This window comes from Mustela lutreola, chromosome 14 (assembly GCF_030435805.1).
Source record: "Mustela lutreola isolate mMusLut2 chromosome 14, mMusLut2.pri, whole genome shotgun sequence".
In the NCBI taxonomy this organism is placed as follows: domain Eukaryota; kingdom Metazoa; phylum Chordata; class Mammalia; order Carnivora; family Mustelidae; genus Mustela; species Mustela lutreola.
The window spans coordinates 55,994,539-56,066,627 of NC_081303.1; the positions used below are offsets into that span (position 1 = coordinate 55,994,539).

Here is a 72,089-nt window from a genome sequence, read left to right on the forward strand (position 1 = left end):
TATTATAGAAGACTTGTATAATAGGTAAAACACAAACAGAATGTAGAAAGAATTGAAATGGAACTAATTCAAATAGTAATCAGGATAAAAAATATTATTTTACTTTATACTTTACTATTATAAAACAAAGATTCTCGAGATTTGTTTGGATAGAAAACCATATTTACACCTGTGCTTACACATACACATATATACCCAAAACCAAATACAAAGAGATTTTAACAGTTAAAAGATAGACAAAATGTACATTAGGTTTGTTAAGTCTGCAATTTAAATGTGAACACTAAGCATCACTTAAGATCTTAAAATTACTATAATTTAAAACTCTAAAAGACTTTGATTGAAGAAAGTACATGATTTTAATTTTATAGTAAATAAATTCAACAACAGAGATATAACTGTGTTCACTAATTTACATTAAATAAACAAGAATCCACTCCACTTTTTTCTAGAAACATTATCATGCAATGTAAGGAGATGTGGTCTTCTAGAATTTGAGATAAGGAGGAAAGAGTAAATATTGATATTGTGACCCAATTAGTTTTCTTAGATATCTGAGTCTTCTGCTGTTCTCTCCCAACGCAGCTTTCTCAAATGTAAAATGGACATTTTTTTAGAGTTCTTCGGAGGTCAGGAATATATATACATAAATTGGATAGTTGAATTCCTGGTACAAAATAGAGGCTCAAATGATCATGTTACTATTATCATTATTACTAGGATTGTAGTAGTACTTGCTTAGCACTTAATTTCATATTGCTTTTAGGCAAATCATTATTATCTAATATTTATAATTATTCTTATTTTTAAGAGATAGTCATGTTTATAATTTTATTTGTATGTCAATCATCAAAGAGAAGAGGCTCATTCTAAAACTTTGTATTTATTTAAACATTCTTTTCTGAGAAACCATATTATGTAGCGATTATCTATATTTATCAGGAGAGTAGAATCAATATTTTTAATATCAAATACATTGGTTCAGAGATTAAGTACAATTTACTGATTTAAATTTAAACTTGGAAAACATCTTCCACTATTATTTTGTTATTTATGAAATTGGCCAAGATCTTAATGTGACTGAATTCTGTCATTATGCCTCAGTAAAATCCTCTACTCAATATTTTATTTAAATAAGTAAAAATAGGGGAGGTTTTTATATTGTTTCAGACTGCTAAAAGCTTGATAGATATATGTTAGGTTTATAGAAAAAAATGGTATTATAAATGCATAGAGATTTCAAATACTGAATATTTAATTTACTGCCTTGTTTGTACATGTTGATGTCCACTTGTGATAAGATTTACAGAGTATAGTAGACCTAAAAAAATTACATTTACAATATGCTTTCAAAATGGAAGGAAAAGTTTTACAGATTTTATGACTTATTTGTAAAGAATACTACAAAATGCTATTGAGAAATATAAAAGAAAAATTTAATGCAAGTGTTCTTGTGAAGAGTAAAATCGTAAAGATGTAATTTTTTGTAAGTATTCTATAGGTGCAATGCATCTCTAATCAATGGGCTCTGGAGCCATCTGAATTTTTCTTATTTCACCTATATGCTTGGTTATTTACTGGGTGTTTGATAGTTAGTATGTGTAATAGTGTAGCCTTCTATTATGTAACATCACAAGACCTAATCTCTTTAATTTTTAATTTCCTTGATTTATATTAATATCTACCCAAATAGTCAAGCCAGCAACCAAGGCATAGTCTGTAGCTGTTTTGTGTTCCTCTCTGTACCCTCTAAGGAATTACCAAGTCTCATTATACGTGAGTCTAAATTGCTCTTCAACCCATCCATGTCCTTATGTCTCCACTGCCAATATATTTCGACCACTTCGCCATCATTTTTCCTGGATTATTGCTACAACATTTTAATGATGTCTTTGCCTCTTGTCATATTTTTTTCCAATCTATTTTTCTTAATGGTAGCCCTAATGACCTCTCTAAAATTTTTTTTTTCGATTATATCATTCTTCTAGTTCATAAAACTTAATTGTTTTCTTTGAGCTTTAGAATAAAATCCAAACTTCTTAACATGCCTCATAAGTCCAGAAATATCTGACCTTTGCTCACATCTCTAGTATTACTACCTAGCATATACTCTAGTTTTAACTATACTGGAATTTTCTGTTTCTCAAAGGACTTATGCTTTTCCCTCATCCTGAGCTTTGCAATAGTTTCAGTAGCTGTATTGAGATAATATTCACATACCATGCAAGTCACCCACTTAAAGTGTACAATTCATGGCTTTTTAATGTATTCACAGAATTGTACGATCATCGACACAACCAGTTTAAAAACATTTGCCTCACTTCCAAAAGCAACCCCAGACCCATTAGCAATCATTCCTTATCTCCTTTGACTCCCGTCCTCTTTATACTCCCCGACGCAACACAAACAACCACTAATTTACTTTCTGTCTATTTAGACTTGCAAATTGTGGACATGTCACATATAGAATCATGCAACTATGATTTGTGTCAGTGTTCCTTCACTTAACATAATGGTTTCAAATGCATCTATATTGTAGCATGAATAAGTAATTTCATTCCTTTTTGTTGTCAAATAACATGCCATTGTATGGATATTACTACACTTTATTTGTTTCTCAGTTGATGGGTTTGGGGTTGTTTCCACTTTTTGCTGTTATAAATAGTGCTGCTATGAACATTTGTGCATATGTTTTTGTGTGGACATATGTTTTCAGTTTTCTTGGATGTATCATTTTCATAAAACTGTTGAGTCATGTGGTAACTTTTATGTTTCACCTTTTAAGAAACTACCAGGCAGTTTTCCAAAGCCACTCTTCCATTTTACATTTCCACCAGCAGTGTTTAAGGATTCCAGTTACTCCACATCTTCACCAATACTTATTATTTTTGTCTTTACAATAGGTTCTTTTTCCCCCACTGGATTCCCACCTCCTTTTATGCTAGCCTACTTCTTCCTTTTCCAGAGGACCAGGATTCATCCTTCAATTCTTTTTTTTTTTTTTTTTTTGAGATTTTATTTATTTATTTGACAGACAGAGATCACAAGTAGCAGAGAGGCAGACAGAGGGAGAGGGAGGAAGCAGGCTCCCTACTGAGCAGAGAGCCCTGATATGGGACTCGATTCCAGGACCCTGAGATCATGACCTGAGCCGAAGGCAGAGGCTTTAACTCACTGAGCCACCCAGGCGCCCTTATCCTTCAATTCTTAGTTTAAATGTTAAATGTCAAGGCTTTGTTCCTGACACCCTCAAATGTGAGGTGTCTTCATATTGCTAACTGGCATGGCACAAAATTTATTATAATTAATAGCCTAATTGTTGTCATTACAATCACATTCTAGCTTCTGAGAAACACTAGGGTTTTTTGTTTTTGTTTTTGTTTTTTAATTGCTGGGTCTGAACATCTGAAACAGTATTTAACATTTAAGAGATGCCCAAAAGATTTTCTAAATGATCGAGAGAATAAAAATCAGACTCTAATATCTTTCATGTTTTCTAAAACTCAACAACCATTGAATCCCTTGATAAAAGAGACAGTCTCCGTCTCTTTGCAGCTGTTACCATCCACAAAACTCCTCTCCTTCTGCTTCATGTACCATTATGATCCAGTTGTAGGCATTCTTAGAAAATGATAAGCACTTGCAAATGTCTGGAGTTGGGCTATCTTTTACTCACACACCTGAAATCCCCCCTTTTCATGTTTGGCATCTATTCAATTCCACCCATTATCCAAGATGTGTCCAAATACCACTTTGATTTTGAAACAGTCTTGAAAATTTCTTATCCTTCCGGTATTCAAGGAATGATGACATTGATGTCTGTACTGTAATATGGACAGACTGCTCAAGATAAGTGCAAAAGCACTCTTTTTACAAGCATCTTACAGAGGATTTTTGTGTTACTGTGCCAAAGGATTCGTTGTGATTACCATACTAAAGAGAGACTCTGACTGCAGGTATTGTGAATTTAGAATAAAGAAGAGAGGCGATTTAACAATAATCTACATCTGTCCAGTGACAACTTGTACCTTTATTTTTTGTTGTGATTACAAAACCTTACATCCATAATAACCAGCTAAAACAGAAGGAGGTCACCTGTTTTCATCAGTTTTCCTTGAGTTTCTTCTGTTGTGCGTCCTGCTATCTCCTTGATAGCTTTAATTTAATGGTTTTCCACTTTCACCTGGTTTTGAATTATTGAAACTTTTATAGCAGAAATAAAATGTATTTCTTCGGAATGCCCATAATAAGCAGTAAGAACAAAGAATGATACAGTCCATAGATAAAAGATAGTCCACAGATAAAAGAAAGCAGAAGCAAGGCATAAAACGTCACCTCACAAATCTGACTTTTTATATATACGACTAATATATTGAGCATATTTAATGAATTTCCTAATCACAACAACTTCGTGAGTGTACAGTGTTTATGTTTTATTCATTCTTTGTCATTCCTATCATATTTTATGGCTAAAATAACTTCCTATTAGGTTAAGAATAAATCTTTCTTCTTTGACTGAAAGAGCACTAAATCTTTAGTTTTTTTTCAGCAGTTTGTGCCTATTAACAACTTTGAACTGAAAGAAAACTGTGTATCCTTTCATTTGATATTATAAAAGGTAATTAAATTATTTGCTAGGAAATTACTTTTCGGAATTAACTCTCTTTATGGTTATTATTTTTCCCTTTGGCAGGACTTCTCCAATTTAATGGGTTTTCCAGTACTTTTGGCAACCACATAAAAACTCCACAGTGGGATGAGTCAACATTGCACAGGTAAAACTTTGGAAATTTATGGGAATGGATATCTGAATTTCTGAAAATTGAAATACTAGGAACAACATCCCTCTTAAATTATCATCCTTATTCATATATGTTACAATTCTGTAGTGTGAAAGGAAGTAGTTTTCTACTAGTTTTCTAAACTGCAAGTTTAGAAAATAATATTGAATATTATTTTGAATAATTGAATAATATTGATACGTTTTTAGTAAAGAAAAGATGTATCACGGCAGCTCCTGTGTCCTGGGCCATCTTCCTTTCCCTGCTACAACCTGTCCTGGGAAACTGAGCAAACAATATAACATTTATCCTTATAAAAACATCAAATTTATATAGATTTGTGTGTATGTGTGGTATCCATTAAAATAAACTGCCTCTACCTCTTCTACACCAAGTCTTCTTGAGCTGACCACATTTTGTATCCCAGACATGTGAAGGCTCTTGAAGAAGCAGCAGTGTCATAATTGTGAAAAAGAAAGGAATCCTTTTATGTTCCTAAAAACATGTACTATTCATTTTGAGATAGAGCACCTCAGCTGAACCCAGAACCCATACGACCCATGCCTACTCCAGCTTTGAGATGTTGGTGGAAGTGTCTGGATTGTCCGTGAGAAGCTGATGTTGTAGAAGTGTCCACACGTTTACACTAAAATAAATATAAACTTGACTTCAGTAGTACAAGCACTGTAAAGCTGATAGAGACAAGGGTCTCTTTCTCAGAGCTGGCATCAGTCCTAAAATTAGGATCCATTAATGTCTTCTGAGGATTAACAACTTGGTTTCCAGGTAGGCATGTCTACCTGGACATATAGGTGGCATGGGGCACCTGGGTGCCTCAGTAGGTTAAGGCCTCTGCCTTCGGCTCAGGTCATGATCCCAGGGTCCTGGGATCGAGCCCCATGTTGGGCTCTCTGCTCAGTGGGGAACCTGCTTCCCCCTCTCTCTGCCTGCCTCTCTACCAACTTGCTATCTCTGTCAAATAAATTTTTAAAAAAATTAAAAAAAAAGAATGACATCTTTTTTAAAAAAATTATAGGTGGCTTCTTGTACATATTTTTTCTTGTGCCCATACCACTCTCTAACTCTTCAGAATAATTCAAAGTAAATTATGCTAGCATGTGAAAGATTTTGTGGGTTTGGATGAGAGTAAGAAGTAAATCTTAATGTTATTTACCTTCTCACTTTGATACTTTTCTTGCCTGCCAAGCAAAGGTGTGGGTGACATTTGAAGTACGGTTAACTGATTTGGAATAAGCGTTTTTTTACATAATTCTAGAGGCTTTTAAAAATATGAGTGGGATTTTCACAGCAGGTGGTGAATGGCAGCTGTTTAGGCAGAATAGGAACAAGAATATCAGACACCTCCACATTATAAAAGTCTCAAAAACAAAATATGCTGGGTTTGGTGTATGACAATGCATATAAAATTACCTATTATTTTCCCTCCTTTTTAAAAAAAAGTTCTGGTTATTTTTTTCTGTAGTTTTCATTTAATACAAGACAAAATATTTTATATAAAATTAATTTGATTTTGAACCCTAAATAAGCCCTTTCATCAATGGTATAATTGTAGCTTTAAATGTTTCCATCTTTGCGCATCTCACGTATTGTTTTGATTAGGAAAGTAATAGGGAGGAATATTGTCATTGGATTTGAGTTGGAATCTGACTTTTTTTTTTAAGATTTTATTTATTTATTTGACAGACAGAGATCACAAGTATGCAGAGAGGCAGGCAGACAGAGAGGAGGAAGCAGGCTTTCTGCTAAGCAGAGAGCCTGAGGCTGGGCTTGATCTCAGGACCCCGGGATCATGACCTGAGCCAAAGGCAGAGGCTTTAACCCACTGAGCCACCCAGGCACCCCGGAATCTGACTTAAAAAAAAAAGATTTTATTTATTTATTTATTTGAGAGAGAGACTGGGAGCATGGGGGAAGGGAGGGGAGGGACACTGAGAGAGGGAGAAGCAGACTCGCCATGGAGCAGGGAGCCCAATGCAGGGCTTCATCCCAGGACCCTGGGATCCTGACCTGAGTCAAAAGCAGACTCTTAACCAACTGAGCCACCCAAGTGCCCCCTGGAATCTGACTTCTAATTCCATTTCAAACTCTAGCATCTTAAAGTATTTAAAACAGGGGTGGATATTTAAAATGTTTAGTATCAAGTTTTAGAAAAGTTTGTTTCTGCTTTTTTAGCCCATTCATTCATTGATTCAAACTTATTTCAATTTCTACTATATATGAGACAGTGTGGTGATGCAAAGATGAATAAACCATAGTTAGAATCTTCAATGAACCTTCCGTAGAGAGAGGATGAGAGGGATGTAATAGAAATAACCATAAATATGTGCAGAGGATAATTGCATCAAAATGTTGTATAAGGCTTGAAAGAATATGGAGCTTTGACCAGTACACAGCAAAAAAACAAAATCAAGAGACATTGACTGCTCAGATGACCAAAAATTACTGATGATAAACTGAAAAAGCTTTCCCGTATTAAGTAGGTAATATGAGCCTTGAACATTGTGGATATTGAACAATGAATTGGACAAATATATTACCTCACTTAGTTCTCCAAACAAATGAAGTAGGAATAATTATTTTCATTTTACAGACGAGAAAATTTAGGAGTAAAAAGCCATTCGCAGCTTGGGCAGATCTATACAACAATTAAGTTTTAGAACAGAAATTTAAAGCTGGCTTCATTATATTTCAGTACCTACACTTCTAACTGCTGTAAATTCCTGTGTACCCTGGGAAGGGGATGCAAATACCATAGTACTGACAGACCCAAAGCTGCACCTGTCACTAAAGAACCGGAGTAAGAAGCAGAGAAATCATTTCAGGCCGATGATATACCAAAGTCATTTTCAGATCTACCACAAGGATGATTTAATGTGGGGCTGGTAACTCACTGACCTGAGGGCATATTCCACCTGATGCTTATAGTTAAGCTCTGTAGGAAGCTAGCTAGGCAATTAGAACAGCCGAAATTGCTTTTTTAGATTAAGTTTTCATTTTAATTCCAGTGTCATTAACATACAGTGTTATACTAGTTCCAGGTGTACAGTACAGTGATCCAGCATTTCCATACATTACTCAGGGTTCATCATGGTAAGTGTGCTCTGACTCCTCCTCACCTCTTTCCCCCATCCCCCCCACGCAACTTCCTTCTGGTTTGTTCGCTATAGTTGAGTCTGTTTCCTGATCTCTCTCTCTCTCTCTTTCTTCCTTTGTTCGTGTGCTTTTTTCTTAAATTCTACATATGACTGAAACCTTACAGTGTTTGCCTTTCTCTGAGTATTTCACTTAGCATTATACTCTGGAGCTCCAGTCATGTTGTTATAATTGGCAAGATTTCATTTTTTTTTAATGGCTCAATAATATTCTATATAGACTATTAATATAAAGATGTGATATATATATATCACATCTTTATCCAGATATATATATATATATATATATATATATATATATATATCTTTATCCACACATCTATCAATGGACACTTAGGCTGCTTCCATAATTTGTTATTGTAAATAATGCTAGAATAGCCAAAATTGTTATCCTCAAATTCAGAGTATTTTCATTAAGTGAGTTAATTCATATTGAAATAACAACTTGGGTTATTGTGTAATGAGTTCTCCTTACCTGGTCTGTTCAATTTATCCTTAACTGATCCATTAAAATCCATCTATGACGTACAAATCATGACTTTCAAAAGATAATATAAGAGTAAATTGAGATGAATGGAATTACATTTTATATAAAAACCTGAGATACGGCCATTTAAACAGTTAAATACATATAAACACATAAATATATACCGCATATAAAAATATTATAAAATTATACAAGTGTTTCTATAAACAAATGTACAAGTATCTCAGTATATACATTCCAAGATACCCCTCCTACAGCCTACATCCAGATGTGGTTCATTTTAACTCAGCTACCAGTGACTCAGAATAACATGTACATAATCCTGCAGACATAGTTCAACTATATTATAGGTTAAATAGAAATTTAGTTTTGTGTTAAATAAGCTATTCATTGAACTGTGTGATTGGGAAAATCTATTTGAGTTCTAAAAACTCAGTCTACTAATGAAATACTGAAATACGAACCACCATGCCCTATCCTGACACCTCACTCTCACCACAGAAAAAAGAAGAAGAAGAAGAAAACAGTAGTATTTCTGCCAATATTTTTATTTCTAAATAAACACATTCTCTATTTTCATTTATGTAATTGATATTTATTTTGTGTTGGTATCAGCATGAGTCAGGTGCTATGGTGAGTTTTTCATATATATCATTTAATTGTTGCCCATATTAAAATTAGAAAATCGAAATTTCAGTGTTCCTAATCCACCTGCATCCATGAAACACAATTCTGACCTACGGGGTTAGGCAGACGTCTCTGGGGAGGGTGTCCTTTCAGACAGCAGAGGTGGCTGCCCGGAGAGGAAACCCCTTGTGCTCTTCGTTCATCTCTCTCTTCTCTCTGTTGGACAAGCAGACCTCAAGCCTACATTGCCAGAGCACACTGCAATCACAGAGACAAAAGGCATTCAAAAAGAACAATAGAGCAATAAAATAAAAGGAACCTAGCTCAGAGATGTCAGATTGAGCCAACAGACAGACCTGGCATGCTTATACATGAGAAAAATGAGGCTGTTACTTTTTCTTTAAGCTGCTGTTAGCTCCTGCCTAATAAAATCACACAGGTAGAAGAGGAAAAGCTAGCCCAAAACATGGGGCCGAGCACTCCAACGCCAGTATGTTTTTCTATTTTGCCTGAAATCTCAGAATTCCTTAATTCTTAGATTTCATGGAAAGACAAATAAACAAAGTCACAAAGGCCAAGGTATTATTGTTATAAGCATAGTTTCATAAGCACTTGTGATTCTTTTGACAGCATCCTGGATTTGGGGGAGCTAATCTTGGAATAATTCCGTTGCCTTCCTACAATTTGCAGACCCTATTCTCATCCTCTTGCCATCTGTCTCCCAGTGGATAAGACAAAATTTGGTCACAAGATAAAGGGGGGAAATGCTCAAAAAAGCTAGAAAAAACATAGGCCATTCCATGAAAGATACTTACTTCCTAAATTCATGCCTTTTATTTTGTATGTTTGTTTTCAGTGGTCGTAAAATTATTTTAAATGTTAGTAATTCTAACGTACATTAAATCATTCTTCAGAAGTCCAAATATGTAATACCAAGCAAGCTGCTTATAAAACAGTTTTTACTCTGCATCAGTTTCCAAACCACAATTATAATAGATGTTTCTAGAAATGTCTACTGGTTTCTGTTATGGAGATTTACTCCATAACAACGATAGTATCCTCTGATTGGCATTTTACTATTGTACTGCAAGCTAAAGACAGATAGGTGTGTATATACATGATATGAAAAGCAAGTATTTTATTTTTTAACCAATGTTCTTTTTCAAACAGGTTCCTTTGGACTTTTTGGAAAACAAAAAGTGTCTGTTCCTTTGTGGTGCTCATTTTTTCCATCTCTAGTTGCAACCTGACTCAAAGGTTTTACTTCCTATAGTCATTAAGTCTGGCAGCACGCATTTGGACTTTAGAATTTCAATGTAAATGGTCTTTTTTGGAGACCTACAGGAATTGGCAAAACAATAATAAAGTAATTAGGTTAGACAATATTCCAGCCTGATATTTATCTCAGGAATTCTAAATGTGACTACTATTGCTAGTATTAAATATAAGGTTGTATTTAATTTACTATACTACTTGAAATTCTAAAACCATAATCAACTGAGTCTGATGTCTGTTAAAACTAAAAATAAAATTATGCTGGTAAAAACGTAATTTAACATTCATTTCTAGCGCTAATCATTGCCTAACATTTTAAAAGATGGAGGAAGATATTTGACTTGATGAAATCACTAAAAATTAAGTCTGTTCTTAAATAAATAGGACTCTATGTATCCACAATATTTGGATAAGGGTGACTATAAATAAGATAACTAAAATGTCTTCTGTTAATAATAATCTTTTGCATTTACAAAGTGTGCTTCTTTCAAGAGGCTGGAAGTGCTTTTTAACTATCTTCGTACTGCTTCACTCTGTGAAAAATGAAACATCTCTTTAAAAATGTCATTGTAAAAAGAATTTTCTCTATGGGAATAAATGACCTAACATTGAATAAATAGCCCCTGAAAATCTATTGCTCCCTTTGTCTGCCTCAAAGTGTACAGTCAGATCAATGGTCCTATTGAACTTTGCACTGGTCCGAAATCATCTGATGTATTTGATCAATTTTAGGTGTAATGTTTTAAAAAGGAGTAATTGATCATGTCTAATTTATCAGTTCATGTATCCCAAGCATTTCTTCTATGTCTATGATATGTAATTGTTGTTCAATAAATACGTAGTACCTAAATTAATATCAAAAGATGATTATGTAAATGTCATGAAAGGTGTATACATAAAGGGTTTGAAAGTTTAAAGAAATGTATTCTTGTTTTTATTATTTCATAACAAACTATCACAAATGTAGCAGTGGGTCAGGATTCTGGCTTGGACTTAATTGGGTTCTCTTAGGATCTCACCAGGCTGAAATCAAGGAATTGGCTAGGGTTGTGTAACTATGGGAGGGATTATCCCATCATAGTTTGCAACATATATAAAATACCAAGGGAGTGAGTGTTAGGTTAGATGCACATTCAAGCGTAGATGATTATATAAGGTCTATACACTGGGGAGCAAGAATCTTGAGCCCCTTGGGGGCCATCTTAGAATTCTGCCCATCATAATAAATAAGTATGTACACACACACACACACCCTGAGGCAAAAATCAAAGAGATACCTCATTTAAATATTACTACCATTTTTTTTTACTGTTGTCTCTTTTTAGGAATAGAGAGAAGGAAAAATGATTGGTGATTGTGATTCTTTTCTACCTATAGTTCAGCTATTTGAAATTGACTTGTTTCGTAGAATAATAGCTAACTCAATTTCGTAGAATTGAGTGTTTATTATATGTCAGACACTAACCTAAATTTTTTTAGATACATTAGTTCATTTAGCCTTCCAGAAACTCTATAAGAGAGGTAAAATTATTACCAATTTTTTATAATAGACAACAGATACAAAGATATCATTAGTCAAAACACTGGTAAGTGGCAATGATAGGTAAGATACAATGTTTAATATATATTGTATATTCAGTGAATAGTTATTAATTTCATTATTGTCTAGAATTTTTAGAAAAGAAAACAGTATAGAAAAACTAAAAGGACACAAATATACATATTCACTTAACTAACGCTGTTGTTGTTTTATATTAGGACTGCTCTAGGATGGGATGCATCCCAGAGGAGAATAAAATCAAATTGTGGGGGGTGGGGGTTGGGGGCGGTGTCTGGGTGACTCAGTCAGCTAATTGTCTGCCTTTGGCTCAGGTCATGATCCCAGGATCCTGCGATCAAGCTCCATGGCAAGCTTTCTGCTCAGCGGGAAGACAGCTTCTCCCTCTGCCTCTGCCCCTCCCTCTCCACTCATGCTCTGTTTCTTTCTTTCTGTCTCTCTCAAATTAATAAATAAAATCATTTTAAAAAACTCAAATTGGGAAAGAACTTTTAATTCAGAGTATCTTTGGTTTAGCAGTAATTGTTGCATTCCTGCTCAACTTTTCAATATATTGACCTAGAGATCCCGGGGGGGGGGGAGACAAAAGCTTAAAATGACCATAAAACTCAAATAGAAGTAAACCACCACAGGATAAGATCTCCATTCATTCTCAGAAGTGAATGAGAGCCATTTAACTCAAACTTCCTTTAGTAGCGTAAACCTAACTTTGACCCCATGGTAAAGAAGCTAACTAAAATCATGTAAGAAGATGCTTTGCTCCTCTCAAAGCTTGATTTTGGCTATTCCAACAGAAATATGAGCAATGTTTTCTCCAGTTCCCAAAGGCTGATTTTAGGTAGCAACAGTAATGTGGTTTTTCCTCATCTCTTATCACCATATACCCAGCCCCCCAATATCAATTGTCCCACCAATTCATTTTTTTCCCCACCATCGGGGCAGAGATTCCAAAGCCCAGCCAGTCACTAAGAATCAGACTCTATGTCAGGTTTGCTCTAGCAGGTGGTGGTGGCTATGGAAGGATAGAGGAACCTACCGGAGGCAAAGAGGCATTATAAGAAGTTTAATAACAAGACCTAAATGCTATAGGAGAAAAACTGAGAACAAGACATGTCATGAAATGTGCTTTTTTAGGCATTATGCCAATTCTGAGCAGCAGAGAAATGAGATCATATTTCTGAATTAATATTTTATAGGACCCTTTGTATAATTTCAAGAAACTCTTCCACCTGCTCAGTAAGAATAATGAAAATCAGACTTTATAAGTTATTATTAGTTATTCTGATTTAAAGGGAAGAGGGTTAGGAATCAATTTATTGACCTGGGGAAAACTGTAATTCTACAATACTTTTATTAAACTAATTTGATTTTAGATAAAGAAGAAACAGATCAACAGACATCTGCCACACTTCTGTGAATAAGAATGCAATTTTAATCTTGTTCAAATTGATAAACGTGGAGCATAGTCAATAAAGGCATGTGTGTTTGGTTGCCATGGTCAAAAAAATACTAATATAAGTTTGATGAGAGGCAAGGAGACAATCAGAATAAATATAAAATTGACATATAATTACTTGATTAGTAGAACTGCATAGAGAATTATGTTAGTAGTTGACCAACTTAGCTTTGATAAACGTATACAAGAGGCCATAAAAACAATTGCTAACGCTCAGACTTTGTCATTATTCTACAGGATTGTCTCTTCATGTCTCTCAGAATGAAAGTATGTTAGTTGACATCATCACAAAAACTTTGTTGTAATTGTTGAGCCATTTCCTATAATAATTGCTTTTTTAGCCCTGAGGTTAGTTTTTAAAGCTTGAATTATGAATATTTCATATTATATTATTTTCATATTCCACGTGCATGCCTCATGCAAATTAACTTTCTTATAGCCTCACACTGACCTTTACTTCATTGAAGGAAATTAAATTGTAAAATGAATCTGCTTAGGAAAATCTTTTTCTTTTTTTTTTTTTTTTTTTTTTTTTTTTTTAAAGATTTTATTTATTTATTTGACAGAGAGAAATCACAAGTAGGCAGAGAGGCAGGCAGAGAGAGAGAGAGAGGAGGAAGCAGGCTCCCTGCTGAGCAGTGAGCCCGATGCGGGACTCGATCCCAGGACCCTGAGATCATGACCTGAGCCGAAGGCAGCGGCTTAACCACTGAGCCACCCAGGCGCCCCAGGAAAATCTTTTTCAAAAAATGTCTCTTTCTTTATGTTGTTGAGGTTCACCAGAAGCCTTTAGCATTCCAAGTCATAAATCCTATTATATAATGAAATGAAAATCTAGTTAATTGATAGAAAATTAAAATATTTTGTTTGTCTCAGGATGAAAATGAAATAACAATGTTGGAATATTGGAATATGGTAGAAAAGAAAAAAAGTAACTACAACAATTAGCTCTTAATATTTTCAGGATTTCAAGATGCTTATCTAACCATATATTGGCCTATTTTGACATTTTCCTCAGGCTGCTTGAAAATTGATGAAACACACACTGAAACAAAGACATTTCAGTTCTGTAAATATCTGAAAATCCCATATTTGTACTTCCAATAATATATTCATATATTAAATAAAAAATACCTTAAATACTTAGAAACAAAATTTTGCATGTTACTACATAATGAAACTATTTTCTGTTTTATTTGAGAGTGCTTTCAGAACAGGTTTTTGTTTTTTTTTTTTAAGATTTTATTTATTTGAGAGAGAGAGTACATGAGTGGGCAGAGGGACAGGCAAACTCCCTGCAGTCCAGTTCAGAGCCCACAGGTGAAGGGAGGCACCATCCCAGTACTGTGAGATCATGACATGAGCTGAAACCAAGACAGATGCTTAACCAACTGAGCCACCCAGGTGCTCCTTCAGAACAGATTTTAATCTCTGATGATTTGCAAGGAAAAGAATAATACAGGTTAGGTATTTTCTATTCACAAAATCTCAGCTGCCTCCTAAATTTTACATATGTAACCTTCTGATGCCTGGTGGCACTGATGTCCTGTATACTAAAGAAGGAGAAAAACTTTGAGTTGGACTGTTTATTTTAAATTCACATTGCATCTTATTTTCAATATATTACATTGGCTTTACTTCCTTTATCTAAACATCCTGATTCAATTTTCATAGTAGAGTGTTTTTTAATGTAACATCATGCATGGAATCGAAAATAGAAGCATTTATTTTCACACCAAGAAAGTTTTGTTTGTATGCCAGGCTTCTAGGGAACACACCTATAAAAACAGAGTATATAGATTTTAGAATAATCTTGATAAATTATTACTTAGTTTAGGAAGATGAACATCGTCTGAGAGATAGAATAACCAACTCTATAAAATCAAGAGACCCAATTTCTTTTTCAGGAATTTTAATTTTAAAAGAATTAGAAGACAGAAAATTGGATATAAAGTCATGACATTCTCAAGCTTGTTGACTTCAGGGGGTGGAAAACAAAAAAAAATATAGATTCTATAATTGTTTAGTAAATTCTATAACTCAGTTACATGTAACATTAATAAATACCCAAAACTCTTTCTCATTTGAGGAATTTTTCATAGATATTTATTTTCTATTTTTCCAACCTCCCTTTTCCTTCCTCCCATTCTGTCACAGCCTACATTTCCTTCTGTATGATTCATTATTTTACTAGGATGGTAAATGCTCCTTTATTTTATGTGGCAAAATTAGAGGTTTTAAAGAGAGTATATTCATCAAAAACTTTCAAATGTATAACTGCGATTTTACATTTGATTTCAGAACCCTTCTTTTTTTTTTCTCATTGATGTAAAATATGGTCTGAATTATCACTTATCCTTTGAAAAGACTTGAGCAAACAACCCATATCTTTGCTCAAGACTTAGCCTTATAACATGGAAGAGAAAATTTAACCTCTGTGGTTAAAACTTATAATATAAATGTTCATTTTTTATATCATTAATTTTAACCACTGTTACTCATTCTAGTATTTATATGTAGCATATATAAAGTATGAAACAAGCAATGAGATTTTTTATAAAATAAAATAATAAATCAGTGGCTCCAATAAAATTTTATTAAAATGATTCAACCAAATATTCAAAAATTAAGGTAGTTTCTATTTAAAAAATGAATTTAAGAGATTAACAAATAATATATGACACATATCCTCAGTATAAAAGCCAAATACCACACTACCTAAATGTAGTTTTATATAAAGCATAGCTTTCAGCTGAATATTGTACTATGCAAATTTTATCAGGTAACATACCATGAAGAAAGTTTCTTTCTCTCTCCCTTTCACTTTTAATTCACCTCTGAATGTCCAGTGCTAACACTACCAATCAAACACAAAGTGTTCAATAAATATTTGTTCATACATACAGCATGCTACAGAAGATGGGCTGGCTATGCTATATTACCTTTCATTACTTCAGGTAATGTAAATGAATAAATTTGTGGTTAAAATGGTAAGTATCTTTGTGTTTGCTTCCCCTTTATGGACCAATGATAATGAAAAAGCAAGAAAATTAAATACAGTTGGTGTCACACAGTGAAAATAAATTTAATGTGTTTAATTTTAGTTAATGTTATGGTTAAGTCTGAGCATTTTGAGGAGTATATATCTTGAATATGCTTTGTCCTGTTTTTGTTTTTTTCTCCAGGGAACATTGCACATAATTAAAAAGATTTTTTTCAGCTTTGTCTTTAAAAGAATATTTAAATTTATAATTTTCCAATATATTTTTATGTGGCTAAATGTCATTATTTACTTTTCTATGTGGGGTAAAATGATAAAAGACTTGGTAAGAGCAAGAGTTATCTTGGGCGCCTGGGTGGCTCAGTGGGTTAAGCCGCTGCCTTCGGCTCAGGTCATGATCTCAGGGTCCTGGGATCGAGTCCCGCATCGGGCTCTCTGCTCAGCAGGGAGCCTGCTTCCTCCTCTCTCTCTCTCTCTGCCTGCCTATCTGCCTACTTGTGATGTCTCTCTGTCAAATAAATAAATAAAATCTTAAAAAAAAAAAAGAGTTATCTCCATATTTATCCAAGAAAAGCTCATTATTCTCAAAGGACATTTATTTGATTTTAACATAAAAATTAGGAAAATTTATAATTAAAATATGATATTTAAATTCCAAGAATAAGTCCCATATTTCTGTTTACACACTAAGTCAATATATACTTGGTACTTTACAAACATTTTTAAATTTAATCATCTTAGGATCACTGTAAATGTTTTACTTCAATATTATAACTGAGAAGTTGAAATTCAAAATAATTAGGAAGCTTACTAATATACTATACTGGATAAGTGGCAGAGCCAAGATTCAAATAAATATACACCACATTCAGATAAAAGTATGCCTTTACTCTTTCCTGAAATGTGAGCTTTCATCATAATGCTTCCTTTTGCTTCCATTTGATTCCATAGTCATTTATTGAGCTTCTATCATGTATAAAATATGAGAGCATGGGTACTGACTTTTGTCTTTGAGCTTCAAGATACTCCAAATTATCTTCTATCCATTTAAAGATATTGGTTAAAAAAAATGTAAGCTGTATTTCCTGTTGTTTCTTTCCTTTCACTTATGTCTAAGGTTTCTACAAAATTACACTTTACTATTAGATCAGTATCTCATATTAATATTTAGTCTGAAGTTTTCCTTCATTAACCATACTTATTTGCCATACTTTTCCTTGCTTGCGTGTCAATCAAGAGGTGCTTCAGAGAATATCAGGTGGTCTACTTAGAGACCAAAATGTAGAGACCATAGAGGATAGAGGATTAGAATCAGAAATGCTGAGCCTTTATATTTAAAAAAATGTGTAAGGTAAAGATGCTCAAACGTAAATGAATTTCTGAAGCACACACATCTGTTTAGGTAGTCCAAGCATTGAGGTTCTCAAGGTCTCCAGCTTCCATTGTATTTCTGTAATGCCTTCAGCCAGTGCTCAGTATTGTCTGCACATTTTTACTTGGCTTTTTCACTTCTTTTTTTTTTTTTTTTTGACTTTTTATTTTATTTTATTTATCTTATTATTTTTTTAATATAATTTTTTATTTTTTATAAACATATATTTTTATCCCCAGGGGTACAGGTCTGTGAATCACCAGGTTTACACACTTCACAGCATTCACCAAAACACATACCCTCCCCAATGTCCATAATACCACCCCTTTCTCCCAAAACCCCTCCCCCCAGCAACCCTCAGTTTGTTTTGTGAGATTAAGAGTCACTTATGGTTTGTCTCCCTCCCAATCCCATCTTCTTTCATTTATTCTTCTCGTACCCACTTAAGCCCCCATGTTGCATCACCACTTCCTCATATCAGGGAGATCATATGATAGTTGTCTTTCTCCGCTTGACTTATTTCGCTAAGCATGATACGCTCTAGTTCCATCCATGTTGTCGCAAATGGCAAGATTTCATTTCTTTTGATGGCTGCATAGTATTCCATTGTGTATATATACCACATCTTCTTGATCCATTCATCTGTTGATGGACATCTAGGTTCTTTCCATAGTTTGGCTATTGTGGACATTGCTGCTATAAACATTCGAGTACACGTGTCCCTTTGGATCACTACGTTTGTATCTTTAGGGTAAATACCCAATAGTGCAATTGCTGGGTCTGGAAGAAATGGATGCATTCCTAGAAACATATAAACTACCACAACTGAACCATGAAGAAATAGAAAGCCTGAACAGACCCATAACCAGTAAGGAGATTGAAACAGTCATTAAAAATCTCCAAACAAACAAAAGCCCAGGGCCAGACGGCTTCCCGGGGGAATTCTACCAAACATTTAAAGAAGAACTAATTCCTATTCTCCTGAAACTGTTCCAAAAAATAGAAATGGAAGGAAAACTTCCAAACTCATTTTATGAGGCCAGCATCACCTTGATCCCAAAACCAGACAAGGATCCCACCAAAAAAGAGAGCTATAGACCGATATCCTTGATGAACACAGATGCGAAAATACTCAACAAAATACTAGCCAATCGGATTCAACAGTACATTAAAAAGATTATTCACCACGACCAAGTGGGATTTATTCCAGGGCTGCAAGGTTGGTTCAACATCCGCAAATCAGTCAATGTGATACAACACATCAATAAAAGTAAGAACAGGAACCATATGATACTCTCAATAGATGCTGAAAAAGCATTTGACAAAGTACAGCATCCCTTCCTGATCAAAACTCTTCAAAGTGTAGGGATAGAGGGCACATACCTCAATATCATCAAAGCCATCTATGAAAAACCCACCGCAAATATCATTCTCAATGGAGAAAAACTGAAAGCTTTTCCGCTAAGGTCAGGAACACGGCAGGGATGTCCATTATCACCACTGCTATTCAACATCGTACTAGAGGTCCTAGCCTCAGCAATCAGACAACAAAAGGAAATTAAAGGCATCCAAATCGGCAAAGAAGAAGTCAAATTATCACTCTTCGCAGATGATATGATACTATATGTGGAAAACCCAAAAGACTCCACTCCAAAACTGCTAGAACTTATACAGGAATTTGGCTTTTTCACTTCTTTAATTGTTCATTTTGTTTCCTGTTTGTGACCATGTTTTCCTTCCATGGATACAAGTTCTTTGAAGTCAGACATTAAGTTCATCAAAAAGTCCTTCTATGTTTTTGAAGGGTCCCACTGAATTCTTTAAACAAGATATTGGAAAAGTATTACAAATGAAAAAGCTGTATAAAATTTATTTGTGATCCTAATCAGCCCATGATATTTCCAGTGAGATCAGAAAGCTTGTATATCAAATCATAACTGTGCATGAAGCAATCAGCCTCTTTGAAAAGACACTTCTACAGAAAAAGAAAATACAAAGCAGCCAAAGAAAAATTAAACATCACTTTCTTAATTGGTTTTTGAAATGCATGATACCTTGTTTTCATATTTATAACAGTATAAAGAATTGAATTAGCATTAAGATCAGTGACAAAACACTTTAATTCTTTCTATCCCAATATCATTCTAAAATAAGAAAATACGTCTGTGTGTAGTTTGATGACAGAATGGATAATCAACAATCAGCAAGAGCACTTAGTGACCAAACAAACATTAACTGTATGAATGAAGAAGTTAAAAATATTTATTACTATAGGTGATCTGCAGTTTTTATATTTTACATTTCAACTAAAATAACATTTGCCAGAGCCAAATATATGGCATCTTTAAATACACACATTTACATGCAACACACATTTAAAATAAAATATTTCCCTAAAGCAGAGACATATATACTTACTACATACTCTTATTTGAGTGATATAATATTAAATGACTCAATGAGACTTGGAAGAAAAACAATCAGGATACAATGTAGCAGATGCACAAGTCTCCCGAGTCTTGGACTCCTTGTTTCTTACCTCCTCTCATTTCTAATTCTTACCCCAGTCCTAAAAGTCCAAAAAAGAAACCTAACTACTTCTGGGATAAACTTCCTCTGGGCCTCATCCAAACTACTAATTGCCCACTACTTTAGTAGCAATTTCTGCTAGCAGATGAGAAGATGCTCGTAGTCCCAACCTTGGAGCTATATATAATATGGTCAGGTTTCTACGACTACTAGAAATGTGTTCCGCTTACTGGGTAAGCCTCTGTTCATTTAAGGATGAACCCAAATGTCGATCCCATTTTCAGTTATCAATGTAGGTCATGTTTAACCTGGAAGTTCTAAAGAGGTGAATGTGTCTTCCCCAAAGATCCTGTTTCTGGCTTATAACTAGAAGTGATACATTGTTTATTCTTGAATCAGAGTTAGTAACCCAAGAACGATGATTGTCCTCTCCTATTATAAGAACCAGATCACTTCTACTCTCTATGACTGAGATCGAAAGAGTCTTTGTCATTATGGAGAATGTGTTCTGAATATACAATATCTGAACATTAACTTTTTTTATATGTAGAAAAATTATCCAAAGTAGATATATGGTCTAAGTATAGACAATTTTTCAAAAGCTTAACTTTAACTCAACTTTATGGTCTTATAACACATTCTTATTACTTCATTAAGTAATATGTTTTTCTGATTATGACTGGAATTAAGTCAAAGAGAGGCTTGGCAGATATAGTATGTGTTGTCATAATGTTAAGTTTTGATTTCCATTTTTAAAATCCTTTGACACAATGCATTTTATTTTAAAACATGTACTCATTTGTTAGAAGTAAACACACTATATTTTAAAAGCAGATTACAGGTTTGCCACCAAAATGTACACAATTAATTTTCTTTATAACCAAATGGCAACATCTGACTTTACATCTTGGAACTCCGTACAGGTGAATGAACGTGATCGTCTTCTAAGATTTGTTGGTCTCTGAGGTCTTCCTTCTGTCAAGTCTAAATATATGTCAGATTTCAGAAAACGTGTGTAACTGTCTTGTTCCATAAGCTGATACACTCTGCTTTGCGCAGCATCAAAACTGTGTAGGGTAGGTTGGGTGATGCTCTTGGTAATGACTTCTTTGGTGTGAAAATCAAGGTTAACCTGGATGATAGTAATAACAAAAAGTATGATTATGGTCAATTTACTTAAGTAAACACTTGAGAAACAAACAGTGCAGGACTGATCCAATGTTGGAGTGGGCATAAAGCACTTGGTTGCTTTTGTGATTTGTTTGTTTGTTTGTTTGGTTATAAGTCTAAGGATCCAGTGATTTACTCTGGGGTGACATTTCATCTGGCTCTTCTCTTCCTTTGCTCCTGGTCCTTCTCACTCTCTGCTGATTTAGAATAATGAAATATTGTAAATATCATTAAGACCATCAGATTAACCCATTTTCAACATGGAAATGAAACTTCATAGAAATTAAATTATTTTGAATGAGGGCAAAGGGTGACTTGGGGGCATATATGGGATTTCCATGCAGGGCTTTTGTTTTATCCCCATGCTCTTTTCATTTTATTATGATGCTTTCTTACAGGCAAGTATATGCTAAAAATGGATATCTTTTAAAGATAAAAAAATCCTTTAGTGGTTTTTATCAGAGAACTACCGCTATATCTGATTCTGACAGATGTTAAGTTTTCATTTAGGGTTCCTTCCTTTTCCCTCAGGGGTAACACTATACAACTAGCTGCTTTTTAAAAAATTGTTTATAAAATTGGCCTTGGGAAAAACAGAATAAAGAACTGAAACATAGAACAGATTGAGACTTATTGATACAAGAAAAACAATCATCATTCCATGTAAAATGATATCCATATAAACAATGCTACCTCATGGACATATTAATTTATAGTGAAACAGAACTCTTAACAGTGGTATACTACCAGTCCTACCATTTCAGCAAAGAAACACTATTTATTGAACACATAATATAAATATAGAAACTCTATTTAAATTATTTTTGAGGGCAGTCAGATAATATTCGCTAGTTGTAAAATTTTATTGCTATAGTTTCAGCAGTTGTATCACACAATTATCTCACACTGTGCTTGCAGCCAGAATCACGACTATTTTTTCACTTGAACCATTGTCAAATTAGGTTTTGCTCATCTATCGATTATGAAACTTTCTTTAGCCTATCTTAAAACGGAGGAATAATTATTTGGGGGCAATCAAAACTTTGCATAGGCAGATGAGCTCACACTAAAATGGTACATTATACAAACGTTTTAATTTGTCTTGCCTTCCTCACTTATAGAAATTGTTTTGCTAAGACATTGCTTATGCTTAGGTGATTAATATGGATAAGTGAATAAATCTAAAGGCTGCAAGTAACTGTATTTACTCTTAGTCTAGAATAAAAATAACCCCAAGGAATGACTTCAGTTACACTTTAACTTTCATGCATTTTGTTCATATGTAGGAATTTATATAAATATCTGAATTTGCTTCAAGAAAATCTTGACCTTTCTGATAGAATATATGAGGATACCGACTTGATAAAGACAGAGTCTCTCAAAAAAGTGTCAAGCAGTTTTAAATTTTTACAATTATCTTTACTGTACCTCTTGTGGAGCATCATTCTGTATAAATTTCTCATATATTGCTTTTGCTTTAACGATAATTTGTTGAGGGTCTTTACTTTTCTTGAAATCTTCACAGGCTATCCAAAATTCAATGTTTTCCTCACTGAATTCAGTTTTAAGGAATGTGGTAAAAGTCTTCAGTCCATCTACCAGGAAAAGAAGTGATATATTTTAACTATAGAATATTAATGCTGAGGAATTGGATTATGTGATTTTCCCCCTCCAAATATGTATACATTCCAGTTAGTTAACATGCAGTGTGATATTGGTTTCTGGTGTAGAATTTAGTAATTCATCACTTACATACAACAGCTAGTATTAATCACAAGTCCTCATGTTAATACCAACACATCTCTCCACCCACCTCTCCTTCTGTATTGTATTACTTGATATTAAAGTATAACTGCAAATATTAACAGAATAGCTATGGCTTCCCTCTAATGTAGTGAAGATACACACTTCTGGACACTATATGTGAGAGACCTCATATAAATTAGCTGTAATCTTCACAATTATGTAAAGTATTAATCCTATTGAAATGAGGCTAATTATCCTACATAGACCTATCATACATGGACCTGAGCAAGAGGGACAAACTCCTACTCTGGACCTTGCTTTGGGTCTCTTTTCCTCAGTGCCTTCCTCAGGGATGTGGGGGCTATTCTATGGAACCAAGAAACTATTCCACCTGGAGCCCATTCTCCCCTCAATCCCCCCGCCCCCACTTCTAGACTATGCTTCTATACTCAGGACCCTGGAATTCCCTGTCTAAAAGCTCTGTGTTACCAGGGTTTGTACAGTCCTCTTCCCTAAGTTCATTGACTACAGGCACACAGACTCAAAAGTATGTGTACTTAGGATAAGACTTGAATTTGAAAGTTGAGGTGTCTACCCAAATATGCAAAAAGGACTTTCACAGTATGGAATTGAACCAGGCGTAGAAAGAGAAGGAAGGTAGGCATGTTGCTAATAGAACTGTGTAAAGTCTGAGAATTTTATATTTAAGCCTAGTGGTTACACAGTACATTTATAAAAATAATAAGATGAAATATGTATTTTTAACAGTTTGTTAGCTTGACTTATTGCTCTTAAGCATTTAGATATTTAATATGGGGTCTCCATTTTAACTTCTGTTCTGAGCTCCATCAATATTAGACATTGGTATCTTGTGGAAGATGGCCAGTGTTCAAATTCACGTTTAGCAAGTTACTATATAGTCCTGAGTGGAATACTTTTCTTTCTTTGTCTCAGTTTTTCAATATTTAAAATTAACATAATCATGACACCTACCTGATTGGGCTGTTTAAACAATTAAAAACATTGATTTCTGGGAAAGATGGAGTAGGAAAACCTTCACCTTTCCCCACAGATACAACTAGATAGCATCCATATAAGTGTAAATAACCTGGAGAATGACCTAAGGCCTGGCAGAACAGACTCTCCACAGCTAAATGCAGATCCACCAGACTGTGTGCAGGAGGGAGGGACACTGCAGGCACAGAGAGAGGAGAGAAACAGACCCTCATGCCAGACACCCCAGGCTCAGCCACCATAGAAGAGCACATAACACACATAGGAGACACCCCTGAAGTGCCAGGTTCTCCGGAATAGGGAACATTGCACTAGAGGAAACCACAGGACTTCTTCATAAGACCAGTACTTTCAAGAGCAGATGTAGCTGACTTCCCTAAAACATAGAAACACACACAGACCATTAGACAAAATAAAGAGACAGGGGATATGTCTCAAATGAAAGAACAGTACAAAAGAGGAAAAATAGACTTAGGGAACTCAGCACTATCAAGTGTAATAACTTTTTCATTATATGGATCCCAGAAGAAAAAGAGAAAGGGGGGAAGAAAATTTATTTGAGAAATGATAACCAAAAAATTCCCAAATCCAAGAAGGAAACAGAAATCCAGATCTAGGGGACACAGAGAGGCCCCAATAAAATCAACCAAGGAGGTCCATACCAAGACACACAGTCATTAAAATGGCAAAAAGTAGAGATAAAGAGAGAATTTTAAAAGCAGCAAGAGACAAGAAAACAATTACATACAAGGGAAGCCCTGTAAGTCTATAAATTGCTTTTTCAGCAGAAACTTTGCAGGCTGGCATGATATATTCAAAGTGCTAAAAGAAACAAAACAAAACAAAACCTGCAACCAAGAATGCTCTATGCAGCAAGGTTATCATTCAGAAAAGGAGAGATAAAAGAGATTCCCAGACAAACAAAAATTAAAAGAATTCATGACCATTAAATCATTCCTACAAAAAAAGTGTTAAAAGGACCTCTTTGAATTAAAAGGAAAGACCAGAAGTAGGAATAAGAAAAGTAGAAAGCATAAAAACAGTAAAGTATATCTATAAAAATTGGTTAAGGGATTCACAAAATAAATGGATACAAAGTATGATACCAAATACCTAAAACATGGAGGGTGGGGGAGAGGAGTAAAGTATGCATTCAAATGTAAGCAGCCATCAACTTAATATAGACTGTTATAGACATTAGATATTAGATGAAAACTTAAAGGTAACCACAAATCAAAACAAAAAATAGATATGCAAAAAATAAAGACAAAGGAATCCAAGTATATCATTAAAGAAAGCAAACAAACCATGAGAGAAGAAAGCAAGAGAGGGGAGAATTAAAAGTATTAAAACATGCAAAGTATAAGTGATTCTGGGAAAATTGGATAGCTTTTTACAGAAGAATAAAACTCAACCATTCTCTTACACCATACACAAAGATAAACTCTAAATGGATGAATGACGTCAATGTGAGACAGGAATCCATCAAAATCCTAGAGGAAAGCATAGGGAGTAACAACTTAGACATTGGCCACAGCAACTTCTTTCAAGACACGTCTCCAAAGACAAGGGAAATGAAAGAGAAAATGAACTTATGGGACTTCATCAAGATAAAAAGCTTCTGCTCCACAAAGGAAACAGTCAATGAAACAAAGAGACAACCCACAGAATTGGAGAAGATATTTGCAAATGACACTACAGACAAAGGGGTGATATCCAAGATCTATAAAAAATTTCTCAAACTCAACACCCAAAAAGCAAATAATCATATCAAAAAATGGGCAGAAGACATGAGCAAACACTTCTCCAAATAAGACATACAAATGGCTAACAGACACATGAAAAAGTGTTCATCATCATTAGCCATTAGGGAAATTCAAATCAAAACCACATTAAGATACCACCTCATAGCAGTTAGAATGGCAATAATTGACAAGGCAAGAAACAACAAATGTTGGAGAGGTTGTGGAGAAAGGGGAATCCTCTTACACTGCTGGTGGGAATGCAGATTGGTACAACCACTTTGGAAAACAGTTTGGAGGTCCCACAAAAAATTAAAAATAGAGCTACCCTATGACCCTGCAATTACACTCCTGGGTATTTGCCCCAAAGATACAGATGTAGTGAAAGGAAAGGCCATATGCACCCCAATGTTCAGAGCAGCAAAGTTCACAATAGTCAAACCATGGAAAGAGCTGAGATGCCCTTCATAGACGAATGGATAAAGAAGATGTGGTCCATATGTACAATGGACTATTACTCAGCCATCAGAAAGGGTGAATACCCAACTTTTGCATCAGCATGGATGGGGCTGGAGGAGATTATGGTAAGGGAAGTAAGTCAGTTAAAGAAAGTCAACTATCATATGGTTTCACTTACTTGTCGAACATAACGAATAGCGTGGAGGATATTAGGAGAAAGAAGGGAAAAATGAAGGGGCAGAAATCGGAAGAGGAAAAGAACCATGAAAGACTGTGGACTCCAAGAAACAAACTGAAGGTTTTAGTGAGGAGGGGTGTCGGGGGATAGGTTAGCTTGGTGATAGGTATTAAGGAGTGCTCAGATTACATGGAGCACTGGGTGCTGTATGCAAACAATGAATCCTGGAACACTACATCAAAAAATAATGTACTGTATGGTGACTAATATAACACAATAAAAAAAATTAAGATTTTAGTAGTTTTGAATATATTCAAAAAATTGTACACCCATCAAAATAAAAAAAAAATAAAACATGCAAAGTGCTTAAAATGGTGACTGGCACATAGTATTATACTTTGTGGGTTTTGATGATGATGATGTTAATGGTCTTGATGACTATCATTTATTTAAGGTTCAGTCAGGTAAAGTTTACATAGTTAGAATATGACAGAATCAGAATTCATCCCTAAGACAAATTAACTTTAAAACTAGTGCTCATTGAACTTTTTATGATATTCTACTTCTTTTGGCTTATACACATTTTTTAAAAAATTAAACCTTTATTTTGAGAAAATTATAAATTCACATGTAGGAGAGAATAGAGATCCCATGTACTCTTTATCCAATTTCCACCAATGTAGCATTTTGCAAAACTATACAGTTATTGTTGAATAGTACAAGGGTTAGAAGTGTCAACCCCCTACTGCATGCAGTCAGAAATCCACTTATAACTTTTGACACCTCAAAAACTTGAACTGCTAATAGTTTACTATTGACATGAACTATCACAATTAACCAGTCAATTAAGATATATTTTGCATATTATGTGTATGGTATACAGTATTCTTAGAATTAAAAAAAAGCCAGATAAAAGAAACTACTAATAAGAAAATCACAAGAAAGAGAAAAGGTCAGGTTAAAATCTAATGGTAACTACATTTAAAGTATTGTCCTGTATTTACTTACAAAATCCAAGAGTAATTAGACCTGTATAGTTCAAAGCTCAGTTGTTTAAGGGTTAACTCTAATAAAATATCAGAAGTAAGATAATGACATACTACTATTTATTTACCCATTGAAAAATATAAAGAAGTGGGTTTTAAAAATTTATTTCATTTAGAGCAGAATTATTTCTTAAATAAATTATTTTGACAACCTTCTAATTAGTGACCCTTACTCTAGTAACCCTTGTTTCCACATCCTCATAGTTTATTATCGACATTCTAGTCAATAGTATATTTCTATATACAGACTTCATCATGTTTCTTTACTTTTTAATATTTTCCTTTCATCTCTTTCATCTCTTTCCACTATCTTTTTCATACTTTAAGCTTCAGGTACTTAAAACATTGTGCTGTAGTTGCTTGTTCACTTGTATTTCTCATGCTACTTTTTAAGATTCATGAGATGAAAACTCTTGTCTAATTTGCCACCAAACTTTGGAGTTGTGGCTCCACAAGGATCATGATTTTGTTACAAACATTACACTAAAGCCACAGGTCTTTAGTATACTAGTATTGAGGCAATACTAGTATTGAGGCAAATCACAAAGAGATGGTTTCAAAGCATCAAATTGGCCAGAAAAAATAAAGAGGATCTGTGGGGGATATAATGGGCCACCAGAAAAACAATCCAAAACTCTTTAAAGGAAAGCAACATAGTCTAGACTCCTCTATCTTCTTTTATACTCACATACAATAAAAATTTATTAGGCATGAAAGAAATGCCTAATGTGACCATTATTAATAACAAAAGGAGTCAATAGGAACTGACAACAAGGTATCCAAAATATTTGAAATAGCATACAAGGACAGTAAAAAAGCTATTATTGACTTGTTGAGGAACATAAATGTTAAAAAAAACATACTGAGAGATTAGATGCAAAAACTCAGCAGAGAAACTGAAAAAGTCTAGAATTGGAATAAACTAGGGTAAAAAATTCATCGAATGGACATTACAACAAGTTAAAGACTACTTAAGAAAGGGTGAGTCAAGTGGAAGAGAGCTGAATAGAAATTATTTAATCTGGGGAGAAGTAAAGAGGTAAAGATTAACAACAGAAAAATTATGGGACAACCAGAAAATAAGATGTTAACTATATCAAAGATAACATTACATTTAAATAGACTATATACTCCAATTAAAAGTCAAAGATCATTAGAGAGATTAAAAATTAAAACTAGACTATATATTGGCTACAAGAGACATATGTTAAAAATAAAATACTACAGCGAAATAAAAAAATGAAAATGATACACAATATAGGTGCTTAGCATAAGAAATCTGTGTAAAAACAATCTGATGTGGCCTGACAAAGTGACTTCAAAATAAAGAGTATTTCCATTTCATAATTATAAAGTGGTCAACTATTACTACTAAATAATAATCCTAAATATATATGGACTTAGTTGCAGAGCTCTGAAATACATGAAGCAAACTGGCAGAACTGAAAGAAGTAGAAATATTTACAATTATAGTTGGAGATTTTAATTCTGTTCACTTATAAATTTATAGAACATGTAGACAATATTAATAAGGTTATATCAAATTTATCATTATTGGGGAGCCTGGGTGGCTCAGTGAATTAAAGCCTCTGCCTTCAGCTCAAGTCATGATCCCAGGGTCCTGGGATCAAGCCTGCTTCCGCCTCTCTCTGCCTGCCTCTCTGCTTACTTGTGATCTCTGTCTGTCAAATAAATAAAATCTTTTTAAAAAAATTAATAAATTAAAAAAAATTAACACTATTTTTCAAGTTTACCTAATTGATAATTATATAACACTCTGCCCAACACATTTTCAAGAGCATAATGAAGAATATCCATGATAGACACATGGTATGTAGGATGTAAAATAAATCTAAATGTCAAAAGAATGATATTTTATACAGTATGTCCTTTGCCCGCAAGGGTTTTAAAATAAAATTAATACTGGTAACATAGCTACAAAAGCCTCCAGCTATTTGGAAATAAACACATATAAATTCATAGGTGAATTACAAGAGAAATTATGATATATTTATAGTTGGATTATAAGGAAAGTACAGCACATCAAAATTAGAGGAGTTCAGCTTAAATAGTATTTAGAGGGAAATTTATTGCATGCAAATCCATACTAGTAAAAAAAGAAGAATATAAAGACAAGATAAAAGTTTCTACCTTAAGAAGCTTGAAAATAAGAACAAATTAAAGCCATGGTAAGTAGAAGGGAAAAATAATAAAAATAGAGGAGAAATATACATTAAAAGAAAAAAACATAGAGAAAATTAGCAAAAGCAAAAGTTGGTTCCTTGGAAATATTAGTAAAATAGAAGCCCTAGCAAGGTTGATTCATAGTATAAAGCAAAGCAGGGATATTACCACATATCTGACAGATATCACAAATATAATAAATATTATGAACAGTTTTACACCAATAAATGTAACTTAAATAAACTGGGAAAATTGATAAAAAAAAAAAAAACCTACGCAAAGTGACACTGAAGAAGTGAAAAATCTGATGACCTAATCCAATTGATGAACCGACTTTATAATAAAAATATTCTCCCCTCCCCCTAGCAAATTTTGGGTTCAGATTTAGTGAATTTTATCAAACACTTAAGAAAAAGTATTCTAATTTTATACAACTCCTTCCAGAAAACAGTGGAGGGATGAATACTTTCCACATCATTTTAATACAAAACCTGATATTCCTTCCTCCTCAGAAATAAATAAAATAAATATTAAGAAAGAGAGAAAAGAAAAACTATAGACAAATATCCATCATGATCTGAGATGCAAAAATTCTAAACAAAAAGACTTAAAGACTTAAATTTAGCAATGTATGAAAGGAGAAGCAAACATTCTAACATTATGGTTAAAAGAATTGTGAAATAAAGTGATAGCTTTCTTTCCTCAACTCATTTTCATTTATGCTCATTTCTTATATTCACTACTCTTTAGAATGATTCTTTATGGTCAGTGATGGCTTCTAATATAAAATGTTCCATACAGAGTGAGGCAAGAAGAATGAATCTCTATGGTGGAATTACAGAAATTGAGAGATCTTGCATTTATAACATGTTTAGAGAGGTTCTGAGGGCTAAGTGCTGCTTATATACACTATCGTATTCAACCTTTACAATAGATGCTAGGAATATGCCTTATATTCATTTTAATAGATGAGGAAACTGAGATTCAGATAAATTCAACTTCCCCAGATCTCACTTTTCGAACAAACAAACAAAGTTGTAGAAGTATATCTTTCTTAGGAAGGCAACGTTTTCTGTGGTAGGTACAGTAACAGCCCTCCATAGATGTCCATGCCCTAATTCTCAAAACCTGCGAACATGTTACCTTACATAGGAAAAAGGAGCTTTGCAGATGTGGGTATGGTTAGGGACCATGAAATGGGTAAAGTACCCTGTATTATCTAGGTGGATAATCTAATCCAGTCTGAGCACATGAGTCCTTAAAAGTGGAAGAGGAGGGCAAAAGAGTGGGTCAGGGAGATACATGAGAAGGACTATTGCTGACCTTGAAGATGAAAGGAGATGGTCATGAGCCAAAAAGTGTGGTGGCTTCTAGAGGGTATGAATTGTATTGAGTTTAGAGCCAGCAACATAATGGAGACCTTGGTCCAAAACTGCAAAGAATCGAATTCTACTAAAAACCTGGAAAGGGATTCTGCCCTAGACCCTCCAGAAGAGACAATCACACCTTGATTTTTTTTTTTCCCCTGATAAGACCTATACTGTACTTCTGACCTACAGAACTATAAGGTACTATATTTGTGTTTTTTTAAATCACTAAAGTTAGGGAAATTTGTTATAGCAGCAAGGGGAAACTAATACAATCCTCGAACTATGTATTTTATTTCCCCATATATATTTTTACATTTCACCAATATATTTTTTATTTCTCCTATATATAGAACTTGTCCTCTTTCTCATGAAGCACCATTTTTTTTTATGTCGTAAGCAATTTTTAAAAATATGTTAGAGATACAGAAACAGAAAATGACATGTCAACCCATAGACACTTGCAAAGTATTGAGTATGAGATGATTTCAACCGCTACCATGACAAAAGAATCATGCAGCTCTATCCCACTATTCCTTCCATTGGTGTTTTCACTGGACTAAGGGGAGATTTTTTTTTTCTCTATAAATTAATCCTGAGAAACAGGTGCTAGTTAAATGTTTGTGAAGAAACTAGGAAGACAAGCAAAGGTCAGGCTACAAGAATTTGAGAAGCTATCATTTAAGATGGACAAGCAAGTCAGAACTTGTTAAGCACCACCTTTTTAAAGAGGTCTTAGTGCCAAACAGTTCCTGAATGAGTTTACAAACTCTAATCACTGAGAATAAGCAAGAATGATCAATGTAGGATATTTAACAACTTTTCTTATTTTTTAGTTTGTGTTTGATTTTCAAGGTTTATTTCTTTTTTTTAATTAATCTATTTATTTTCAGCATAACAGTATTCATTTTTTCACCACACCCAGTGCTCCATGCAATCAAGGTTTATTTCTTAATGCTGTGTAGTGTGCTTTTCTCCAAATGTAGAAGGGAAATATAAATGGGTAAATATTCTTTGAAGTATTTTGATATGTAGATTTTCCTCAAATACCTAAATATGTATGTTTCAGAGTCAAAATAAAATGCCTGCAGTCTTGCAATGAGACAATAGTCTGTTCCAGATTAAACCTAGTTTGGAAAGAGGAAATTAAGTATAAGCATTATTGGGACTGTAAATAAAGTCACATTGACCCAAGTGAAGGAAAAAACCTTTCTGATTTCAACTTTTGCTATCCATATGTCATGTATAAGTATGGTTGATCAGTTTTTATTTTATTTTTTTTTAAGATTTTATTTATTTATTTGACAGATAGAGATCACAAGTAGGCAGAGAGGCAGGCAGAGAGAGAGGAGGAAGCAGGCTCCCTGCTGAGCTTAGAGCCTGATGTGGGGCTCGATCCCAGGACCCTGGGATCATGACCTGAGCCGAAGGCAGACGCTTAACCTACTGAGCCACCCAGGCACCCTGGTTGACCAGTTTTTAAATGCCAAATTATTCCTAAAGTGAGTTAATAAAGTTATAATTTTGGGAGAAAATGACCATTACTTTTCCTATTAACAGATCTCTATTATAATAAAGTGTTCTTCACTAAACATCTAAAAGGAATCATCCATATGTCAGGCAACTGAAATTGCTACATATTAAAAATAACTTTCTTCACCTTTTATTTATAAAACACCTAGTATGAACATGAGGACTGTATTATATAATGAAATGCAGTAATATTAATTAAAATAGACATTTTAGGTGTTTGCTAAGGTCTTGACACATTGCTATATGCCTTTTATTGGCCCAGCTCCATTTAATTTTCATGTCAACCCTACTGGAGCAACCCATTTTTACAGATGAGGTTGAGGTACAAAGAGTTAAGTTGCACACTGGAAAAAGAAAAAGAAAAAAAAAAAAAGAAAGTTAAGTTCCTCTAAGTTTACAGCTGGTAAAATACAGTGCAGAAGATAGAACCCAGATGTTTTTTGTTCAAAGTTATAAACTGCCATCAAACAACAAACTCCCTGCTGCTGAGGAATATGAAAGTCAATGAGTAGGCAAGACAGGCATTTATAACCCAAGGACTAATGAAGGACATTTCTGGGGGTTATTTATTCTGTTTGGAGCAGCAGAGGAAAATCAATTTGCATGGAATCCAAATAGAAACTTTCAAAAAAAAATAAAATAAATGCTTCTTAATATATAGTCCTTTACTAATGCACAAAATATGTGTCAACTATGTGCTCTGGGATATGCATAACAACTTTGTTACATGATTAGTCTTGAGTTTCATGTAGACATTCAGAATGAAGTCACAGAACTAACAGTGGGAAAAGTGCTATGTCCTAAACCTGCTGATAATGGGTTAATTGAAGTGAATGGGCTCAGTTGGCAAAATATGAATATATAATAAGGAAGAGTAAGTACTGATTCAAGAAATGAATTAATAATGAAGGAAAAGTAGTTCATTTATTTAAAGGCTTAAGTAAATTACTTTTTAAAAGTAACATGCCATGTTGTGCAAGATTATCCCAGCACCTTAGTTACTTCCTGTTTCTCTTACTTTGGGCAGCTACATTAAGTCAGGTCACAACGGAACCATTTGCACACAGAAGGAGTAACTTACCAAACAGTCCTTTAGAAGGCAGCAGTGGTGAATGCAGCTGCCAAAAGTACTTGATGGAACCTGGGATTAGAATTCACACTGGAAGAAGCTGACTCAATGTGTCATACAAATATGAAATGCTTGTGATTGCATGTTTCTAAATTGAAACTCTGGCATCTGTTGGAGAATTTTTCTGATGCCAAGAAATCAAATGAAACAAAAAGTCAAGAAACTCTCAGGTTGGCAACCCAAGTACGGTATTACTAGGTTGGTTGTATGTTTCCCCCTTAAATATTTGGCTTCATAGCTCTTGACCTGACACAGAATGTTGTGGTTACTTCTGCAATAATGATGTATTTATGTGATCCATTTATAATGTAGACTGGATTTTACTTACTTTTATCCTGAGACAGATTAAGAAACTGAGTGTTAGTTATTGTTAGTTATGGGTCAGCCTGATTCAGAAATTTCACTTTCCAGAACACTGGAATTCTTTATCTTGCAGAAAATCAGTAAATGAAAATTGGGAAGAGCAAGCTGAAAAGCCACAAGGTAAAACGTGTAAGGAGAAGTACTCACTTCCTTCTGCAAAGGTGAAGTACTCATTTCCTTGCAGGCTTTATTCAAAGTCAGTAGTAAGTATTTTCCACAGTATAATCGGTTTATATTTTTAAAGCAAGGGGGAGCCATGACCTACATATCCTACTTCCTTCATCATTATGAATTATTTTCTGAATCAAGTTTAGTAGAACCACAATACAGGTTGCAAAAACGTCCAAGCAAATATTCATTAATGAAAAGGTAAAAAAATTGGAATTATTTGCAATGACCAGAAAATGTACAGGTATGTAGTAGTTGGAATATTTTCTTTACCGAGACTCCCTGCAGGAAATAACATCCTCTTTCACACATCTTTAGTTAACTGATTGAAGATGTGATGGTTAGAAAATCTCTATTTATAATCAAGTACTCTTAAATATTCTAGGTGTGTCCCTATAAAACCCTGCAAAACTTTCAATAAAGTTTACCAGCAACTAAATAAGTTCAAACTCTGACCTGTTATCTTCTCACAAATCTTGTGCTCCCACTTTTTTTTCTCATCTGTAAAAGGCACTGTCACCTTCCTATTAATATGGAATAAAATCTAGAGATTTTTGGCTGATCCTTTTTCTTCATCTCTTCATCATCTCACTTCACAATACACACACAGATTCAATCAGTCACCAAGTTCATCCGTCTTACTTTCCAAAATAGCCCTTACTTTGAGGTTAGCTTTTATATTTGTAACAATCTTGTAGGTAGTCCATAGTACATGTATAGAATTCTACTTTTCTGTCCATCAGTTTTCTAACAAACTTTCTGAACTTTGTCCCCAACTTGACTTTCCAATGTGTTTGTTCACTAGTCTGCCCCAGTGAAAGTGAACTGGTTTATTTTCCAAGTTATATCAAAATCTCTTGTCTCTCTAGCGATTTTCCTGCCTTTTTCTCAGCTCAGAAGTTATTTCTTCTTCTGCCTGTTGAAATCCTGAAACATATCCGTATAATCTCTTTTAATAATTTTTAAAAGGTTACACAATACATTGCAAGTTACATAGCATTTTTAAAACTATTTAGCTAATTATTTTCAAACATATATTAGTCAGAAGAATTATTTTACTTTCAAAGATATCTTATGTAGAACCATATACATATATGTATACAAACACAATATACACATACACATAATACCACTAGAATTGATTTGCTAACTTTATATTGGTAACATTTACTTTTATAAAGTCAATTAATAAAAAGACTGATAACTAAATTTGAAATTGGTGATTATGAATCATATATAATCTGATATAGCATTTAGAAATCATTGATTTTGTATGTGTAATTAAATTATAAATTTTTATGATTCACAATTTCAGACAAATTTGTCAATAAATAAGGATGTATGCTAATATCTGTATAGAAACAAGAGGAACAGTTTATTTTAGAATAGACTTAGATTTATGGAAAAGTTATGAAGACAGTGCAGTTTCCAACCAAGTTTCCTCCTATTAACAACATCTCATATTGGCAAAGTACGTGTTATAATTGATAAACAAATACTGTTACACTTTTATTAACTAAAGTCCATACTTTGTTTAGATTTTCTTGGATTTTATCGTCTGTGGGTTTTTTTTTTTTTAATTTTTAAAAGAGCTAAACTACATTTGAAGGATGAAATTTGGATGAAATAGCCAGATTATCAAAACACTCCATGGATTCTGTCATTTCTGTGGAAAATAGCTAAAACAATGATCTTTCTGTTTTAGTCTCATCTGTCTATTGTCTGTCACTCTAAGCCTCCCATTCTTTTTTCAAATTGTTTCACAACAAAGAATTACTTTATTTTTAATTCCCTAAATAAATTGCACTGGTTAATCCCCCAGGCTTATATTGGTTCTGCACTTGGATGGCCTCTCTCCTTGTCCAGCTAGTGAATTTTGATTAAACTCCCTAAAATCTAGAGTAAGAACCATCTATTTTGTGGTTCCGTTTCTAAAGTTGCTAATAATTAGCATATATTACTTTTAATATCAGCCATTTTTGTCAAAATAATAATCAAATTTCTATTGTATTTTGATTTGTATTTAGTTTGATTTATCACTGCATTTCTCATTTGGCTAAATTTAATACAATTTCCTTTTCCTTTATATAGACATGACATACAGAATTTAAGAAACGTACTCATTTAACCACAGGGGAATTTTGTAAAATTTGATACTGTAAAGTCTTTCTTGAAGTGCATATATGTGCGTGTGTGTGTGTGTGTGTGTGTGTGTGTATTAATGAGTGTAAGATCTTTCCTTCCTTTTTTTGTTTGCCTGGAGTCAAGACAGTAGAAATGAACTGAATTTAACCATTGCAACCAAAAGACTTTTTTAACTGATTATTATGTGCTTTATAATTTAATATTACAATAAGCTTTGCAATTAAAAATAATTGGATTTTGGAGGCATTGATAAAAGGATAATAGTAACATAATTTTTTTGTGAATTCAATATAATTTAATTAGCACTTTGATCAAGAGCAATGATAATAATGTCCAAGTGGGTCAGTGGGGCTGACTTTCATTATCATGTTGAACCCTCGTGATTCAAATTGCTGCTATTTTACAGTTCTTTAATATTTCCACCAGCAGAGAAGCTAGAGAGAGAAGCAGATTCAATTTTTTTCCATTCAGTTTTGACTACTTGTAATACAGAATGATTACAGAATGCCGGGGGAAATTTTTCTGTAGGGCTAATTACCCTTGCTGAAGGTTTCTTCTCTCTGTATGGGTCATGAGAGTAAGATGAAATTATTATGTAACAATTTATTAAGTTCAATAAATAAATACAGCTTATATCTTTCTTATAATTGAAATTTTATTTTTTTTTTTTCACCCAGTTGGGAATTAACTGGAAAATAGGAAAAGATTATTAAATTTATTGTTGAGGGGCATCTGGGTGGCTCATTTGGCTAAGGGGTTGCCTTCAGCTCAGGTCCTGATCTTAGGGTCCTGGGATAGAGTCCTGGATCAGGCTCCCTGCTCAATGAAGAGCCTGTTTCTCCCTCTCCCTCTGCTTGCCGCTCAGCCTACTTGTGCTCTAACTCTCTGTCAAATAAATAAATAAAGTCTTCAAAAAAATAAATTTATTGCTGATAATTATTATTTTTCATAATAGAAGTAATAATTTACACTTGTGTAGGGTTGGTTATTGGTTTCTTATTCATCATCTCACTTAATCCTGAGAGAAATCCATTCCTTTTGGAACTAAAGACATTGTTATCTCCATTTACAGTTGAATAAGCTGAAAGTCAGAGAAAGTAGGAAGATTAACTAAGACTATGCAACCATTATGTACTGCAAGAGAATCAGAGCTCAGATCTTAAAGGAACAGTGGGCTAAACTTTTCCTAGAAATAAATTTGTTTATATTATCTAAACACTTAATATTTCTCCAGTGATGTGATGGGTTTGAGCCTCCAGAGATGAAAAGACATTTGCTTCCTTATAATAAACTGTCAAATTAATTTTTAAAAAGGGTGGGGGGGAGAGAGAGAGAGAGAGAAACAATCTAGGAAGCCAATCCTGAATCATGGCTTATCAGTGTTGAACAGTCAAATAAGGACTTAATATTTGTTCTCATCTTCCACCTCACCTAAAAAGCTCCATCGTAAATATCCACCTGATTCTCAGCTCTTCTACAAAATTCTACTTTAAAAATAGATGATTGATATGAAGAGTGAAATATTTACAAAATTTGAAAAGAAAGTATTTTCATGATGGTTACCTGAATTTCCAATGAAAGAACTACTTTAAATTTTAGATCAATAAAATTAACATGTATAGTCAGGTATTTTAAAATGAAGGATCTCATTAAAAGAATCAATAAATTAAAAAATGTGAAACCATTAATCACAACACAAAGAGGTAATATTTCAACCACAATAAGTATTTTTAGTAAAATCAGAATATTTAAAAATTTTTCCATTTGTTTACTATTCTATTATTTAGTTATTTCTCTTGATCAGAAACTCAGATTGCTGTAAATTACTAATCAGACTACATTTTTATAACAGCCTGTTTTGTATAGTTATGTGCACACTTTGCATAATTATCCATTAAAATGTAAAGCATTTGGGGAAAAACACCACTAACCTTTATGGGAAAGCAGTTTGTCAAATGATTCACCCCATATCACTGCTTCTTCAGGGGAGACTCTGTTCAAGAAACAAAATGTTTGTAATGGAGTATGCAGAAAGTCTGTTTCTGGTTCTGCTCTAACATACTGTTTAACACTGCTCTTTTCAGTCACAGGGTTTCTTCTTTTATTACTATGTAATCACTGCTCTTTTCAGTCATAGGGTTTCTTCTTTTATTACTATGTAATGAAAGTTGTATTTACATTCGAAACTTCAAAAACATTTGTCAACTTTTTTATTGATTTTGCCTATCAAACAATATGTTAAAATAACATTAAATATTTTCTCCCAAGTGTATAAATTATTTTATTTAAAATTAATCATGTGTCAGGTTAAAAACAAAGAAAAAGAGATCAGGTCAATTATCTTTTTATTTTTTTCTTTATTCATCTCTGCATATCCAGTTTAATTCAGTAAATAGAAGAACCTAAACTAACAGTAACTTTTAGCCAAACGTTTTTTTAACTGCAATTTCCTTGAAGCTCTTAACACAACATGCAACAATTTTTTTTTTTTTAAACAGACACAGGAAGTTTGGCTGATGAGTTTCTAAAGGGATAAGAAATATGTTTAAAAACTTGCAATACAACAAATATTTTATAGTAACAATTTAAAAGGTTGAATATATTTGTCATTTCATTATTGGAAAATTTTGTATTTTAGTATTTAAGTATATAAGTACATAAGACCACTTTATTTTCTGTTTGAATGGCTAAAAATGACAAAACATCCCTTTTCATGCTTTTTGCTTTTATACCTAGAGGCATTTTTTCAAACTACTAAGGGAGGAAATGAATAGCTCTCCTCTATGACAATATTACATTGTGAAACTCTTAAATTAATGAGTATTTCATCAGTTTATAAGGAGTAAAATATATCATTTAAAATTGACAGGTATATAATTTTAAAAGCGCACCTTTAAATTTTTATAAGGTTATTTAATTTAAGCCATTAAAGTGTTTTAATTTTATGGAATATTCCTAGTTTTTTGAAATGAGATCTCTAACCTTCCTTATATTACTGTGTAATTTCCAATAAAATGGAAATCCCTAATTTCCTCTTTCTTAAACCTTTAATGATAGAATCAGCAAAATCTTCCCTCAAATAATTAAAAGTTATTCACCTTGTTTCTTTGGCCAAGTGCCCAGATCTACTGGAGTGGGTTTCTTCATGAAACTCAGGTTTCTGCACAAGAAGACTTAACCTATTTCTTTTTTCCTTAGCTCTGAAAATGAAAAAGTGTTAGCTTCAGGACAATTTGGATGACAATTAAAATATTTCCTTCTAACTGTCAAATAAATCTGGGATTGGTAATCACCTGAACACCTTTTCTCGCCAACATTCACCCCCCCACACACACTCACAATGGTTTTCCTAGTGAATTTCATTCAATTTGCAGAGGAATTAGGATAGCGTATGTGAAATATATTTTGCTTTTTTCCCCTCAGTGATTGTAAAGTATTTGAGATTATATTTCAATTAAGATTGTCACTAGTTGTTCTGTGTGGTTAAAATTGTTGCACTTTTTCAAAGAGAAAAACATTTTAGGGGAGCCTGGATGGCTTAGTTGGTTAATCATCTGTCCTGGGCTCAGGTCATGATCCGGATGTCATAGGATCTAGACTTACATCAGGGTCCCTGCTTGGTGGGGGTTGGGGAGGATCTACTTTTCCCTCTGCCCCTCCTTCTGCCCTTCTCCCTGGTCATGCTCCCTCTCTCTCTCTCTCTTTCCATCAAATAAATAAATAAAATCTTAAAAAAACAAAAACAAACCCAACACTTTAGATTTAACAGATGTTTACTCCTAATAAACAAAGACCTTTTTCCCAGTTGTAACACTACATTCAATATATTTTCAACCACATACTTTAAAAATAAGTGCTAACAAATATTCAACATCAATCATGTTTTTAAAAGTATAAAACTGATTTTAAAAATTATGATTTTTACCTGATTTTCGCTTCTTTGCTTGTTTCTTCTTTTCCTGAACCATGTATTAACTTGAAAAAAGCTTTTTCTTTTGACTCACACATATTTAATTGAGGAAAGAAAACCAATGATGTTTCCATCTTCTCTCTCTAAAATGAAGAGATGTCTAATTTATTACATCCTTCCCCTGTTAATGCTATTTCATAGTTATACATGGTATAATAAAAGTTATCTTAACTCTGTCAGCAGTGCTTAAAAAAATAAAGTAAAAATAGAGTCAAGAGCTGTGTTTCTCTCTCCACAAAAAAGTAGAACTGAGGAACAGAAGTACAATTTGGTCCTAAGTTGTTTAGGGAAATGATACTACAAATTTTCAAAATGACTCTTGGTCTCTAAGATAAAGACGGGTATTACAACAGTGCAACTTCTCTTTCTAGTTTGTGCAACCAGAATGATGCTTTAGTAGACCCAAATGACACTGTCATTTCCCACAGGAACTTTAAAAAAAATTTTTTTTAAAGGCTTTATTTATTTATTTGACAAAGAGACTCAGAGAGAGCAAGCATGAGCAGACGGAGGGACAGAAGGAGAGAGTGAAGCAGGCTCTCTGCTGAGCAGGAAGCCTAATGCAGAGCTCGATCCAAGGATCCTGGGAGCCTGACCTAAGCTGAAGGCAGATGCTTAACCGACTGAGCCACCCACCCACCCCTAAAAAATTCTTAAATGTGTATAGTATGTATTTAAATATGTTGTGGTGAAGTATTACATTGAACACTAGGAGAGATTTCCCCTTGTTCCTAAATTTTTTAAACTTATTTTAATTACAATGAATTAAGTAAATTACATTTAATTGACACAATGGAATGTAATGTAAGTTACATTTGCTTAACATATTATATCAAAGTAAGGATATAGATGGAGTTTTATAGTTGAAAGAGACAGTAGAAATCATTTCATTCAATAATTTTTAAGCACAGGTTCATGGAATGATTTTAGACATTCAAGAAATTTTTATCAGTCCATGGTGAAAATGGGGGAAAAAGATAATATGTAATTTTTTTCTTTACTTTTTTCTTTTTCTTTTTTTTTTTGGATTTATTTATTTGAGAAGAAGAGAGAGAGGTGCATGTGAGTGGGGATAGGATCAGAATGAGAGGGAGAGAGAGAATCCTCAAACAGACTCCCTGCTCAAATGTAGACCCTTCCTGGGGCTCTATCCCAGGACACTGAGATTAAGACCTGAGCTGAAATAGAGAGTCAGATGCTCAACTGAGTGAGCCACCCAAGTCCCTGTAAATTTTTTTCTTAAACTACATATATATTTATATGAAGGAATTCATTATTTTGAATTTGCCTTTCTATCTTTTTTATTGTTATAATGTTCTTTTTAATGAAAGATTGTAACTAGAGATAGCAGTTTGTATATTTGTTATTTTATGTCCTTATTAAAAAAGAAATGGCAACCTGAATTTGGTTCAGCCTCTGCTTCTTTTACTGTTTCATGACAACTCTAATATATAAGAAATACTGATGTAGTCCATAATTCACATTTTATAGAAAAGGAAACCAAGAATGATAGATATTAAGTGATTTATTCTTGCAAAGTCCGGGAGGTCAGTGGAATAGAAGATCTGGAATTATTAGAACCTTTGATAACCAGAGCATGTGATTTCATCTTTCTAAGATAACTTTGATCTCCAGTAGTGAATACTTCAATTCCTCTAAAACTGTACTTATTAAAAAACAAGTTAACAAATGTAAAAGAAATCTGTTTTATTTTTAGTCTGTTCAAGTTATTGATTTCAAGAAAGTAGTTTCAAGACACTTTTCAAGAAAGTAGTTGCACGGATACTACCTAGGAGCTCAAAACATTTGCAGAATTGAAATTAAAGAATATTTAGTACATATTTATACACACTCATTCCTGATTCTATAACTTTCACTTTGAACATTTTTAAATTCACCTTAGCTGAAAATTGACTGTAAAAAGAATATATTTGAAGTACCATATCCAGAAGAGAGACAGAAACTTAGTGATGCTTTTCATAAGATTGGTTGAAATTGTGTGCAAGGTGTGCTACCTGCAAGCTGACAGAACTATGGAAAGAGATATTGTGAAAATACAGACGCAAGGAAACTGCAATAAAGGCCTGTATAAAGGTGTAAAAAAGAATTAGAAGATGTGTGTATTTACTTGTGTATGCAAAGAGGTGGAAACAGGAGAGGAAGAAAATGGGTGGATGCTGCAGGGTGACCAGCTAATAATCACTTTTGGATACAATTATCTCTTAAATACATATTTGAAATGAGAACAAATTGTCTTTTAAATTTACCTACATATTTAACATTTCCAGCTTCTTCACTTTGTGCAGAAGTGCACAAGTCCATCTGGAACATTGTCCTTTAGCTTTATGACCTTCAACATTTTCTGAAATGAAGGTCTGCTGAAAACATATTTGCTTAGCTCTTGATATTCTGAAAATATTTCTTTAAATTTTTTTTTCCTCTTCAGTTTGAAGGACATTTTCACAGGATAGAACTCTAGATTGACAGTTGCTTTTTTTTTTTTTTTTTAATCTTCAGCAATTTTCAAGATGTTGCATTGTTGTCTTCTGGCCACCATTTCTCCTGTTGAGAAGTCACTGGTAATTTGTATAATAGACTTACATTTTAATGTAAGAGTGTGACCACTTTTCAGATTTCTTCTTTATCTTTGATTTCTAAAGATTTGGTTAATATATGAAAGGTGTTAATTCTACTTGGGATTTATTGAGTTTTTTGGATTTGTGGGTTTATAGGTTTTGTCAAAGTTAGAAACTTCTGGGTATTAACTCTCCACTTTGTTGCCATTTATCTCATCTTCAGAGACTCAAATTACAAATATGTTTGACCCCTTGACACTGCTTCACTGGTCACTTAGGAAATATTAAATTTTTTGCCTCTTTTCTGTCTATTTCCCAGACATTTTTCATTGTAATGTCTTCAAGAATAGTCACTGATCTTTTCTTGCCACAGTGCCTTATTTGTTTTAAGTTTATCCAGTAATGTTTTTATTTCAGCTGCAGAGATTTGATTTTTTTTATCATTTGAATTTTTTATCTTCTTTTTTATTTATTACTTGAATATATTGAAAATACCTATACTGAAGCTCTTTTCTGAAAATTTCATCTCTGTGTTCTGGGTCTGCTTTCATACACGATTTTCTTCCTGATGGTAACACATTTTCCCAATCCATCAGATGTCCAATAACTATTTATTGGATGACAGACATTTGAATTTCATGATATTAAATATCAGGATTTTGTTAGTTTTCATTTAATGATGATGGAGTTGAAACCGACCAGCAGTTATGTAAGTATTGACTTTGTCTTTAAAGACTTTTATTTAAACTTTGATATCGTGGACATAGATTAGCCTTAATTATTAAAGTATCATGACTCTTAATTTATAATGAATTACCAGGGTCTTCATTAAACTTTCTTATATTTGAAAATTAAGAAATTACATGTTCTCAGCCCTGTGTGAGCTCCAAAAATTATTAACTTATATCTTATGGTAAGTATTCTTTGCCAATACTCATGGAGTTTTATCCTGCATGTGAGCTGCTTGGTATTAAGCCAGACTCAAAGGTAACCTTGCACAAATTTCTTGAACTCTAATACTTTGTCTTGCAAATTTCAGTCTTCTTGCTGTCACTATTTCCTCAACTTAAAATAGTACTTTTCCCCTCTATTTAAGGAGTACCCTATAAACCTCTCAGTCTCTAAATGAGACTGATAACTTCCTCCCTACACTGAAGTCTTTTAAGAAAGTGGTTGAAGCTGTATGGCTCACTTCATCTCTCTCTCATCTGTTAATGGATTACAGATTTTTCAGTGCCTAAAAACAGTTGTATTACATTTTTTTTTTCAGTTTTCTAGTTTGTTATGGCAGAAAGTAATATGTTTGATAGCTAATCCATCAGGATCATTGCCATCTTTTACCTGAGATGTATATGTCTGGTTATCTTACTGAATTCTATTATTGCTATCATTGCTCATAGTATTATTCACAGATTTTAAAATCAGTTTTATTAATTTATTAATAAATAGATTCTTTACAAATATTATTAGTTTCTACCACCCTTTTAAAATTGTTATGCTCTAATTTATTTTCCAATCTAATATTAGTTTATAACTTTGGTATAAAAAGTTGACAGTTGGAATTCTTCTCTTCTTTTCCTTTGCTTTAGGAAAAATTGAGGCCCATTAAAATGAGGCAGAATTTCAGGGGTGCCTGGTTGGCTCAGTTGGTTAAGCATCCAACTCTTGGTTTTAGTTCAGGCCATGATCTCTGGCAGGGTTGTGAGACTGAGTCCCTTGTCTTCTGGCTCTGTGCTCAGCAGGGAGTCTGCTTGAGATTCCCTCCCTCTACCCATTCCCCAATTTAAGCTTTCTCTCTCTCTCTTTCTCCTTTTCTCTCAAATAAATAAATAAACCTTTTAAAAGTAAATAAATAGAAATAAATAAAACAAGGCTGGGTTTCATACTTATCTCTTGTGAACTTACACAATATATAACACAGTTGTGTTCCTTATTCTCCTTATTATAACTCCATATGGAATTTAAACTTGGTACATTTCTTGTTTATTTTCTCTTGATACGCTTCTGTTGTGAAAATAGTTTTCTTGTACTTTTAGAATGAACTTGGTTTCAAGGAAGATTTTCTAGCTTTATTTAATTCAGCAATCACAGTGGAGGTAGGATTATTTCGAGAATAATTTTTTAAATGGTTAAGTAGTGGATGTTCTAATTTATCATTCCCTGTCACATTGAGAAACTGAATCCATAGGGTGAAATAAGAGGCACACAGTTGCATTTGGTAAGAGTTTAATTAAAATTTCTGTGATCTTGAAATTTGATTGCAGGTATCACTATAAATTTAGCAAGTTGATACTGGGTTGTCCATAGTTTCTAGTCTTTTATAAAGATAGGATATATATTTTTCCTACCTGTTAATATTTTTTACCTCTTTATACTTTAAAGAACTCAATATAATTATTAATCCATTAGAAATATGACCCAGATTATAGTCTTGAAATGTCACTTTTCTCTAATAGCAACCTAAATTTAGTGGAGACATTGCTGAGGTCTGAGATAGGAGGTGTACAAGCCTAGCCTGGTCCATCTTGTCATATCAGTTAGCAAGAAAGCTATCAAAGATTAATGCCTAGCCTGGCCCATCTTGTCATATCAGTTAGCAAGAAAGCTATCAAAGACTAATGGAGTCAATTCAAAAGATATAAATGAATTGATTTTAGAAATCAACAATTTATCATGAAAACTTACTAATAAAGGGAAGAACTGAGCAGTTATTGTGCCCTTCCTATTAATTCTACTACAGGTAAGAATTTTATTAACCAGTAGATAAAAGTATTTCTTTTAAAAGTATTCTAACAAAGAAAAGTGAAATAATAGCATCAAAATCTCAACTTTTCTTTTTTTCTTTTTTTTTTTATTTAAAAGATTTTATTTATTTATTTGACAGACAGAGATCACAAGTAGGCAGAGAGGCAGGCAGAGAGAGAGAAGGGGGAAGCAGGCTCCCTGCTGAGCAGAGAGCCCTATGCGGGGCTCGATCCCAGGACCCTGAGATCATGACCTGAGCCGAAGGCAGAGGCTTTAACCCACTGAGCCACCCAGGCGCCCCAAAAATCTCAACCTTTCAAACAAATAATTAGATATAGGCATTATGCTTTAGTGGTTACTAAAATCACATAAAGAGATAAACATTATGGACTTCTTATAGCCTTTCCATACTCTACTTCTAGTTTTCCAAAGAGATCAAATCAGAGTTTGATACAGTCTCTGAACCCACCTGCCAACTAGCAGGAATGAGAGAACGTGGTGACCTACACCATGAATGTGCTGTCTGTGAGATCCAGACTGGGGGAAACTGCAGCCCAGCTCTTCAGCAGGTAAACTGTAAGGGAAAATGGGAGATTGAAATAAGTGAGAAACAGAATTGTCTCTGGGTTGACTGAAAAATATCAATCTATAAGTCAAATATGTTTCTCAAATAAAGGACTATTTGCTTAATTAATTCTACCTGAAAGTCTAAGTGATTTTTACCTAAAAAACATCCATGTGCTATGACCAGTCAAATAGTAAAAATTGACATACTATTTTACTAGTCATTTTAACAGTAAACTGTATAAATATCGCCAAGTAAGGGAACTCAACAAGAACTTACATACCAGAAAACTAATCAAATCTTCTTTTCCATAATTATCTCCAACTATTACAATCATAGTAATTTGGTGATTTTTCAACCCAGCAGCCCAATGTAAATACTGGATCACATTAGTTCTTCCAATATTCTACCTGATTTTACTAACTGGAAAATCCAAAGATTTCTATTACTAGAAATAACAATTAAAAAATCAAACAGAAAACAAATTTGTTGGCTACCCTTAATGCAAAGGTGGAAAATATACAAACATTCCTAAGGTCCTCAGTGGAAATATTATTTATGTTTTATTGAGGAAACTCATAGGTGGAGAAGCAGCAAAGTGCATGGGGTCTTCCATACTTGAATTATTCCACCTAAAAGCAAGCTTGCCATGGACATAGTGGCCCTTGACAACTTCATGGAAGAGCTCCAAGATGGAGGCTTTACCTCAAACACTCAAAGTATTTATAAGGAAAGAAAGACAGAGAGCATCTGTGTATCAGTGGGAGTGCACCCATTGAGGAATGCTCTTATTAGAAGGGGAGAATCCCCATAGTTTTCTACACTCTTCTATTGAACTAACACAACTGCAATGCTCAATTACTCCTAAACTACAGAAAAAGAGGAAATGACCACCAGGGCCATCCACATTTCTCTCTGCCTATCCCCAATGCCAAATAAAATAAAAGGTGTCACTTAGCTTCATTATAGGGGCCTTGCCCATCTTTCCAACCTCACTCCCTACCCCATCCCTTTTGTTCTTTTAGCTCCAGATATAGAGAACTATTGCCATTCTTAGATTAGATCATGCTGTTGTGCAACACCTTGTCTTTATATTGTCAGGTAAAATAGTTAAAGACTTTAAAATAAAGAAAAGATTTCTGAGTGGCCTCTCCAGTTCAGCCTTCAGAGTCATCATCCCTTTCCATTGTCTTTGAAGTATAAGTCTATAAATTGTTCAATCCTAATAGTAATTCCTGTGATTCCTGTTCACATAAATGCAGATTAGGCCCATTATTATTATTGCCCTGCAGATACTGATGAATTTTGTACCTATGTGTAAATTCATTTTAGCATTCCTCATGAACAGTATACGTGTGTGTTTTAAAATGTATTTATTTGACAGAGAGAGATCACAAGCAGGCAGGCAGAGAGAGAGAGAAAGGAGGAAGCAGGCTCCCTGCTGAGCAGGGAGCCCGATGCGGGACTCGATCCCAAGACCCTGAGATCATGACCCAAGCTGAAGGCAGAGGCTTTAACCCACTGAACCACCCAGGCACCCTTGTGTTTTGAGTTTTCTTTTGAATCTCCATACCATTTTACTGATTCCCTTATTAAATAGTGAGTTAAATAAAATCTTACATATATATTTATTTTACATTTATATAAGAATCATGATTTTACCTTTTTGGAAACATCTTTCAACAGAATATTCAGCCTCCTCTTCTAGATGGCCCCAACCTCTTGTTCATTAACCAAGTGATTAATCTGTAAGTGTTAAGTTTAAGCATCATATTATTTCTTCAAAGTATTCATAGCTTTGCTAGGCAAAACTGAATACCCTATTCATTAGGCTCCACTGTGTCTAATACATCATTTTATAATAGGAATTGCATGATTCTGTCACTTGCATTTTTAAAAACAATTTTATTTATTTATTTGAGAGAGAGAGACAGAGACAGGGAGCAAGAGCAGAGGCAGGGAAGGACAGAAAGAGAGGGAGAAGCAGGCTCCTGGCTAAGTAGGACTAGATCCCAGAGCCCTAGGATTTTGACCCGAGCAGTTAAGGCAGACTCTTAACTGACTGAGCCACCAAGGAATCTGTATTTTTTTTTTTTTACTGGATTCTAGCATCTGACAATAGGAGATTTTCTTACCTATTTTTGTAAATGTAGCACATAGCACTGTGTTAGTGACACATGAGCATTTATTACACATTGTAATACACAGAAAAATATGATGAAAACCACACAAAACAAATGCATGTCATAAAAATTATCAAAAGGTTAACACCCTTATAATCACTATTCAGATAAAAAAAAGAGTACTTCACCAGGAACCCAGAAGCTCCACCCATGTGTCCCACCACAATTACCAATCCTCTATCTTCTCATGGGTAACTATTTTTCTGAATTTCAAAAAGATCGCTTCATTTTTAACTTTATAACTTAGATATGTATCCTTTGATATTATATTTATCCTCTCCCTTTTTCAACTTACTATGACATCTAAGTTTCTTTTACTAGGTCCCTCATCAATCCCCTTCTTTTCCTTACAATTTATCTGTTGAAAAACTGAGCTATAATTTTCCCCACCATCTCAATCCTGCTGATTGCACATTCATGGTGCAGTTCAACATATCCTTCTGCTTATGAATGATACTCTCAGGTATTATTATAGCAAACATGATGAATACTTCAGGAATTAAAAGCATAACTATCTATGGTCAAAACTGCCGACACTATAATTGTATGATAAATTAGCTTGTACCATGTCCAAGGACTTGCCAAAATAAGAATTTAAACTTTTATAGACTGACTGAATCTATTTTTTTTTCCTTTTAGGATTGCAATATATTTTAATTTTTATGTCATTATCAAATATAAAACTTCATGTAACATATCCAAAGGGATTGAAAAACTTGTCTTTGTAAATTCATAGAATCAAAGCCATGGGTGGATTTTAACCCATAGTCGAAAGAACCAAGAATGAGAAAAAATTAACGACTCGCTCACTGTCAGCATATTACTGGCAGAGTTGAAACTGGAATATGAGTTTTATAGCTCCCGGGTCTTCTCTAAGCTCGTCTACAAGTGACTAAAAGCTTTTAGCTTGGAAAATGTTCTACTCTTTTCCCATGTCCAGCATCCCTCTTTGCTTTTGACTTTACTAGCCTCTGATAAGGTTCCTTTTTCTCTTCCACTGGAGCTTTAATCTGCAACTGGATTTTAAAAGCTAGAGACAAACAGCTACCATTAGTCTGCTTCTCATCTAGCCTCTTGTTTCTCCCACAAGTCTCCCACTTTGTATGTTCTACTATTACATAGTTTGATCGTGTTCTTCCCCATCTGCAGACCCATTAAGGGCTTATTTCTGATCCTTAACTGTTGATTTTACTAGGACTCAAGTAATATATTGTAAGTTTTTAAATATGATTGAATATTTAATTTATTTTTAATAAACATTTTATTTTGAAAGAATTATAGATTTGTGGAAATGTTGCAAAGATAGTATAGGAGTTCCCCATATATTCTTTCTCCAGTTTCCACTATTGTTAACATCTTACATAACCATGGTATTTTTGTCAAATCTAAGAAATCACTGTTGGTTCCTATGCAATGATTTTATTTGGATTTCACTTTTTTCCACTCATGTCATTTTTTTTTTCTGTTCTAAGATCCTGTTGAGAATTCCACATTGCACTTATTTTTTTTTTATTTTATTTTTTCCTTGTTGCATTTCCTAGTCATGTCTGTTTAGTTGCCTCTGTCCATGACAGTATCTCAGTCTTTCCTTGTTTTTCATGACTTTGGAAGTTCCGAGGAACACTGGTAAGGTATTTTGCAGAACATCTCTCTCTTTGGGTTTGTTTGATGTTTTTTATCATGACTAGACAGGATGAGTTTAGAAAAAAGAATACCACAGAAGTGGAATGCCTATACTGTAACATATTAATGGGTACATACTATCAGTATAACTTGCATTGGTGATTCTAACCTTGTTCACGTGGCTGAATTAGTGTTTGTCAGATTTTTCTAAAGTTTCTAAAGTCATTTTTCTAACCTTTATAAGCTCTAATCTTAGGAAGCAAGTCACTAAGTTTAGCCCACGCTCAAGTGGGAAGGCACAGAATTAAGTTCTATCTCCTGGAGGAGGGAGTATCTACAGAAATTATTTCTAATTCTTTTGTAAGGAACATTTGTCTCTTCTTTTCCATTTTTTTTTTATTCACCAACTTATTCTATCAGTATAAACTCATGTATATTTTTATTTTTCTGACTGTATGGTGACCACAATATTGGTTTTTTTTTTTTTTTTTTTTTGATGTACAATAGATCTAGCTTTTGTCATTGGTACTCATTTGAATTATCTCATTCAAATTAGTTGCTGGTTGCAAGCTTTTTAAGAAGGAAAATGCACTTAGTTTCTCAACTATCATTATGGGAAGCAAAAAATTATTAGATATCAACAAATACTGAAAAGAAACTTTTAATTACTGAAATTTTTTTGCTGATAAAAAAAAATCTTGGAAAGAAACATACAATGTTCACTGTCATTTGAAAGTAGACAAAATATCATAGTTTTCTATGTACTTTAATCCTCAATTTCAAAATTAGCAATGTTTTGTCACACTTTATTATCCTTGGTCCTTATTTTTTAAATAATTCATTTTTGATGTATAGTATTTATATATGCTTTACTACTGTGATACAATTTCTAAGATTCTCATTTATAGTTGATTTACAAGAAAAATATCCTAGATCTTATTCTCCCTTTTGAAATGTAGCATAAAATAATAAAAAAAATACATTGAATGCATCTGGGGCACAACTTTAGAACACTCATTAAATACAAATAGACTTTACTTTTAGTTTAAAGATTAGACATAGTCATAATAAAAGCTCAGTAAGATACAAACAGTGCCCCTGCCCACCAATCCAGTGCTAGACTAATTAATTTAAACAATGACACAGACATAAAAAATAAATATCAATGACTAAGAAAGTCACATAACAAAGGGAAGAAGACTATACTTAACAAATTATAAAGTTTTCACAGTTTAAAAAATGCAACTGCTGCAATTTTTGATAGACTGAAAGAAAAAAATCTGAAGTTTAGAAGTAGACTTAAAGAGTAGAGAAAATTAATATCTAATAAAAGTAGCCTAATATTTTTTTAAAAATATTTTATTTATTTATTTGACAGAGAGAGATCACAAGTAGATGGAGAGGCAGGGAGAGAGAGAGAGAGGGAAGCAGGCTCCCTGCTGAGCAGAGAGCCCGATGAGGGCCTCGATCCCAGGACCCTGAGATCATGACCTGAGCCGAAGGCAGCGGCTTAACCCACTGAGCCACCCAGGCGCCCAAAGTAGCCTAATATTTAAAGAGCTCCTAAAAATCAGAAAGAGTAAGACCAAAACTCGAAGGAAAAATGGCAGAAGCTGTAAATGCAAGTGGGACGTAAATATATGAAGTTATGCTAAGTCTTAGTCATTGGATAAGGGAGAATCAAACAAACTAATAGAGGTATTTATGGAAATATTGGGTAAATCTAAATGAGGTCTATAATTCAGTTACTTACATTAGACCTCCAAAAAGTAGAACTTTTCAGTTATACAAGATGATTGAGTTCTGGAGATCTAAAGAACAGCATGGCAATAATAGTTAACAAAACTGCATTGTATGCTTTAAATATGCTAAGAGGATAGATCTTAAATCTTCTATGCACACACACACACACCCAGACACACACATAATGGTAGCTATTTAGAGAGGAGGATAAGTGTTTTAGCTTGATTGTGGTGATTCTTTCACATTTACTACAGATGAGTGTCTCAATCAGAGGAGGCCAGTAATGACTAAATATATATTGTAGTTGTAGGCATCTCGGTTGGACAGTTCCACATAATTTTGTTATTTTTAATTTCAGGAACATTTCACACAGACTCCTGGAGTGTTTTTGTAATGAAATTCCCTCCCAGCTCCACATGCATATATTCACTCACACCACTCTTTTTTTTAAGGGTAAAGATGGCCGCTGTTTGATGATGTTGCTACATTTCCTTTGTGGTCTTGAATGGACGTGTTGACATTTATCAGTGATTACCTGTGACTCCAAGTTTCCTTCGGTGATGAGTATGTTATCATTCTTAGGAAGTGTGTGAAAGAAATGACCTCTGAGAAACAGTTTGAATGGAAACCTTCTTTGGTCTTAGTTTTACTCTGCTCATGGAACCTGGCAACTTTCATACTCACATTCCCTAAGCATTGCTTATTTGCTTTATTTTTTTAATAGTAGAATATAAGTATCTCTAGGATATAGAGCTGATGTCAAAATTGAGGATTACTATAATAATTAAAGTACCTCTGTGTCTAGGGACAGTGAGAGAAAGAGGGAGAGTGAAAGAAAGATAAACAATCTTTAGAAATCCAACTTGAAATACTGCTTATAATTGCATTCCTAATGAGGCAAGAGATGCTCAAATTCCAGGTGACCAGGTTTTATATTTAGGATAGAAATAAAACTAAAAATGATACATAACAGATAAATTGTGTTTTTATATTTTAAGCTATTTTTCCTAACTTTGCGTTTAAATATGATTCATATAAGTTCATAAAAGTGGTTTTGTTGCTGGTTGGACTGGGGAGAACTTGGGCCCTGAGGCCTCAACACAGACCATCTGAAAGATATTGCTAAAGTGTCTTGGTCTTGCCACGAGAAATTATTCAAGGACAAACACAGTAGATGAACAGCAGAAACAGCGAAGTTTATTAAAGTGAAATTATATTCTTGAGATATGAGAGCAGGGAGCTCATGGGAGAGCTGGGTGCTGGGGTTTGGGTCTCTATCTTTTACTGATAGTTGTTACAAGGGGGTGAAATATTCGTTACTTGAGGTGGGGATTTCTTGGAAGCAGGGTGCTCTCTTCCACGAATGTGGGTTACAGTACCTTTTCTTCCTTATTTGCTCAGGGGATTCTAGCCTGCTTTGTCAGCCATCTTGGTCCTGTCTGGTTTGATCTGGTTTGTGGTTTTGTTTTGGATTGCTGCCAGGACAGGCCTCTGACTCTCATAGTTAGCAATAACTTCTTCCTAGCTGCCCTCCAGGCATCCTGTTAGAACCTAACTAACTACTTACTCTAACACTTTAAACACTAAAATTTCACATTTTCTTTCCAAGTTAGTATGAGTCCAAGAAATTGAGAGAAATACTAGAGTATTTCAAGTGACATTAGTGTTCAGCTCACCAGAAAGTTATGTTTGTGAGGAAGAATGGTTCATCAAGGTTTTACATGACGGGATAAAATATTCTTTCAGGACTTCTACTTCCTTTGCTTTTATTCTCTGTCCATAAGGGAAAAGCAGGCTTTTAAGTACCTCAGTTGCCTTGGCGCTGAGAAGGAAGTGCTCTTGACAGAAGACACAGGGAAGAAGTGCTCTCGCTTTGAACACATAAATTACATCCCTGGTTTATTATCATTAAGTTTGATTGTAGGAATCCCTCTTTTGGGCCCTAACCGACTTGGACTGTATTGTCACAACTGGGCTCCTGACAAAATGAGTACCAGTCCTGGGACTTGGAACTTGCCCTCACACCTTGAGAGGCTCTGTCAGAGTTATCAGCTAACCTCTCTCTAAACTCTCTTTATAGAACAAAGGTTTCTTTCTTTTTTCCTTTTTTCTCCTCAATTAATACACGAAGAAAGACAAATTCAAATGTAAATCAAATGATTAACGCTTTCTACCCTTGAGTTTGCAGGTCTTCTAAATAACAAAATTATGGTTACTTAGAGCTTCTACTGTCTCTTCCAGAACAAATTCATCCTTTCCTTTCTAACTTTACCTCCTCCTACCCAGGGATTTCTTCTCCCACAGGATGTCCTAAAATCTCCCATAAAGTACTCACACTCGCCTATGAAATCATGTGGTTTCATTAAGTTGTTCTGCCCATCTCTGTGCAGAATCAGCGCTCTGATGATCAAGTCAAGACCAGGTGGTCCTGAAATGGCCAGGATTGAACAGCACTGGCTCAGTGCTTTGCTCATCCCCATTAACGTGAGGCACCTATCCAGGTTTCTGCCTCATCCTACTGTCTCAAATGTTCTTTTCTGAGAAAAAGCAGGTCATCTCTTCTCCTTATATCAAAAAATAATGCTTGATATTTAAGCAGTTATGTTGGGAGAGGGCTAACCTAGTTCATTGTTATTTCCTTTAATTCTTTCTATGTTCATGAAAATTTACATATTTATCAAATGCATACGCCTTAGCATACTCTACTGGTTTCCTATTGCTGCTGTATCAAATTACTATAAACATAGTGGCTTCAAGCAACCCAGATTTATTTTCTTACGGGTTTTGGAGGCCGAAAGTCCAAAGTGTGCCTGACTGGGTTAAGATCAAAGTGTCAGCAGGGCTGTGTTTTTTTCGGAGGGCTCTAGGAGTAAATCCATTTTCTTGCCTTTTCCAGCTTCTAGAAAGCTCAGAGTTCTGCTCCATACGTTGCAATGTCCAGTTGAGTCTTTTTTTCATGACATCACTTTGATACTGACTTTTCCCACTCCCTCTTCCACGTTTAAGTACCCTTGTGATTACACTGGTTGCATCTGGATAATCCATGATAATCGCTGTATTTTAAGGTCAGCTGACTAGCAATCTGAATTCCATCAATTACCTTATTCCCCTTGGGCATTTCACATATCCACAAGTTCTTAAGGATGGGGCCTGGACATCTTTGGATGGCCATTAGTCTCTCTCCCACACATAATTCCTAACAAGAAAAGTCCAGAAAACAGGATGAGGGTAAAATTAAATTTTCCTGATAGCTGAGTTTGGTTTAATGACAGGATATAATTTTGAAAGTAAGAGTGATTTTGTGCCCTCATATACTTCATTGCTCAAATAATCTTCTCCTATGGTCTCTTTGATGCCTGAATATTATAGTCTGGGTTTCTAGTAAAAATGTAAATGTGGAATGAAAAGGATTTTTTTTTTTTTTTGTCTTTACCATTTATCTCCTTCACCTCCTCACTCCTGGTGGAAAGTGGTTCTTTTACTATAGTGACATATTAATGTTATTCTCTACATCACACCCGAAATGATCAGTAAATACTCTGAAATTAAGCAGATAAATAATTATCCTCTTGGTGACACACTTTCCAGTATTTCCAAAGTATTTTGAACACAAAGATTTTTTATATATCAATGCAAATTTGTATCAAGCTAGTTGTGATTCTCTCAGCATCTATTGATTAAAAAATATTTCAAAACAAAAAGTACTATGATTTAATTAATGGTGTTAAGTAAGTATGTACAATATTTATCATGACACATGCATATGTTTTGGGCAATGGTACATGAAGTATATGATGTCATCTACCTATTCATTTTATGCAGCTTTGTACACATAGATATTCAGGTTCATAGGTCCTTAGTAGTTAACTGTAAACTACTGCCTATAAGTCAAAAACCTCTCAAATCTATCTTCCTATTTTCTGTCAACAACACTGTTTAAATATTTCAGAGCACTGCAAAATACTATTGTCTCAATTTTGACACTTAAAAAGAAGAACTTAGAAATTTACAAAGAAAAAGTGTTGAAAATTCTGAAAGAGAAATGTGCAAATAAATTGATTTTTATCCCATCTCTGGTAGTTGTCTAGTATAAAATAAAGAAGTAATTTAAAATTAACTTATTTTACAAAATTAAGATATGCTCATTAAATGTTACTTGATAATTACCCCATAACATCTCAGATCAAATTCTTAAAACTATTAAGCCTAATGTGTCTTCACATTTTATTCCTGATGTAAGCTTTCAAGAAACAGTATGCCCACTTATGATTAACACCAGTTCCATACAAGCCAAGACTATTTTGTAGATATTTAGAACACTAAAATTTCTACCTGAAACCTAAAGTACATTGTTTTACTGAGTAGTTTTCTATGCTGGAGAGAAGACTGTGTTTTATGGAAACATATTTGGAAAGTAACTTTTAGAAAAATAAAATAATGCATTTGGTGAGATACACAAACTTAACTATCAATGGGCAAATATCACATATGTGTATGGTCATAACTTTTTATTTAATTTCCCTTCTGTACTTTTTGGTACAGAATTTTTCATAAAATATATTTACTATATATTTTGGTAAAATATATTTACTATAACATTTATTAGAAAAAATAAGAGAGATTGAAACTCTAAATGATCATCACATATAAAAAGTCCTGTTTGCTTATTGAGATTCACTTAGAACAGAAGAACGTGGCAAATAAATCATGTACCTAAATAATGGCTTAAATGAGATTACAGAAAATTTAGGTTAGTAAAAAAGTAGAGGTCAATGTTAAATTACATGGTTTGGCTAACAAAATAAATCTCTTCGCTTTGTCTTATTCATTTAGATAATTTTTTTAGACATTTCATCTTTCATTTGAGATTTGGCCAAGGACTCCTAAATTTTTAAATAGTTCCTCAAGTTTATTTAGATGATGCATTGTAGTTGTTTTTAATGCATTTTTAGATATGTACTGTAGGCCTTCCTGATCAGATGACTGTGGTATAATTTTACTTTAACTCTTTATGTAGATTTAAGATTATTAGGAAGAGGGGCACCTGGGTGGCTCAGTGCATTAAGCCTCTGCCTTTGGCTCAGGTCATAATCTCAGGGTCCTGGGATCAAGCCCCACAGCTGGCTCTCTGCTCAGCAGGGAGCCTGCTTCCTCCTCTCTCTCTCTCTGCCTGCCTCTGCCTGCTTGGAATCTCTTTCTGTCAAATAAATAAATAAAATCTTTTAAAAAGATTATTAGGAACATATTAATGCAGAAATGACATTAACAATTTATAATTTCATGATAGATAAAATTGCCTCAAATCTGATAAAAACAGGGTGTTATATAAGAAGAAGAGACTGGCATATTTCCATTGCTAAAGGCTAAGGACACAGAACATTTGCAGATTAAATAGTGTGTGAATTTTAGTTTATGTGCCCGTTATAGCCACTGTCGACAGGAAACAGGATGCACACAGAGTGAAACAGGACTTGCAGTGTCACTTGAGGTTTGTTCTCTGAAATTTACCAAGACTACTGCCAATAGCAATATCTGTAGTAGGAGCCTAACATTTTGGTTTTATTTACATAGCTAAACAATGAACTAAGAATTGATAATTTATCATTCACTTTTCAGAAACAATCATTGAATCTTTTCTCAAAGGAATAGAGACCTCTAAAAACCAGTAACACCTACACAGAGCATCTTATTTTTCATAAGATGTTAAATAAATTTTTAAAGTAAATTTCTGGTACAAAAGGAAATCTACTCTGATCACTTACAAATCATATGATGTTTAGGAATGTTGCACTTCAAATATTTTCTTACTAGTACGTTCGTAAATAATATTCTTTAATTTGAGAGAGAATTTTAGCTTCTTTTGAAAACCAGGTAGAGGCAGAACAGGGGTTAACTCAGATTAGATATTGAGATCTTTTAAAAATTATAGTGAATGATGTTTTATATTGGTTAGATATTATGCTTTGATACTTAAGAGGAACATTGACAGGGAGCTGTGAATAACATAGATTCGAGTTTCAGCTGTCCTGGGCTCATAAATTGCTAGCTGTATGACTTGCAAGTCAATTAGCCTCACTCTGCTTCAATTTTGTCATTTTAAAAATACTGATAATACTGTCATTTGCAAATATCTTCTCCCATTCCGTGGGTTGCCTCTTTGTTGTTTTGACTGTTTCCTTTGCTGTGCAGAAGCTTTTGATTTTGATGAAATCCCAAAAGTTTATTTTCGCTTTTGTTTCCTTTGCCTTTGGAGACATATCTTGAAAGAAGTTGCTGTGGCTGATATCGAAGAGATTACTGCCTATGTTCTCCTCTAGGATTCTGATGGATTTCTGTCTTACATTGAGGTCTTTTATCCATTTTGAGTTTATCTTTGTGTACGGTGTAAGAGCACTGGGTGTGGTGAAAAAATAAGAGCACTGGGTGTGGTGAAAAAATAGTGAATACTGTTATGCGGAAAATAAATAAAAAATAAAGAAAAAAATAAAAAGAAATAAAAAAATAAAAATACTGATAATAGTAGTACATACCTCAAGAGATTGTCGTCAGGATTAAATGAACTAATATAGGAAATCACTTAAAACATTGCCTGACATCTAAGAACTTTTTTGGGAAATAAAAAGCATTCATTTATTCATTTTATTTTAGGTGTTGTGGTCATACCAGTGCCTGGTATTATTCCCCTTTGAGAATAAGTTGTGGCTCCCGTTTTCAAAGAACTTACCAGTCAGCAGTTAGCTTCCATGGGGTTATAGTTAATGTTCATGTAGTGAAGGAGAGAGATACTGTGTGTAGAGTGAGATACTATCAACATGCCAAAAACGGTTTTTATACAGCTGCAGGTAAATTTAGAGGTGCACTTAGGAGTTAAGGAGGAGGAACCAACTGTGGGCACACATTTAGGTAAGCTGTCGAACCTCTGAAGACTGTTGTCTCTGTGGACCCTGATATAAAGAATGAGGCAGGGGCTAAGTGGAGACTTGAGATAAAGATGGAAAAGAAGGGAAAGAAGAAATCACTGAACCTCTCACATACCATGTTAATGCTTGCAATTTATCTTGTATTATTCTTAAGAAAGTCATTTAAAATGGTTTAATATAATAGCATGTAAAATTTTCAATTTCCATTTTGGATAATTGTCTTATAGACATCATTCTTAACTAGGAAATAACATAAATTTATTTTTTAAATGTGATTTAAAAATGGGTATTGGCTCACATGGAGATCTAGGATTTAGCAAAAGAAAAAAAAGAATTAGATTTTGAATTATAGTTTAATTCAAACAAAACTTACTTTTCAACATATTTTAAATTCTTGAAAGACTAAGTAAATCACAGTATTTTTATAGCATGAAATAAAATTTGCATAATTTTACATTTAATGGAATTTTATCATTCTATCATGATGTCACATGCTGAATAAGAATGCAAAGATGCACCACCTACATTAATAAATGAGTGCTTTTAAGGCCACATGTTATGCATAATAACTGATGAATATAAGCAATCTACATTTTACATTTTTATTAACCATATGTTATTTTATTTTTCCAGTTTTATTAAGATATAAGTAACATAGACCTCTGTATAAGTGTAAGATGTACATGTTGATTTGATTCACTTATATATTGACTACCATGATAGCATTGACTAAAACCTCTGTCACCTCACAAAATTACCATTTCTTTTTTGGGGTGAGGACACTTAAAATCTTCTCTCCTAGCAGCTTTTAAGTACATAGTATAGTTTTACTAACTATAATCACTATGTTGTACATTAAATACCCACAACTTATTGATTTTATAATTGAAAATTTGTACCCTTTAACCAACATTTCCCCATTTCCTCCAACACCCAGCCCCTGGGAACCACGATGCTCTGTTTCTATGAGCTGGACTTTTATCTATTCCACATTTAACTGATATTCCACAGTGTCTGTCTATGTGACTGATCTTACTTAGCATGAACCTCTCAGGGCCCATCTATGTGTAGCAAATGGCAGGATTTCTTTTTTTCTCTTGGCTGAATAACACTACCTTTTATATATATAAATCTTTATCCATTCATTCATTCATAGACACTTAGGTTGTTTCCATATTGTGGCTATTGTGAATAATGCTGTAATGAATATGGAAGTGCAGATATCTCTTTGAGATACTGATTTCATTTTCTTTGGATATATACTTAGAAGTAGGATTGCTGGATCGTAACCATATGCTATTTTAGATACAAGCATTAGGATCAGACAGTTTCATAATAAGATTCTAGGTGAACATATTCATTTGTTCCCAATCAGTGGAGACACTACATAGATATGAATGAGAAAAAAGCATAAATTGTTATTTCTAGATAGTATAGCATCAGTTACAGGATTTAATATTGATCTATGCTAATAATTTTGTAAAATTAATGAATAATTACTTTAAAAATATTTTTAAACAGAGGGATAATTTGTAAAGATTGTGACCAAGTTAGTTTAATTTAGTATTTTGAACTTCAGTTGATAATGCCTATAATAAAGCTATTTTCTGACTACTTTATAAAAGTTCTATTTATTGCTTTCTAATCTTAAATGCAAATCCTTTGACAGAGGAAGAGATTACTTTCTCTGTATTTCCCATCAGCATTTTTTACTATGAATATTAACCACACTGAATAATTTCTTAGGGTAGAAATAACTTACATGAGGAATTCATACATAAGTCAATTAGAATAAGGCTCAATACGTGTATTGAAGAATACTTAGCTATACCAGACCACTTGTATATTTGATTATATTATATTTAATATCTAAAATAGTTGCTATTGATTTCCTAGAAAAAAAATGTTTTATCACTTGTATGTGTGAGTGTTGTGTGTATATGTATGTATCTTGGATTATTTGTTAATGTGTATAGTATGTATATCTATAGAGATATACATACTGTTATTACATGCTTCTTGGATATTTCTCATAGTTTTAAAAAATTCTATGTCAATATTATTTTCATTGATTTATTGTTGAGAACCAATTAAATACTAGACTTTGACCAGGAAAGACAAACATTTCCTAAATTCCCATAATGTGGAGGAGAATCTTCTATCAGTATCTGCCAACTTAGAGGCACTACATGTTGCTAAGATGGAATGGAGAGCTTTCGAAATGTTGGGACCTCGGGAGAGTTTACCTAATGTTCCATTCATGGGTAGGAAGGGGCGTTTCCTTATAAAGATTCTTCCTTCAAATATATCAGGGCAATTAACCACTCAGACAAAGTTCACTCATAGTTTCTCTATATAACTATATGTAAAGTAATGTAAAGGCCTCTGTTACACAAACACAAATGCAGTTTGTAAGGTCAATGCATTGTGTGATATTAAAAGAATTAATCTCACTAAACCATAGCATTTCTCAGGCATGTAATTTATGATCCAAACTGTGCTGTCCTAATGACAAACAGAAGCCTCCTGAAATACCCTCCCTTAAACTGTTCAAGTATAACTGCTTGTCTCTTCTTTGTCATTTTTGGGCAAATAAAAATTTTGTATGGAGCAGTTTTCCCTAATATATTCCTTAGTGCTTACATGCTTAGATTCAAAGAGGAAACCTGCCATATAATCAATTATTATTTTACACTGCTATTTTCTTTGACTCATTCAGGCTTTCCTAATCATTTTTTGTAAGAAGTCTTACTGCTTTTAGTCTGATACTCTAATATAAATAATTTGTATTTTTACTGGGAAGTTTGGATCCTATGAAGATTTACATAGTGTGGAGTCTGTGTCTGCTTCCACTGAGATCAATATTTATAAAACTCACTTTGCTTTGTTCATCTTCCTGCAGTAAGACTATCCAATCTCCTCAGAATAGTGCATTTATCCTTAAATGCTCAAAATGTGTCTCACTTACCAACTAATTGTTATATAAAATATACTCTATGTTTATGTATACACCTTTCTCTGTATGCTTATGTTCTATAATTCCTGACTCCCAGGATTATCCCTTTCTCAAAGCAGGGTACCACCACAGTATCTTCTAGGCATGGCCTAATCAATCTGGGAGAACAGAAGGGAGCTTCTGCGATGGTTGGAAAAGAAAAACAGGGACTCTTTCTAGCATATTAAGTTAATGCTAGGTGGTAGACAATCTTAGGTGTGGTAAAATATGTTTGCCTACTAGTTGTTTCATTTTAAAGTTGTATTGGGAAAAAATTTGTTTTTCCTTTCCCTCTCACCTGGAATTGCATAAGTCCTTCATACCATTCCAGTACCTGGCAGGATTAAATGATGTAGGGCAGAGACTGAGTAAAGAACAAGTCAGATCCTAGGGAAAGGCTGGAGAAGTTAAGAGGGGAGATGAGAAGAGAGACAGAGAGAGAGAGATGGACTTTGGGTTCTCGTTTATGCCAACTAAGTAGATGGACAATAAACTGATAAGCAAATGTTTATACATGTGGTATATGATTATATTATTTTATTAAATAAAAATAGAGATCTAGAAGTTGCATCTTTTGTGCATCAATATGCCAATCATTTTGCATATATTTTCACATTTAATCTCTAAATAACATTTAAAAAAGTATTACAATCACATGAATGATGTGCTCCTGAGAGAGGTTATGTCATATACCCTTGGTCAGCTCTTAAGTAAAAGAGTGAGGATTTTCTCAATAGTCTCTCCAGCTCAGCTAATTGCTTGGATTCAAACTCTTTAAAAAAAATTTTTTTTTAGGTAGGTAAGCTTAAAGTTATTAAAATTTTCTTATGTTATAAAAGTGTTATTTCCTAAAGGCAATAATTTTAATTTTCTTTCTTTTCCCCAAATCCCACTCCATTCATATCTATTTCATTTGTACCAATGAAATTACCAATATGATTTTGCTAGGCTAGCATGTTTAAATGCAAGTTAAATGACTTGGAATTAAAAGATATTCATGAACATTTCCTGAGGTATTTTAAAATTGCATAAACTTAGGTTCTTTATGGGTTTATGAGAAGGTATCATATTCACCAAGCTGTGCTCTTGTTTTTATTAGAAAAACAAAATCTCTTCTCCACCTTCTACACACGCGTGCACAGCTCTCTTAAAGACTACCATGGTCAGCTTATGTCCTGCCTTTTCAAAGACTTTGTAAAAGTTTAATTACTTCTTACCACTCGAAGATCCAGGGGTTGCTTATAGTTGACAGCTTCTGATGGTCACAGGTCCTGACACAGACGAAGTCACACTCAAATAATCCAACCAATTCTAGAAATTCTACTTTATTTCCTGATTCTGTTACCTTAAATTCTTCATGAAATAATTCTTTCAGGGGCACCTGAGTGGATCAGTCAGTTAAGCATTCACCTTGACTCAGGTCATGATCCCAGTATCCTGGAATCCAGCTCTGCATCAGGTTCCCTGCTCAGTGGGAACCCTGCTTCTCCCTCTGCCTGCTGCTCTCCCTGTTTATGTTCTCGTTCTCTCTGTCAAATAAATAAATAGGATCTTTGAAAAAAATATTCTTTTATATCAGGGAATAACTGAAGCAATTTCAAAAGAAAATTTGGTCAATACCCAAATAGTCATTTGGTTATTTCTTTCCTTTTTTTTTTTTTTAATTTTTTTTAATTTTTATTTGACAGACAGAGATCACAAGTAGGCAGAGAGAGGAGGGGGGGAAGCAGAGAGCCAGATGTGGGGCTCGATCCCAGGACCCTGAGACCTCATGACCCAGGACCCTCATGACCTGAGCCAAAGGCAGAGGCCCCAACCCACTGAGCCACCCAGGCACCCCTCATTTGGTTATTTCTAACACCTGTATATTTAATGTCCAATGAATTAATATTTTGTGTTTGATTGTGTGACTTTTCCCATCTCATCGCAGAACAACGTAGATCACAAATTATAAGATACTATAAGGAGGATCAGCTATTATAATTTGTGGAGCCCAGAGAAAAATATAATTAAATGCTTCTTTCTCAAAAATTATTGAGAATTTCAAGATGACAACATCAGAGCATTAAACCAAGTGTGGGGACCCTCTGAGCACTGGACCCTGTGTCACTGCATAGGTCACATTCCCAAGGAACTAGCCCTGGCTATAAAATTTTAGCTCCTTGTCACATCATTCTTTTCTGGTAATAGCTTATATTCCAAGCATCCTGTAAATAGTCACATTGAAAAAAACAGGTAGAGTATAAATTATGTCTACAAATAAAATAAAATTAATTAATACATAATTCTAATATAATTTTTTAGGTTTTTTAAATTAATTTTTAAAAGATTTTATTTATTTATTTGAGAGAGAGAGAGAGAGAGATCACAAGTAGGCACAGAGGCAGGCAGAGAGAGAGAAGGGTAAGCAGGCTCCCTGCTGAGCAGGGAGCCCAATGCAGGGCTCGATCTCAGGACCCTGAGATCATGCTGAAGGCAGAAGCCCAACCCACTGAGCCACCCAGGCGCACCCTTTTTTTAGGTTTTGAAAGCATCCCTGAAATATACCCTAAACTAAGTAAACTCTCAGAATTGGTAGTATGAAGAACTGAAACGAACACTAATTTGTCAGATTAGTTATCTATCTATAAGATCTATCAAGCTTATTTTGAGCATTAATACTTATAAAAATGATGGGCAATGAATGCCTTTAGGAAAATGCCCTTTTTGTTGTTATTGTTATTATACTAGTGGAACTTTCGAGGATTCTGTACAAAATGAACATGTTATTTTACCTTTCAGGCTGGCCACATGGATATTATTTTCTATCAGAGATACCTGATGTGTACAGTGAGGATTATGACTCTTGATCTTGATTTGTCCTTCTCATCTGCTGTGTCTCAATGTATATTTTTCATATGCCAGGCTGTATATGGATAATTTGAATGGTTTATTCCAAACTGGTGTTTCTCTATTACTTCTGATTACATAATTAATAGATTTGGTCTAAAGCAAAATATGAAATTCCAGAATGAAAAATGAATAAATTACCCATATTTTTCTACTCCAAATTATTAAGTTTTTGTATGCAAAATCTTAATATTGGATATGGACCTCCATTGTTTATCTAGCATTTAAAAAAGGAGAGTATACTATACAGATTTCTAGAAGCCTTTTTCATTGAAAACCTATCAGGTCCATTTTTCTAGATCAATAAATATAGTTATATATTACTAACATTTGCATTGCAGATCATTATTGTTAAGGTGGAATTCACATAGCTCATCTCTGTTGCTGGAGAATAAGGACTTTGGCCAACTTTCTTCTCAGTCATTCTCAATCTTCTGAAAAAGGTGGTATTATGCCTTATCTTTAGTTCCAGCATTGCCTATTCAACTATTGTTTACTTTGTAAGGAAGCTGTTGCATTGCTTTTTAACTTCAGGGGGTTTGTTTGGATATATGCCATTTTGGCTTTTGGTCATGCTTCACTCAACTGTGACTCCAGCTTGCTCAGATTCCTGTTCTTAAGAGGCTCTGTGGACAGGTCCCAAGAAGAAACCAGGCATGCACATTTGGGGAGAAAATCACCCATGCAGACTGAACAGTAAGCTCAAAAGGTCAATGAGTGTGTCGGATCATCAGCTGAGAGTAAGGTATGCGGAGGAAGTAATGTGACAATTTACCAATAAATGAAAAGAAGCTTAAGAAGTAAGCTTGCTATGAATCAAGAAAGGGATGTCAATGACTGGGTGAGATCACACAGATCTTTGGGGTTGAGAAGACTAAAAAATTGAGAAGTCATGATATTGTACAAATCATTTTCATGGGTACTGAAGTCTCTAAGAATGATGACAAAAACACTGATTGGTATAGAGGTATCCATTATGTTTGGCTATTAAACTGGAGACTTTAAACCTTCTACTTACATCTCACAGGTAGAACATAATGTTCCTATGCTGTAGAATAAAAGAGTTCTCACACTAAGAAGGAAAAGGAGAGCAGAGGTAAGAAAGCTCCTTGTCTTTGTCTTTACTATTAAAAATTATGAAAATTTTTATTATGAAACTTCAGGAGTATTCTACACATTTATATTTAAATTTTAGGGAAAAATTAAAATCCTGGTTTGTATCTTAATGTAGTTTTATCTCTACTTCAAAGCTAATGTCTGAAATGTGGTGGACTGTCAATACCTATTTGATAATTTAATGAATCAATGAAGAAAATGACTGGGATGATTACTACTTATCAAGCATAAAAAATCTCTACTTCAAATTTCCAGTACACTGGCAATATACATGACAGTGTTCCTGCATAGTCTACATACATATAAAATAGCTTGGACAGTGGAAAGGGCATGACAAACTAGGTTAAATGATAGCTCTGTTAGTAACACAAAGTGTGACCAAAGGCAAGTTTTTAAAACTCAGTGAGGTTGTTCCCTTCCTTTCCATATTCCATATCCCATATCTGTGCTCTACACCCAAACTAACATGTAAGATTAATAAAAAAATTCTTAAGATGTGGCCTTCTAATGTGACTGGTTTTGAGTCTGTTATACATATCTCAAAGATTTCATTCTTTAAAGATGATAGATAGTGATTTCTATACATTTTTCTGTCTGTAGGCTATGTGGGAATCATTGATAAATGACTTGGTATTTTCAAGAATATGGTAAGAATAAATTTTATAGCTTCCTATGTTTCAGTGAAGACATGAGGCTAGTGCTAGCCAATGGATTGTGAGGAGAAGTCAACTATGGGCTTGGCATTGAATGGCAGGGCAGGGCAGTACCCTCAATGATTCTCATGTTCTTTCTTATACTACATGATAGGCATTAGATGGCCTTAAAATTCTTGATCTTAGTGTACCTTCCATATATAATCCCTATTCCCTTGAACTGGACAAGACCTATGGTGGATACATTGAGATGGGATAGAGGTTACATAATTTAGGTTACATTATATAGAAAAGTTGAAGAGATTTTGCAGATAGAAATAAGGTTCCTAATCAATTGACTTTGAAATAATATATTTTTTTTTTCTGGGAAGGCTTGATTTAATCAGGTAATCCCTTAAAAGAGAAGTTATCCTGCTGACCTTTGATGGGGTGAGTTGCCATGTTGTCTGTGAGTATGGCATGTGGTAAGGAACCATGACTGGCTCTTAGGACCTGAGGAGAGGACCTGTGTAGAAGTCAGCAATCAAAAGTAGACCACTCTCCTACATCCACAAAGAACTGAGTTCTGTCAACAACAATGTGATTTTGAAGGAGGACCATGGTTCCATGAAGAATGCTGATTACCATATTGTGATACACTGAAAGAGACTCAGGTAGATTGTGCCAGGCCCTGACCCCCAAAAAACTATAAGATAATAAATCTACATTGTTTTAAAATGTTACTTTAGACCACGGAGTTTATGGTAATTTTTTATAAAGCAATACAAGACTAAAACAAGTGGCAATGTTTAAGAGATTGTTTTGACAGATTAGTTCCCTGAATTAAGATTACATATACAGTACTCTTGCCAAACCACAGTGCACATATAATGAGAACAAAACTAAAACTTTATTTTCTTAAAGTATTGATATTTGTGAGTTTTTCTCCCTTTCTCCTTCCCTCCGTCCCTCCCATCCTTCCTCTCTTCCCTAATTTCTTTCTTCCTTCCTTCCACCCATCTTTCATTTTTCACATCCTAAAATAGCCTATCTTAACGGATGAAAATTTGACACTGGAAGCCAAGGTCTATAATAACAAAATAACATATTTTACATTGCTTTAAGAAATTTGCCTAGATGGTAAGGAAACTAATTTTAGAGATTAGAAAGATATTTATTCATGTTATGTAATGAAGAAATACATGATAATAATAAGTAAAACGTGTAATACAAATAATTTTTCTTTTGACCTTGTAACTTTAGGGAATGAGTTTGGAAAATAGATGTTAGTAATGTATGTTAGCTATCATTGGCAGCATTTTAGAAATACAATGATGAAGAAATGCATTAAAAAATAATTGGCCGTTTTGTAAGCACAAATGAGAGAGCATAGAAAGAGTCCAAAAATGTAAGGAATTATCGGATTGGAAAAAACAATTGCTTCTCAATCCTGACCAGTAAAAGATACTATTGAGAAATTCCTTGAACAACAAAGGTTAATTAAAACTTTCAGCCATGCAGAAAGAATGCAATCAAAGGTTTGGCTGTCACATCCATTGTTAAAACATCGATGGATTAAGGTGATAGGAGGTATATCCATTTGATTGGACAAAATGGTTCAGGGAAAAGAGTTAAGAATATGACTCTTCCACTAAGCCTGAAAGACTTGAGGTTCCTAAAATCTCCTTAAATCAAGAGAGAGACATATTTCAAAATTAACTCTTGATATAGTTCATGGCTCATGGGATTGGCTAGAATCAAGTAGAATTGAAGCTAACTTCTTGAGAGAGTTACCTTGCCAAGGAACCACTGAGCCTAGGCTAAAAACATCTGTGACTATTTGAAACTTATTTTTTAAGTCTCCAACTTTCTACAGGTAAGAAGTAGATTAAGAAAACTATGTTTTCTTGTCCCCTAAGGACATCAGAATACTCAATATCTACTTCAGATGTGCCAGAATAATAGAAGATAGAAGATATCTTTGGAGGCAGAAATAAAAATCAAAGAGGCTGAAGAATAGAACTTCATTGGATTCAGGGCCTAATTGACATATACTTGCCACAAATAGTATAGGGTCTTCTAGCTTTTGCCCATGGGATATTAGAATTGTTGTGGACCAATAACACCTGTGTACATTCCTTTATTACCATTGTGATGGGAGTGCTTATTTTGATAGTTCTATTTTTGTTTAATCAGTGTAGATTTTTTGGAGGTGGGGATACAGTTTTCTAGTATATCTATGGATCAAGAGAAGATCATAACTAGACCTGCTGTAGTGACTACTGCTCATCAGAGTTCTTGGAGTTTGAGGTCTGGGTCTTTATGGGACTTTAGAGTTACTTCCTTTTGGAAGGGAGGGAGTGTCTTTTACCTTGGAAGAAAAAATGAACCAAGTAAATGGCTGGAGAGTGGACTATCTTGCATTAATGCGGTTCACTAAAAATTTCTTTCTCTCTTCATTCCAGTTTTACAATATTATTCTATTTCTTAAGTCACCGTTGCTATGTGCAGTCATATAACTAATTATGGCCAAAGAATCACAGGTAGAAGTGACATATGTCATTCTCGGAGTGAGAATTTGATGGCAAAAACAAATTCAGAACTCTCTGTATCCTTCCAGATTCAGATATAAATATGGAATATTTCTATTCTCAGTAACAACTGGAAACTTCTGAAAGGAAAGATCACAAGTAAATCAGAAAATTCTAAATTGAGGATGACGGAACTATAAAGTTAGAAACAGGAAGAAAGACTGGGAGTGAGGGAGGAAAAAAAAGCCCAATCAAAAAATTGTCAAAAAAAAAAATTCACTGCAGGGGAAGGGGTATTTGAAGGAGATAAGTGGACAGTGGTCAAGCAATATTCCCAGATACTATGACTAGTTGTGATGGGGATGTCTCAATTGGTATGAGACTTAGGATGATAGTGATAAGTCATGTATTATGCCACTTGATAGATATGTAGGGCAAGCTGAAACTATCATTTCAGGCTTTAGTCACTGAGATTTGAGAGTTACTTGTTACCATAACATAACCTTATCCATCCTGAGAGAAACAAAAATGAAGGCTCAGTCATTTCCCAAACATATCATATAGGGAAAGATGTCAGGAGATCTACTCATTAGTCAAAATACTTCAAAATTTGATAGAATGGAATTTTGATATTTCATCTTTAATTTGTTTTCACAAGAAATTATTGTTATCATCTGGTTAAAAGTTCTACAGTGAAATAACTCTTAAATATTATTACATTTAAATAAAGGGGAAGTCAGTGGTGCCAAAATTAACATAGATACTGCTTGTTGATGTAAGTGATTCTATTTATAATGTTAAGAAAGATTAGCTTAAATATTCCATTTTAACTGCAATGTAAGTTGAAGTGCTGAAAGTTAAAATTACATGTTTTGAATGAATTTACCTATGAATTAAGTCTACTACTCATAGGAAATGTTTCAGCAATTTATCAAAATTCACATGAATATTCATTATAAGTTTACTTCTACTAAAAGTCTTAATTGTGCCAGCACTTTTATGATGATATGATTGTGATGAAGAACCAACATAACATCATCTTATTTGTCACCAGAGAAAACCTATGTTTGTCTCATCAAAAAGTTTCAAGGCAAAAATAATTTTTAGAAACTTTACATAAAGGAAAGATCATGGTAGTTGAGTTGGAATAAAGCATTTATGCAAGGAATACCATCTTCCACTGTTAAATCCTTATAAAGATTATGTTTTAGGGGATGAAGTTAAGATGGTGGAATAGTAGGGGGACCCTGGGCTTTCCTCATTCTTTGAACATAGCTAGGTCAACATCAAATCATTTTAAACAATAGGAAATTGATCTGAGGATTAAGAAAACAATCTGTACAATTAGACAGAGAGAATGTGGTGGATGCAAGGTTTAGAGATGTGAATGAGGGAGAAAAAAGTCACACTGCAGTGGAGGTGTGGGAGCTCTTTTCATGGAGAGAAGCAGGAGAGAGAAGGAGAAAGTGGGAGAAAGAGTAGTGTGTAGTGTTCACACAAGACACTGTGGTGTGGGGAATTCCCAGATTGCATAGAAGACAACTTCCCCCTTCCAGAGTACATTGGGAAGAGGGTATTTGGCCTCTCCAAGGACTAAAGGTCTGTCAGCCATGGACTGGCCATTCAAAAGCAGGGAAGAGAGAAACATGCAAAAGACAGATAACCTAGTTGCAGATTTTTGTTGTCCTTCATCATAGATTCTGGGCATGTGACTGCTTTTCTGGGACAGAATAGTGCCAGGCACAGTGCTGCAAGACTCTCCTTGGGGAGAGGGGAGTGGTCCACACCTGGCCAGGTCCTTTAAGATTTAGAATTTTGAATCCCAGCTGCCAGCCAGAGGTATAACACAGGAGAACGCTGGTGCTGGGTGTGCCAGTGGCCTAGATACTCACAGGCTGTAGGCAGGGATCTGACAAAAGCCTGAGACAAAGGAGGGGAGATGGTCCCTTTCTGTGTGGGCCTCCTGAATGGCACAGCCACAAATTCCCCTCTCAGGGGATGAGAAGGTGGAATGATGCCATCTTGCATATTCCCTCCACAAAGACAGCTGGACTTCAGAGAGAAGCACAGTGCCTCCAGTGGAAGCTGAGTCACTTACACCAAACCCAGCTCTCTTGTGCCCAGCAGGGGCATCTTTACTAGGACAGATCTGACTGTGAGCTACTATAGTGGGACCCTCCTTCAGAAGACCAACACAGTCACCTTAATGTACCAAATTTACTGATCATAGAGTGCTCCAAAGTGTTAGCTTCAGTTTTGGTGGAAATAGGACCAGGCTTGGTCATTCTTTTTCTTTGTCTTTTCTTTCCTTTTTCATTCATTCTTTCTTTTTTTCTTCCCTTTTCTTATTTTTTCCTTTTTTATTTGGATTTAGGCTTATAGTTTTTTATTCATTTGTTGGTTTGTTTCCTTTTTTCGTTTTTTAGATCAGACTTCTTTTTAAATTTTCTTTTCTTTTTTCATTCTCTCTTTCTTTTTCTTTGGAATCAGGTTTATAGTTTTTTTGGGGGGGGGGTTGTTTAGCTTTTTTTGTTCCTTTTCCTTTTTCTTGGATCAGGTTTTTATCTGTTTGTTTGTTTGTTTGTTTAAATCAGATTTATCTTAAAAAACACATAAAAGCACATGTAAAAGTCCAAACATTCCCCACTGCAAGCAAGGAGGAACTTTGCAGAAGCCTGACCTGGAGAAAGAGCAGCGAAAACACAACAGTAAAGTGCACACAGCATACACCAGAAACACTTTCTGCAGTGCCAGGCTCTGAACAGTGTTATGAACACTTCTTAATACAGTATTACTCTCAGGAGCAGTAAACATAACAAATTTTTATAACACACAAAATACAGAAAGCTAGATATAATAGCAAGATGGAGGAATTCTGCCCAAAAGAAAGATCAAGAAGAAATCACAGGCAGGGATTTCCTCAAAACAGATGTAAGCAGTACATAGAATTTAGAACAACAGTCATAAGAATACTACCTGGGGTTGAAAGATGCATAGAAGACACCAGGGAAACACTGGCTACAGAAATAAAAGACCTAAAACCTGGTCAGGCTGAAATAAAAAATACTATAACTTACATGCAAAACCAACCTGATGTA

The 72,089-nt window shown here is 34.0% G+C and overlaps 1 protein-coding gene across 1 annotated transcript; it reads right to left on the bottom strand.

Moving 5' to 3' along the window:
- Positions 1-20,210: 20,210 nt before the first annotated feature.
- RGS18 (regulator of G protein signaling 18) lies at positions 20,211-40,769 on the bottom strand. Its single transcript, XM_059146117.1, has 5 exons — positions 40,429-40,769; positions 39,602-39,703; positions 38,435-38,496; positions 22,858-23,024; positions 20,211-21,391 (listed from the first exon to the last, which is right to left on the bottom strand). Exons 1-5 carry the CDS (start codon positions 40,545-40,547, stop codon positions 21,134-21,136), a joined length of 708 nt encoding a protein of 235 aa, XP_059002100.1. The 5' UTR covers positions 40,548-40,769; the 3' UTR covers positions 20,211-21,133.
- Positions 40,770-72,089: the final 31,320 nt, after the last annotated feature.

What these genes read in the sequence shown, in the direction of transcription:
- RGS18 (XM_059146117.1), bottom strand. Translation starts at nt 40,547, where the DNA reads ATGGAAACATCATTGGTTTTCTTTCCTCAATTAAATATGTGTGAGTCA. An exon ending in CACTTGGCCAAAGAAACAAG is followed by an intron (nt 38,497 to 39,601) that starts GTGAATAACTTT and finishes TTTCTTGAACAG; the next exon opens with AGTCTCCCCTGAAGAAGCAG. An exon ending in AGAATGATGCTCCACAAGAG is followed by an intron (nt 21,392 to 22,857) that starts GTACAGTAAAGA and finishes ACTATCATCCAG; the next exon opens with GTTAACCTTGATTTTCACAC.